Consider the following 60,948-nt stretch of genomic DNA (forward strand, 5'->3'; position numbering starts at 1 on the left):
GCCATTTCCCCCTCCAGGAGATCTTCCCCACCCAGGCATGAAACCCGAGTCTCCTGCATTGGCAGGCGGATTCTCTACCACTGAGTTACCTGGGTAGACTCAAAACAGATAGAGACTTAGTGTTGCCCAAGCTCGGATGATCCTCAGATAAGGAAACAGATCAAGAGAAGTGAATGATCTGTTCATCTTCACCCATCCATGCCTTGCCAATGTCAAGACAAAAGGTGAAGAAAGGGAGAAGAAGAATGATGGACTTATTTGAAGAAAATCAGTGCTGACCATCCTTTGCTGGGCGAACAAGATTTGAATCAGCAATGAGGAAAGGCAAGAGGGAGTGGAGAGGAGCATCCAAGTACCTCGGCTTCCCTCTGCTTGGCCCTGCCTCAGCTGACCTGACTCATGGTTAGGCCGCAGATGATGGACCCTCTGGAAGTGGCTTCTTCGCTCCCTCCTGCCGCAAGGGCAGGTTGGCTGAAAAAGCTGGATTCTGTTTCCGCAGAGAGAATAGAAAAATAAAGAATGTGTTAATTTTAGAAATAGCATTACACACACCCACTAGAATGCCTAAAATGGAAATGATGAAAAATGCTAGGAGATGCTCAGGGACACTCCCACACAGCTGAGGGGAATGTGGATTGGTACAGACTTTGGAGGACGGCTTTGACAGTATCTCCTGAAACCAACGGTACACACCTTAGTCCAAAGTGGAGGAGGTGAGGAAGATGCCTGGAAATCAAGTCTTCCAGGGAATGAAAGGGGTCATGGGCAAAGAGGACCCGTGCCCAGGAGTGTACAAGAGTACACAGGCTCAACAGACTGAAGTCACCTTTCCCAGAACTGTGAAAACTTCATAGTACTTCTCTTCCTCTTTCAGTTTGTGGTTCTAGAGAAGTACACACAACTTAGCATAAGCAGAGCAGGTACAGAATGTTAAATAATGTGTATTCTTAAAACATTTATTTCAAGATTTAATTTTGGGGGATAGAATATATACTTTTATTGAAGTATAATTAATTTACAATGTTGTGTTAGTTTCAAGTGTATAGCAAAATGATTCAGTTATACATTCATACATATATATATATATTTTTCAGATTCTTTTCTATTACTGGTTATTACAAGATACTGAGTATAGTTCCCGGGGCTATACAGTAGGTCTTTGTAGTATGACTGTTTTATACACAGAGAATATATTTAAGTTTGTTAAGCTGATGTGAAACTTAAATATTAGGCACCTGCTAGATGAGACTTCATTTAGTACAAGCTTTGATATTTATTAATTATAATTTTTATTTGGCTTTATTTTAATAGGTAATTTTATATTTTTAATTGAAGTATAGTTGATATACAATAGTGTATAAGTTTCAGGTGTACAAGATAGTGATTCACAATTTTTAAGGGAGTGAGAGGGGGTGAGCTGGTTGGATGGCATCATCGACTCAATGGATGTGAGTCTGAGCAAACTCCAGGAAATAGTGAAAGACAGGGAAGCCTGGCATGCTGCAGTCCATGGAGTTGTGAAGAGTTGGACACAACTGAGCAACTGAACAACAGCAACAGCACTCCACTTAGAGCTTTTTTATAAAATATTGGTTATATTCTCTGTGTTGTACAATATATCCTTATAGCTTATTTTATACATAATAGTTCATACTCTTAATCCCTTGCCCTTATATTGCCTCTTTATCCTTCTCTCTCCCTACAGGTAACCACTAGTTTGTATTTTATTTGTTGTTGTTCCTTCACTAAGTCTTGTCCAATTCATTGTGGCTTCCCTGTCCTTCACTATCTCCCAGACTTTGTTTAAATTCATGTTCATTGAGTCGGTGATGCTATCTAACCATCTCATCCTCTGCCGCCCCCTTCTCCTTTTGCCTTCAATCTTTCCCAACATTGGAGTCTTTGCCAATAGGTCAACTTTTTGCATCAGGTGGACAAAGTATTGGAGCTTCAGCTTTAGCCCATCAGTCCTTGCATTGAACATTCAGTGTCGATTTCCTTTAGGATTGACTGGTTTGATCTCCTTGCAACCCAAGGGACTCTCAAGAGTCTTCCAGCACTACAATTCAAAAGCATCAATTCTTTGGCACTCAGCTTTCTTTATGGTCCAACTCTCACATCCGTACATGAGCCTGTTTCTTTTTTGTTATAGTCACTAGTTTGTTTTATTTTTTAGATACTACATATAAGTGGTATCATACAGTATTTCTCTTTGACTTATTTCACTTAGCATAATATCCTCCAAGTCTATCCATGTTGCTGCAAATGCAAAGTTTCATTCCTTTTTATGGCTGAGTAGTATTCCAATGTACCACATCTTCTTTTTATCCATTCATCTGTTGATGGACACTTGGGTTGCTTCAGTATTTTGGCAATTGTAGATAATGCTTCAGTGAACATTGGGGTGCAGGTATTTTTTTCAAGTTTGTCTTTTGGTTTTTCTTCAAGTATATATGCAGGAGTGGAATCATATTGTAGTTCTAGTCTTAGTTGTTTTTTTTTTGAGAAAACTCCATACTGTTTTTCACAGTGGCTGCATCACTTTAAATTCCTACCAACAATGTATGAGGGTTCTGTTTTCTTCACATCCTAGCCAACATTTGTTATTTGTATTCTTTTTGATGATAGCCACTTTGACAGGTGTGAGGTGATATCTCATTGATAGGTTTTGATTTGCATTTCTCTGATGATTAGCAGTGTTGAGCATCTTTTCATGTGCCTGTTGACCATCTGCATTTCCTCTTTGAAAAAATTTCTGTTCAGTTATTCTGCCCATTTTTTAATCAGTTTTTTTTTAATGTTGACTTGTATGAGTTGTTTATATATTTTGTATATGCACCCTTTGTCAGTTATATCATTTGCAAATATTTTCTCCCATTCAGTAAGTTGCCTTTTTTTGGTCAGTGGTTTCATTTGTTATGCAAAAGCTTTTAAGTTTACTTATGTCCCATTAGTTTATTTTTGCTTTTATTAGGAAACAGATCCAAAAAAAAAAAAACATGGCTATGAATTGTGTCAGAATGTTCTGCCTGTATTTTCCTCAAGGAGTTTTGTGGTTTCTGGTCTTACATTTAGGTCTTCAATACATTTTAATTTAAGTTTGTATAGGGTGTGGGAGAATGTTCTAATTTCATTCTTTTATTAATACATGTAGCTGTCCACTTTTCCCAACACCACTTAATGAAGAGATTGTCTTTTCCCTGTTGTATATGCTTGCTTCCGTTGTCATGGATTCATTGACTGCAGCACGTGGGTTTATATCTGTGCTCTCTGTTCTGTTGCACTGAGCTCTGGGTCTGTTTTTGTGCCAGTATCATGCTGTTTTAATTAGCTTTATAGTATGGTCTAGAGTAAGGGAGGGTGATTCCTCCAGCTCTGTTCATTTCTCTCAAAATCATTTTGGTTATTTGGGATCTTTTGTGTTTCCATATATATTTTAGAATTATTTGTATTTTTAAATTTTTTATTTCAAATTTTGATATTTATTAAGCATAGTTTTTGGCTTTATTTTAATAGGTAATTTTGAATTTATCTTAAAAATTTTAAATATGAAAAGCAATTTAAAATTTTAGATATAGTCTTATTTAGATTTTTATTAAACCATGTTTAAACTCTACACTTTGGATACAATTATACATTTTTAAAATTCTTTCGATCAATAGTGTTGCATCCATGTTCATGTGAGGATAGTCTTACCACTGTTCTCCAAATCTGTCCTTTCCTCTCTCCAGTTCATCCTCCCTACTTCTGCCTCGTGATTATTTCTAAAAGGCAAAGCTGTGCTTCATGCACCTCTGCTCAGGATACTTCAGTAGGTCCCCAAAGACCTTAGCAGAAATTCCCAAGTGGTTTTCCTTAGGCATCTTAACCACTGGACCACCAGGGAAGTCTCCTCTCCAGCTTTTTGATGACTAGTACCAATGGCCAATGAAGAGATGAGTCCTACTACCATAAGCCAAGTGAGTGAGCCACCTACGAAGCAAGTCCTCCGGCCCCACTCCAGCCTTCAGCTGACTGCAGCCCTAACCAATGTCTTGACTCCAACCTAATGGAAGACCCTAATCCAGGACCACCCAGCTAAATAGCTCTCAAATGTCTCACCTACAGAAACTGTGAGGTAATAAATGTTGTTTTTTAAGGTGATAGATTTTAGGGTCATTTGTTATACAAAAACAGATAACTAATATAGGGTTCTTCCCTGAATCGACCGTAGATCTGTTGTCTTGAGAAGTGAGTGGCCAATCTGTTGGCTTTTAAAGGACCTTTGTGAAGCTTTGACAGTGAGAGTGTCACAGAAGTGACTCTAGTGTCCTCCCTGAATCTCCTTACTATAGAAGAGCTGGGCACTTATCAAAGAGTCATTCAGTAAACATTTAACCCCTGAGAAGCAGAGGACGCCAAGGCTTGATTTTCATGGGTCTTCTGCACTTAGGTGCCAGCAGCAATAGTGGGAACTAAAGCAGGGAGGTGCCCTGAAACAGATTCTAAATGTAGGAGGAGTGAACACAGGCTATGATTCAGCTGGGTTGGCTTCCTTAATTCTCTCTCACTGGCTCTTCTCTGGCTCCTGTGTGCATGTGTGTGTGCTAAGTCTCTTTAGTTGTGTCCAACTCTTTGTGACCCCACACTGTAGCCCACCAGGCTCCTCTGTCCATGGGATTCTCCAGGCAAGAATACTGGAGGGGACTGGGTTGCCTTACCCCCTTCCAGAGGATCTTCCTGACCCAGGGATCAAACCCACGTCTCCTGCATCTCCTATATTGCAGGCGAATTCTTGACCACTAGCACCACCTGGGAAGCCCTTTCTGGCTTCTGAGTCATTAATAAAGTTCTGTCTCAACCTCCAGCCTGCCCAAGCAGAGATTTGTTTCAGCCTCTGTCCTCCAAAAACTAGGAGACAAGTCCTGAGTGATAATATCTTTCGCTGCTTCAGAGTCATTTATCACCAGATTAATTTCTGTTATGAGTTTACTGGTGTGGAAGCATCAGGAGGAAAGAGAGCTGCTGCCCTTTCCTTCCCTCTTTGAGTCCTTGCCATAGTTAAGGGAAGATTTTAACTTTCAACACTGTTAACATAGGAGTGATGGGGGAAGATGCCTACCCAGGGGCTTGGAACATGAGGAGCAGAAGTGGCTAGAATTTTCTCTGAGACAGGGAACCAAGGTCTGTGAATCTCAAGAAATGGAGACCAGCAACTGGTCTCCCAAACACCATCCTGGTCACAGTGCCAGCATCTTGGTGAGACATGCTTATGCAGCACCCCTAGGGAGGCTGGATGCAAGCCCTGGGACTCCTAGTCTTTGAAACGATTCCTGTGTTCCAGCTTGGCACTCAAGTGACCAAACTGCTGGCCTTCGAGGGACTTCTGAAGACTTGCTTGGTGAATGTCACAGCAGAAAGAGGTCACCCCCCACCCCCAAATCTTGCATGCTGCTTAAAAGCCCTGACACCTGTCACGTAGTCAGTCAGTGACATTTACAAAGTGCCTACTAGGTGCCAGACATTGTTCCTAGACACTGGATGGACAGCAATGAACAGACAGACTTCCTGTTCACAAGGACCTTATGTTCTTTGGGACTAGACTGGCAAGATAAAAATGAGCTGACTAGCAAATAGTTTCAGACAGTGATAAAGACTCTAAAAATAATAAAGTGGAGAAATTATATGAAATATGACTTGGGGTAAGGGTGGTGTTTAGATAGGTGGTTGGGCCTCTCTGAGGGGGTGACATTTGAAGGATATAAAGATGACAAGGAATTAGCCATGAGAAGACCTGGGGTGATAGCATGTGCAAACGCCCTGAGGTAGGAACCTACTTGGCCTGTGTAAAGAACAGTAAGAAAACCCATGTATCTGGAATGTTGTGAGTGAAGAGAGAAGTATGAAATAATATCAGAGAGGTAAACAGAGACCAGATCATATAGATCTTGTTGGCCATGTAAAAATAAATCATTTATTTTCAGTGCAGTGGGAAGTCACTGAAGCATTTGAAGCAGAGGAGAAAATGGTCCGATGTGTCTTTTACTGTCTGGCTGTGTGTGGAGATTGAGCTAGAATGAGACAAGAGTGGAGGTGGAGAGACCAGTTAGAGGTAGTTACCTGTAGCTGCCTGTTCGATTGCCTGGATCAGAATAGTAATAGTGGTGATAAAGAGGATGGGGCTTTTCAAGTTTCTGTTGGAGTATAATTGATTTAGTGTGTTAGTTGCAGGTGTACAGCAAAGTGAATCAGTTATATATAAACCTATATCCTCTCTTTTTTAGAGAAAAGGGGATTGGATTTAGGAACTATTCTAAAGGCAGAGCAAATCAGACATGCTATAGATAGTTGTGTTGGAGGACAAAGTAGAATCAGGAAAAGCAAAGAATAAAAATGGACTTGTAAGCCAGTGGGTATATTTCCTGGTATGGGGGGGAAAAAATGGGAGAGGTGCATGGTTCCTGCATCAGAGGACAGGGATCCAAAACAGAGGCCATAGATTAGACCTATGGATGAATATGGTGATTAAGGACAGGAGAAGGAGGTGGAGAAAGTGAGAGGCAGGCAAAGCTTATGGGTAAGGGACTGCCCTTTTGTTGGTTTTTCTGTGAAGGAGTAGGTAAAGTCATTTGTTGAATGTGAAGAGGAGGGTTGCAGGGCTGTAACGAGGAGGGTGGAGAAGGTTTGTAAAAGCCCTTGTGAAGAAAAGGAGAGTAACCCTGTTGGGGCGGGCAGGGGCTTCTCCAGTGGCTCCGCGTTAAAGAATCCGCCTGCAATGCAGCCGGCGCAGAAGGCACAGATTCGATCTCTGGGTCAGGAAGATTTCCTGGAGGAGGGCATAGCAACCCACTCCAGTATTCTTGCCTGGAAAATCCCTTGGACAGAGGAGCCTGATGGGCTACATGGGGTGGCAAAGAGTCAGACTTGACTAAAGCGACTTAGCACGCACGCACACACCACCCCGGCTAAAATATGTTGAAATCCTAACCCCTGCTACCTCTATATGAAATCTGCAGGTTCTGAGATTACCCAGAGCGTCTTTTGTTCAGACAAGTCTTGTCTGTCTTCACCAACTGGGTTAAGTGACCCCAAAGAGAGCTGGAGTCAGAATACGAGGAAGTAGTCTGCATCCCTCCAGGATGCAGACGTCAAGACTAGGATGAAGCGCGCAAGGGTTTTATTGGGGGGAGCACCTATGTGAAAGGAAAGATGGAGGAAGCGAGGGAAGCCGGGAGAACCACCAGACCACAGGGAACTCTGACCCCACGGGGAGGAGAGAGGGAGAGACAGCCGAGTGAAGCATCCTAGCCTGCCCTGTAGTCTAAGGAAGGTTCAGCAAAGCCCCTGGGAGTTAAGGAACAAAGTTGATAGCAGAGGAGTCCCCTCTACTCAAAGGAACAGCTGCCTTAGTTCATCAGCTGCGCTCAGTCAGTGGCAGGGAGCAGCCTGTAGGGGGCGTGCTTTGGCACAGACTTAAGGATTTCAAAGAGCAGCAGCTGTGGTAGGAAGTCTGCCAGGTGTATTCTTGTATCGCCACGCCTCCCATCAGATCACCATCTAATCCCGGTCTGGACTTTTTTTTTTTTTTCTCGTCCTTTCCAGGTCCTTTGAGTTCTAGCTAATCGAACATGACTAAAATTTGTTGTACATCACTTCCCAGCCTATGTACCATCTTCTATGCCTTTCCCTTTTCTGCTGGTTGGGTCTCAATGTCCATGTGTTAAGGATGGCAGAGGCTGGTCCCTTCGCGACTATGGGGAACAGAGCCCCTCCCTGACTCCTTTCTGATAAGCTCTATGATCTGTTGACACCAGCAAAAAGTGAGTTTCCATTGCATTTGAGGTATGATACGTTCTGGTATTTGCTACAGGAGTGGACTTGGGCAAACTTCAGGAGATGGTGAGGGACAGGGAGGCCTGGCATGCTGCAGTCCTTGGGGTCAAAAAGAGTCAGACATGACTGGATGACTGAACAACAACAGCAAACTTGCTCTAACTACTGTACTACCACTGGGTCACAAGTGGGAAAGATGGTCAGGTTATCTGAGACAGAGGAGAAGGAGAGGGAGGGTAAGAAGAGCATTTGATTTACAAAAGTTCTGTCTGTCCATGACTTCTTAGGAGTGTGGAGTTAGGCTACACACAGGCTGGTGGGGAATCATCCCGAGTGAGTGGACTGACTGGTGGTCCTGGCTGTCTTCCCAGGGTCAGGGTCTGTTTAGCTTTCTGATGCCTCTGCTTCTTTACGTTCTCCTTCTCTGGCCATTTGTTGTCCAAGCTCAGCCGTGTGCAGACTTCCCAGGAGCCCCACCCTGGCTTTCTTCCAGTGCACACCCCCAGGATCTTAAGAGATGCTTCCCAGACCTTAGTGTAGGAGTAAGGCAGCGCACGTCCGGTCTCTGTGGGACCTGAGACAAGGCCTTTCCCCTCTCTGGCCTCAGTCTCCCCACTGAATAACGGGGGAACTGGCCCTGCTAACCTCTAGCCCCTGACTGTTTTTACTATGGGTTTGTGAACCTGCGACTTAGGGAAACACATGCTGAGAAATGGAAGGAGAGCAGACTTCCCTCTGTCCAGCAGAGGGGAGCATCTCCCCACAAACCAACAGCTCCGCAGAGCAAGGGCTGTGACAGGCGTGTGGAGCCCGGGCCTCCTGGGGCATTCGTGCAGGAAGTAGCCTCTGAGCAGGGTTCTGAGCACCAGGAACCCTGCCCCCAGAACGTGACCATAGGGAAGCCCTCAAGCCCCTTCTCAGCTCTTCCCTAAGGCAGTCTGACCCTCCATACCTGTCCTGTAGAGAGTTGGTCAGTCAGTACATACATATCAGTGGAACTCTGGCTTTGCCAGTTAGGTGGTGAGGAGGAAGCTTATGCAAGCTGGGAAGACAGGACAGCAAAACCAGACAGATAAGCACAAGGCTCACCCAAGCTAGCTGTACCCCTAGGCTGACATGTCTCTGGCTGGACGGGACCTCAGACTCCCAGTTATGGTTTGAGTTGTGTCTCTCAAAAAAGATAAGATCACCTTCCACTGTGACCTCATTTGGAAATAGGGTCAGTGAAGATATAACTAAGTTATTATTATAACTTGTAAATTGAGTTTGTCCTGGTGTATGTCGGCCCTTAATCCCATGTGACTGGTGTCCTTGTAAGTAGGGGGTAATACAGGGGAAACATGGCCATGGGAGACAGAGGCAGAGATTAGAGTCGTGCTGCCAAAAGCCGAGGAACACCTGAGGCTGCTAGAAGCTGGAAGGATCCTTTCTCGGAAGCTTCAGAGGGAGCACGGCCCTGCTGGTACTTTGATCTTGGACTTCCAACCTCCAGAACTGTGAGATGATGAATTTCTATGAAGCCACCTAGTTTGGGGTACTTTATTATGGCAGTCCCAGCAAGCTAATACCTCCAGCACTGCCCCCCCCCCGCCCCCACCTCCCTGGGCAGAAGGGCTGCGTCCACTCAGTCCCACCTCTGCAGCAGACTTTGCTCTGTATGCATAGTGCTTGCTATTGCTGCCATTGGTTTTAACTTTGATTTTGTGTGCCATTGGCTCGACTGCTCCTACACGTGACTCACCTGGCACCTGTGGGCATTTGAGCTGTGTCCCTGTTCCACACATCCCTGGTGCCTAGGAGGAGGAACCCCTCAGCTGCCCCCCAAACTCCTCTCAGCAGGGGCTGTTCTTTCCCTCCTCCGGCTTCCTGTCCACACGGGGCAACTCTGACCCAGATAATGTTTTTATGTTGAAAAAGTCTGCCTACCTACAGCTTCTGCCCACCTGTCCTTGCTCTGTATTAGGGCCACCAAGAACCCTCTGCCCTTAGACATTTATGCATAGGACCTTATCCCCTTAAGAGCTGTCTGGTCCCAAGTCCCTCAGAACATCCTCATTGCTGTGTTTTCCTGACGGTCACCTTACCTGGACTAGCTCCAGTTCTCTTTGTGGTTAGGGGCCAAGACTAGACACGATATACCTGGTGTGTGTTCTAACAGAGTCAAGAGGGCAGGAGCATCACCTCCTTTGTTCTGAACTCAATATCTTTGATGATGCAGACTGAGACCACCTGAATGGCTGTGACCATGGCAACTCCAGGAGAGAGATGAGAGATGGTGAATTCTTTGGTCACTGAGAACATTTCCACAGGTACAAGAGTTTAGTATGAGGATGATAAACTGCCTGCTGGAGGAAAAAAGGTGGTATCCATCTGGGTGCTCAAGACAGAATTCTTTTTTTAATTGAAGTATAGTTGATTTACAATACTACTAATATGTTAGTTTCAGGTATACAGCAAAGTAATTCAGTTATATTCTTTTTTCAGGTTCTTTCATCTCCCCCATCATGCCCCTCATCTCCTTAGTCCTTCCCACCTGGCTTATGCCTTATACCAGGAGGGTTCTTGGATACAGGCAAGATCCCATTCAGGCTAACCCAAATGACTGGACATCTACTTGAGATACAACAGGGAGTCAGTGGGAGCCTGGGAACCAGGTTCAAGAATGTGCAGACTTGAAAGAGGTCTGAATGGCCAAGAAGCAGAGAATATTAGCTAGAAATTGCTTCTGGATGCAAGTAACAGAGACATGAAAAACAGGCATAACAACACAGTGCTCTGTATTTCTCTCATCTGAAAAGAAGCCCAAAGGTAAGAAGACCAGGGCAGGTGTAAGGCTTAAGGATGTTGCGGCTGAGTTCTTTGAGTTTCTGTTGGCTTTTCCAGGGCTGGCTCAAGATGGCTAGTGAAGTGCCAATCAATAGGCTCACCTCTTGCACAGGAAGGGTGCAGAAGAAGCACCAGGACACGGGCCAGCATAGCTGTCTCCCTCTTCAGGAATTGGTACTCAATCACTTTTGCTAACATCCCATTGGCCAGCACTGGGTCATACAGTGTGATGTTTAACTTTATGTGTCACCTTGGCTAGGCCACAGTGTCCAGATATCTAGGCAAACACAAGTGTTCCTGGAAGGAATTTTTAGATGAGATTAACATTTAAATCTGTAGACTTTGAGTAAAGTAAATCTCCATCATGTGGGTGGGCCTCATCCAAACAGAAGAAGGCCCTTAGGAGAAGACTGAGGTCCTCCAAGGATCCAGCCCACAGGCTAGGGTCTGGAACCCCTGTCTTAGGGTGGCAGCAGGCAAGGAGGTAGAAAGGACATTGAAGGGGGAGAGAAAAAACTGGCATGAGAACTAAGGGAACACTGGCAAAAGGTGAGCCCTTTAAATCTGCCGAGGACAGAAAGAAGGCAATTCTTCAATATTCCTCAACAGTTTACCTACCTGGGAGAAAAGGGCAGAAAGGTTTCTGCGTAGCTGGAAGTGTGTCTTGGCCATCTCAGGGTTAGCACGGCATCCACGCTCCTGGAGTCTGCAGACCCTGCTGGCCGGCTGCAGACTCCAGGAGCTGTAGTCAACTCACTGTGATTTGTCCCCTTTGAAAACAGCAGGTGTACAAATGGCTCTCTCAGCTCCAAGGCAACCAGATCACATTCTCCTCTCACAGGGGGATCACGAGCGCACCCCTGCAGTCACTGATCCATTTGTGTGCCCTGAGCTCCTTTCAAGGCCAGACCCTGGGCTTGGAACACAAAAATGGATAAACCCAAGTCCCTGTTTCCAAGGAGTCCACAGGCTGGAGAAGGAGACAAATCCGAGGAGTCAACAGAGTGACGGTAAGTGGTTGACCAAGGAAAGAATACACCAAGTACCTCCTCTTTGGGATCAAGAAGCTGACTTGCTGGGCTTCTCTGAAGAGCCTTGCTTGGGCTGAATTGGACAGAATCAGTCAGACTTGGTCCAAAGGATGAGCTGGTGAAGCTTGAGAGCCACAGCACCTTTGAGGAACAGCAAGCATGGCCCGGGGGCTTCCCTGGTAGCTCTGTCAATAAAGAATCCACCTGCAATACGGGAGACCTGGGTTCGATCCCTGAGTTGGGAAGATCCCCTGAAGGAGGGCCTGGCAACCCACTCCAATATTCTTGCCTGGATAATCCCTATGGACAGAGGAGCCTGGCAGGCTACAGTCTATGGAGTTGCAAAGAGTCGGACATGACTGAGCAACTAAGCACGTAAGCGTGGCCTGAGCCCAGGGCCCTCCAGGGTCTTGGAGATGGACAGGAAGAGACCCAGGGTATTAATCCAGAGCTCTGTACCCACATTGTTCTCACCGGGGTCCACCACCAACCAGTGCTCCATCCAGGGGCCTTTTTCCAGCCTATTTTTGAGCCCTTCCCTTCTCTCTCTTTAAAAAAATGTATTTAATTATTCTTTGGCCATGCTGCTTGGCTTGCAGTTTCTTAGTTCCCCAACCAAGGATTGAACTTAGGCCCACAGCAGTGAAAGCCCTGAGTCCTAACCACTGGACTGCCAAGGAGGTCCCACCCTGCCCCCCTACCCCCCGAAAAGATCCTGTGTTGATATCATGATGATCACAACAGCAGAATGCCACCAGCTCCTGAGACTTCCTCTGGCTGCCCTAACTCACTGTTCTTATTGACTTCCTCATTTCCTTAAATTCTAACTTCCTTTTCCAGCTGTCCCACCTCTAAGTGAATCAGAAACTTCCTCCTTTCTCATTTCCATCTCTAGTTCTCTTTGCACATTGGTCTCAGTTCCTCCTACCACAAGATAAGCCCCCTGTAGTGTCTGGAAATGTGGCTGCAGGAACTCTAGAGAAGCAATCCATGGGGATTCCCACATTCACCCATCCGTCCTGCAGAAGGAGGTTGGGGCATGTTATTGCCCTGGAGCTCATCGCTGTTACTAGCACAGTGAGGGCAATATGATTTATGATGGGAGAAATGAGGGGCCATGAGTGGCCGCATCAAAGTTATACTGAGAGAAAGCCAGTTCCCAAAGGCAGGTGTGTTGGTCAGGGTCACAGTCAGGAGATAGGAACTACATAATATGAACAAGGATAGTTTAATATAATTATTAACTAATAACAGAGAGTTAACCACTAAAGGGTAAAGAACTCTAAAGAATATGCTGCTGCTGCTGCCAAGTCACTTCAGTCGTGTCCGACTCTGTGCAACCCCATAGACGGCAGCCCACCAGGCTCCCCTGTCCCTGGGATTCTCCAGGAAAGAACACTGGAGTGGGTTGCCATTTCCTTCTCCAATGCATGAAAGTGAAAAGTGAAAGTGAAGTTGCTCAGTTGTGTCCGACTCTTAGCAACCCCATGGACTGCAGCCCACCAGGCTCCTCCGTCCACAGGATTTTCTAGGCAAGAGTACTGGAGTGGGGTGCCATTGCCTTCTCTGCTAAAGAATATAGAAGGAGATAAATGGATAAACACAATGTGGTATATACATACAATGGAATATGATTCTGCCAAAGAAAGGGAGGAAATTCTGATACAGGCTGGATGACTTAAACTGCAAACATTTACTTTCTCACAGTTCTGCAGGCAGGAGATTCATGATCAAGGTAACAAAGATTTGGTCTCATGTGAGAGTCCTCTTCCTGGCTTGTAGCCAGCTTCCTCCTCACTGCATCCTCACCTGGCATCCTCTGTGTGCGTACTCACCCCTGCATCTCCCTCTGCTTATAAAGTCACCAATCCTGTTGGATCAGGGGCCCACCCTTATGACTTTATTTAACTTTAATTCCCTCCCTAAGGGCCATATTTCCAGAGACAGTCCCACTGAGGAGGTTACGGTTAGGTCAGCCCAACAGTGACCAAGGCATGGAGAAGACACAGGTAAAGTTAGAAATTTTGGGAAAATTCACTCTGAGGAGGCTTTGCCAATGCTGGGTACTACCAGATGCCTGCCAATGGGAGGGAGCAGGAGTAGTCCATGGGATACCCTGACTCTGCGCCTTCATTGGGTGATTGTATGGCTGTTAGCATATCAGACTCCATCTTGGGAACTTACCATTTCTCCTGTCCTTCTGCTGACCCTACCTCAGGCTTTGCTGTGCAGTAAATCACTTCTCTGTCATCAAGGGCTTTGTAGTTCATAGATACTATTTAATAATCATTGGGATCAGGTGGCCTCTAAACTGTTAGTCCCCAAACAATGATGAAAACTTCACTGATGTATTACCAGCACCCATGAGCCCAGTTAGCATTCAGCAATCTTGACTTAGGAGTTCATGTCCTATTTCCAGGCACATACCTCTAGATCTTAGGCTAGCCATAAAATTGTCCCTGTGGCCCCTCAGTGGTGTGGAATGCAGCTGCAAATGCTTCTGGATTGCTGACCACCTGATCTGGATCCCACCCTGTGAGTAAGTGACCCTGTAATAAACTGATCCTTGACCATATAGAGCTGCCTGTCTCATTGTTTTGTCTCAAGATGCTTCTCGGTTCAATGGTCACTTTTCATTCCCTTGGTCCTTCGACAGTGGTCTTTGCATTTTCGACTTGAGACGGTCTGGAAAGCTGAATATGAGACACGACTTAGTTTTGGAGCCGTAAGGGCCCAACCAGTGTCAGCCATGCAGCTGCTGTATTCCTAGACTTGGGGAGGAAGAAATGGCCCTCTGCCTTCCTAGGTTCTTCTGGCTGGTGTAGGAGTTAAATTGACATGAGACTGATCATCAGGAGAAAATCAAACAAAATTTTAATATCATGTATACATGGGACAGGGCTTCCCAGGTGGTGCTAGTGGTAAAGAACCCACCTGCCAATGCAGGAGACATAAGAGACGAGGGTTCAATCCCTGGGTTGGGAAGATCCCCTGGAGGAGGCCATGGGAACCCACTTCAGTATTCTTGTCTGGAGAGTCCCCATGGACAGAGGAGCCTGGCGGGCTATGGTTCATAGGGTCGCAAAGAATCAAACGCAACGGAAGCAACTAAGCACGCATGCGCGCATCCATGCGCGAGGCCCAGGATAACTAACTGTCCAAAGCGAATAAAACCCGCACCTTAAATACTACTGTTAGCTGAAGACAAAAGACGATGTTGGGGGTATTGGTTTGGGACCTCAAAGGGGAGGAAGGCAATTCACATGGAGATGAAAAAGCAACTATCTTGTAAAGGAATGTTTGCTGGGCTGACAGCGCGACAATGGGATGCTTAGTGGACTCTGCTCTCTGCTGAGTTCCCCCAGCACACCTGGCTCACATTCTTTGCAGGTGTCACTGGTGAAGGCTGTATTCCAGGAACAGAGCCTCTATCTAAATTCTTTCAGGCAGTTAAGCAGAAGAGCAAAGTCTCTTCCTGAGTCTTTTGGGCCTTGATTGTTTTCAGCTCAAAATAATCCGTGTGCCCAAGAGATATTTGGGGGAGGCAAGTTTGCTGCCCTACATCGGTGTCTAGAATAGTGCCTGCTACATCATAGGTGCTTAATAAATTAATTAACAAACATCAGGTGTCTTTGCCCATCTAGTTCTCTTAAACTCATTTGTTTCCATTTCATTTTGCTGACTTTTTTTTGTTATTCCTGCCCTCTGTGTCCTTAACAATAGTTTCAGCAGTGTTTTTTCTTCCTTGGGCTAATTTCTATTTTCTTTTCCCACTTTTTTTCTGAGCTCATGTTTCACCTCCAGATGCTTCACCATCCTTCCCCTGTACTCTGTCTTCTTAGAGCCAACCATCTCATTGTTGTTTAAAATGCCTGGCACTTGTTTGGTTCCAGCCCTTGTATGCTCTAAGACAGTGTTTCTGTTGAGGAGTCTGCATTTGCTATTTGCTTTTCTTCTCCCTTTTCTCTGCCCGGAGAGACCCTTTGCAGCTTCCTTTCTGATGACTCACCTTTGAACGAGTGGAGTTTTTCCCAGCTCTTTACTAAATCATTGGAGGGGAAGGGTCAGGGCAGTGTTTCCTGTTAGCTAGAACAGGAAACCCTTAGGACCCAGGGTTTTAGATGTGAGCTTGATCGGCCTTTAGTTCTCAGCTCAGACATGTCAGGGCAAGTTTGACAATCCAGAGATGCTTGGCCTCTGCCAAGGAGACCTGCATGATTTGGCTTTCTTTCACTTATTTATTCTTTTGTTGTCCTCATGCCAATTTAGTTAGTTCAATGGCTCAGTCATGTCCGACTCTGCGACCCCATGGACTGCAGCATGGCTGGCCTCCCTGTCCATCGCCAACTCCCAGAGTTTACTCAAACTCATGCCCAATGAGTCAGTGATGCCATCCAACCATCTCATCCTCTGTCATCGTCCCCTTCTCCTCCTGCCTTCAATCTTTCCCAGCATCAGGGTCTTTTCAAATGAGTCAGCTCTTCACATCAGGTGGCCAAAGGATTGGAGTTTCAGCTTCAGCATCAGTCCTTCTAATAAATATTCAGGACTGATTTCCTTTAGGATGGACTGGTTGGATCTCCTTGCAGTCCAAGGGACTCTCAAGAGTCTTCTCTAATGCCACAGTTCAAAAGCATCAATTCTTTGGCGCTCAGCTTTCTTTATAGTCCAACTCTCACATGACTACTGGAAAAACCATAGCTTTGACTAGAGGGACTTTTGTTGGCAGAATAATATCTCTGCTTTTTAATATGCTGTCTAGGTTGGTCATAACTTTTCTTCTAGAGAGGATGTTTATGTCCTAGTGCCTGGGGGCAGAGACACAGGGGTGGAAAAACAATGTCTGCAGTTCAGCCTCCCAAGGACCAGGCCTGAGCCATCTGCAGAGAGGAGCTGCAGGTGGCAGAAGACAGGGCTCTTCTGCTTCAGGGGCCAGATGCCCAAGTGCGAAGGCAGAGAGGGCAAGAGCTTCTCCCCACTCCTGCCAGGATCGGGAGCTCAGGTACGGGGGCCAAAGAGAACACAGCCAGGCTTTGGCATCACTTCAACTGAAATCTTAGGTTGCAAGGGACACCATCTTGACCAATGCGTGTGAGCACCCAGATTCCCTTTCTCCCTCCATTTTCCATGTGGTCCTGATGCAGCCGTCAATGACAGGACTACCATTGCCACGTCTGGCCACATCTCACCACCCCTCGCCACCTCCACCTGGGCCCTGGACCAAAGTCTGACTTAGAATATTTTAAGACCCAGTTAGCAGTCTCAGTGTTTGGACATCTTAATCGAAGGAGCATCTAGTGTAGATGGAAGGGTCAAAGGAGGGATTGCATATTGAGACTCTGCAGAAATGGGGGCTGCTGTAGAGTTTCCATGTCTCGCAGGATCACTGCCTCAGGTGGCTTAGCAGTAATTATTTTTTCTTCTTGTCAGATTCAAATTCCCTGGAAAGAGAGAATCCAAGGTTTATCAATAATGTGAGGAAAGAACTAAAATGTATCAGCTGCCAAGGGTTGATGTCATCTATTTTGCTTTTGCTTCTTTAAAAGAAATGCTAGCGCAGTATTGTGCCCAAGCCTGTCCTTTCTAGAGACAGCCCCACAGTTCCACTCATGCAAAATGAAGATCAAAGGAAGCAAAGGATAGTGACTGCCAAGCTTTATCCTCCATAGCCCTACACCCTCTACTCCAGATAAAAGCAAACCACCCTCTTCACCATGGGTTCCAAGTTAAAAATAGGATACATTTATCGAAAAGTCTATTTCCTTTTAAAATCTTTTTGTGAAATCTAGGTTACCCCGGCACTTGTGTCTTTGTTTAGCTACTAAAAAGATTGATCTCAACTCAAACCCCACTCATATCTCCTCCTGGTAGGAGTTGTGCGGAGCTCAGGTGAAAGGCTTTCCGAAAACTCACCTGAAACCAGCTCAACAGTCTAAGAGGAATTCTCATGGGAAGGATTTGAAGACGATTCAATTAAATTTATAAAAAGATTCTAAATTGGACCCAAGCAAGGGAAAAAAAATCATAGAAAAAGAAAAGACATTCAGTCACACTGAGAAACTAAAATCAGAAGCAATTATCACCGAGATTTTGTTCAAGAAATGAATATTGACTACCTGCTGTTGTTCTTGTTTACTCGATGAGTCATGTCCAACTCTTTTGCGACCCCACGGTCTGTAGCACCAGGCTCCTCTGTCCAAGGTTTCTCCAGGCAAGGATACTGGAGTGGGTTGCCATTTCATTCTCCAGAGGATCTTCCTGACCCAGGGATCAAACCCTGGTCTCCTGCATTGGCAGGCTCTTTACCACTGGGCCACCTGGGAAGTCCATATTGACTACCTGCTGCTGCTAAGTCACTTCAGTCGTGTCTGACTCTGTGCAACCCCAGAGACGGCAGCCCACCAGGCTCCGCCATCCCTGGGATCCTCCAGGCAAGAACACTGGAGTGGGTTGCCATTTCCTTCTCCAATGCATGAAAGTGAAAAGTGAAAGTGAAGTCACTCAGTTATGTCCAACTCTTTGCAACCCCATGGACTGCAGCCTACCAGGCTCCTCCATCCATGGGATTTTCCAGGCAAGAGTACTGGAGTGGGGTGCCATCGCCTTCTCCGATATTGACTACCTACTGGGTTTCAAATGATATATAGATATCAAAATAGATAAGACATAAGCCTAGCCCTCCAGAGCTGATTGAGCAGTGGAAAAAAATACTTCAATATTTCAATGGAATCACCAGCAACTTGTGTCAACAATCTATTATATTCTAATTGTCTTTTTCCTGATCATAAAAGCAATGCATACCTAGTGAAAAGTATTTGGGAAACATAAAAATTGCTCTGATCTTGCCACTAGAAGTAATCCTTGTTAACAGTTTGTATATTTTCCTGTAGGTATATATGGTTATATCAGGGCTTCCCTGGTGGCTGACACAGTGAATAATCTGCCTGCAATGCAGGAGACCTGGGTTTGATTCCCTGGGTCGGGAAGATCCCCTGGAAGAGGGAATGGCAACCCAGTATTGTTGCTTGGAGACTTCCATGGGCAGAGAAGCCTGGCGGGGTCGAAAGAGTCGGACGCGACTGAGTGACTGACAGTTTCACTTCCTTTCACTATGGTTATAAGTGCCAACATTGATCAGCCCATTCCATGTGCCAGGGACTATGCTAGACCCTCAGTTAATCTGCACATCAAACTGATGAGGTGAGTATCATCATTGTGCCCATCTTACAGATGAGGGAATGGAGGTTTCAAGATCAGTCTGCTCAAAATCTCATACTTAGGGATGGGAAGAGGTAGAAGTCATCTGATATCTGTCTTTTGCCCAAGCCTTCAGCCAGTCCAGGGACTGGAAAAACCCAGCAGCAAAGATTTCATCATGAGAGGGTCAAGCCCTGTGGCTGTGACTCAGATTTGGCTTTGGGGGACTAAAGGTTTGACTCCTATGGAAAGACAGGGGATGAGAAACTTATATCCTCTAAAAACAAACACAAAACAAAGCTTGTTCTTTGGGGGAGTTCTTTAAACGTAATACAAAGGGGAGAAAAGAATTCTTCGTGGTAATCTGAAAGGCTCTGGGAATTGATGGCTGTGCCTAGGGCTCTAGTGCTGCCACCTGGTGGAGAAGATGGTGTAGGACACAGCGTTCAACAAAACCAGCCCTGAAAGACAGTTCCTGGGATGGGGAAGAAATATTTAATATTTAGAGACAAATTTGCAAGAAATGGGAAGTCGTTTTTTAAAATATGTATTTTTATTTATTTATTTGGCTGTTCCAGGAGTGTTGCAGCACTCAGGAGCTTCGATTTTCCTTGCGGCATGTGAACTCTTAGCCGTGACATGAGGGATCTTACTTCCACAACCAGGGACTGAACCCATGCCCTCTGCAGTGGAAGCTCGGAGTCTTAACCACTGAATCATCAGAGAAGTCCCTTTAAATAAAGGGTTTGATTTACACAACTTTGCCCGAGGAATCCCACTACCCAGACACGGGTCAGACAGACTTTTAAGTCTTTTCCACCTTGAGACCTGCAGCCGTAACTGAAGGTCATCTGAGGCTGTGTGAGAGGGCCCAGGGCATCAATACGGAGTCCCCACGTTCTGAGCCCGACTCTGCTCAGAAAAGCTTGGTGTCTTTAGGTGCTTAATTCCCCTGACCCTCTTTTTTTTTTTTTTTTTTTAACTTGAATTGGGAAAACCTAAAGATGAGAGTCCATTCTGTGTCCCATTGTCCTTGCATGGCCCAACAAACATTTATTTACCAAACATTTTCTTTTGCATCTTCATATGAAGTTCCTTCCTTCTTTCTGAAGTGCTGAACCACTGCCCCTAAGTCTTCTTTTGTCTTTAACCAAAGGCGGTATTTAAGGTGAAGGTTTTAGCCATTAAGGAGAGTTAGTTTTCCTGAGTCTCTCCCATGTGTATGTTGGGGAGGGGGAAATTTCCTACTTACCCCTGTTGAGTTCTTGTGGCTGGAATAATAATAAAATTGATCCAAGACAGATTAATAGGAGAAACAAACTTAAGTTCATTCACACAGAGGTTCATGGAAATGGGACCTACTGCTAAGTCAGTCTCATAAGAGTCTCATGTCCGACTCTGTGCGACCCCATAGACGGCAGCCCACCAGGCTCCCCTGTCCCTGGGATTCTCCAGGCAAGAACACTGGAGTGGGTTGCCATTTCCTTCTCCGATGCATGAAAGTGAAAAGTGAAAGTGAAGTCGCTCAGTCATGTCTGACTCTTAGCAACCCCGTGGACTGCAGCCTACCAGGCTCCTCCGTCCATGGGATTTTCCAGGCAAGAGTACTGGAGTGGGGTGCCATTGCCTTCTCCGAAATGGGACCTAAGAAGTAGCCAAAGCAGGCAGCTTTTATACGTCTTAGACAAAGGAACCGTAAGCTTGTGAGGAAGTGGCAGGAAAAGAAACCAGTTTGGGGTGCCCAATTAGTGAAGAACTGAAACAGAATGTGGGCTTGAGGTAGTAAATGAAAGAAGGAACACGGTTTGTTTACAGAGGCTTCTTGGCTCTGAATTCCCCTTCTCTGGGGATAAGGGCAACCTTCTACCTGCAGAGGCTTCCCTGGTGGTGCAGTGGTAAAGAACCTGCCTGTCAATACAGGAGACACGGGTTCAGTCCTGGGTCAGGAAGATCCCCTGGAGGAGGAAATGGAAACCCACTCCAATATTCTTACCTGGAGAATCCCGTGGACAAAGGAGCCTGGCGGGCTACAGTCCCTGGCGTGGCAAAGAGTCCGACACGACTGAGCATCTGAGAACACACTACCTCCAGATGCAGGGAGGGCACCTTTCACAGGGATATTGATTTCCTGCTTTCAGGGAGACAGAAAGGAGGGTCACAGTGTCCCTCTTGCTATGGCTGTTAAGAAACTTTAATTCAAAATAATCAGTATGCTATTGCTGCATATGTTGGGGTAACCTTCTCTGAGCCTCAACATACAGATGCTACTAAGCTTTTGCTTGATTTTCTCCTGCTAATGTCACATGTCAATTTAATTCTTAGACCATCCAGAAAAACCTAGAGAATAGAAGACAGTTTCTTCTTCCCTGACAAGGGCAACAGCACAAAGAACTTGATTTCTCTGCCTTATAAATTCATTGGTTTCTTTAATAATATACTAAATTTGCAAATTAAAACCACAGTGATATATAACTATACACTTCCAAGAATGGCTAAAATTAGGACAGCTGATAATATAAAGTATTAATGAGAGTGTGGAGCAACTAGAATAAGCAGATATTGCTGGTGGGAGTGTAAGTTGGTACAATCATTTTTGAAAATCAGCAGCATCTTTTATGTCTACCCTATGACCCAGCAGTTCCATTCCTGTGTATCTTCTTAAAAGAAATGAGTGTCATGTTCACCAAAAATTGCATTGGAAAATGTTCATAGCAGCTTTATATATAATAGCCCCCAATCTGTCAACACCCCAAATTGTGACATATTTGTAAATGAAATTCCACACAGCAGTAAATAATACAAACTCCTTCTTCGTTCACTAACATGGCTGACTCTCACAGATGTAATATACAGCATGAGAAGCCAGACCCAAAAGAGCACAGAGGGTATGATTTCATTGACATGGAGTTCAAGAATAACCAAAATTAATCTCTAGTGAAAGAAAACAAAATAGTGGCTGCCCTTGTGGGGGCGAGGGGAGTTGACTGGGTGGGGTACAGAGAGCATCTTGAGGTGATGGAAATTCTGGTATCTTCTGAGTGGAGGCTACACAGGTGTATACATATGTAAAAGTGTATCCACCTGCATAAAGTTCTATGCACTGTGTGTAATTTATTAATCCGCAAAAAAAGTAAAAAGAAAATCACGTCTGAAATCCATCGGGCCACCAGGTAGTGATGACTCCGTGTCCAGGAAACATCAGGCACGGTGTGCTCTGGTACTCTGCCTTGCCTGTAGTGCTCTGCCCAGGGGGCCTCCAGGCGCTGCTCAGGGTGGAGCTGGGTGTGGCAGCCACCGCAGCAGGCCAACCAGGGGCCAGGACCAGGGATAGAGACACACCAGCTGCCCTCTGCTGGCTGACCTTGCGACTGCAGTTTTGGGGACAGCAAGAAGAGAACAGTCACAAGCCCCAGAGAGAACAAAGGTCGGGGGAGAGGTTGGGCTGGAGTCGCTGTCTCACAACATGCTTGGCTCTTGACAGTTTTCCTGATCCCGGTCTAGTAGTTGTAGTCTTAGAGCATCTACTCATGGCCTTCAGTGATTTTTGAAACCTTGTCTAAATGAGAACAACTGTATCAGTTGGTGGAGAAGGCAATAGCACCCCACTCCAGTACTCTTGCCTGGAAAATCCCATGGGCAGAGGAGCCTGGTAGGCTGCAGTCCATGGGGTCGAGAACAGTAGGACACGACTGAGCGACTTCACTTTCACTTTTCACTTTCATGCATTGGGGGAGGAAATGGCAACCCACTCCAGCGTTCTTGCCTGGAGAATCCCAGGGACGGGGGAGCCTGGTGAGCTGCCGTCTATGGGGTCACACAGAGTCAGACACGACTGAAGCGACTTAGCAGCAGCAGCAGTATCAGTTGGGATTTAGCAGGAAAGGGCGATTCGCTCAGACAAGGTAATGAAGGAGAGTTTAATGGAAGGACCACTTATACAGATGTGAGCAGGTTCAGGGATGGCCCCCCTCCATCTGGATCCCAACCAGGTGTCCCCTTTTCTCTAAGCTCTTGCCCCAGCCTTCTTCCTGCTCCATCCCAGTCCAGGTGGCCCAATTTTAGTCCTTCTAGGGAGCTTTGCCGGAGAAGACAATGGCAACCCACTCCAGTATTCTTGCCTGGAAAATCCCATGGACGGAGGAGCCTGGTAGGCTGCAGTCCATGGGGTCGCTAAGAGTCAGAAACGACTGAGCGACTTCCCTTTCACTTTTCACTTTCATGCATTGGAGAAAGAAATGGCAACCCACTCCAGTGTTCTTGCCTGGAAAATCCCAGGGACAGGGGAGCCTGGTGGGCTGCCGTCTATGGGGTCGCACAGAGTCTGACACGACTGAAGCGACTTAACAGTAGCAGGGAGCTCTGCCAGTGGTTCTCAATCCCAGCTAGCAATAAACTCACCTGGGGAAGCTTTAAAGTACCTCATTGCCTGGGTTCTGCCCTCAGAAGTTCTAATTTAATGGGTCTTGGGTAGGGCCTGGGCATTGTGCCATTTAAAAGCTGTCAGGTGACTCTTAACAGGCCCAGATCAATTATTTCAGACTCTCAGGTGCATAGGACCTGGGCACAGGTGCTTTAGCAAATTTCCCCAGTGCAGCCAGAGCCAAGAGGCTCTGTTCTGTTTTCTTTCAAAATCTATTGTTTGGTATAAACTTGGAGATCTGTTCTTCTCTGTTTTCCATTAAGGTGTTATTTCAGAAGTAAAACAATATAATACATTTACAAACTTAAGATTGCTTATTTTCACCCTAATAACCCTGAGGTACTCTGGCCAGAGTCAAGAACAAAGGAATAAAGAAAATAGCATCCATATTCATAATAGCATTATTCACAATAGCCAAAAAGATGAAACGACCCAAGTGTCCACTGACAGATGAGTGGATAAACAAAATACTTAGAATGAACTATTTTTCAGCCTTAAATTCTGACACATGCTACAACCTGGGTGAACCTTGAAGAGTGGTTCACTTATGCTGGTTGAAATAAGCCAGTCTCAAAAAAGACATACTGTATGACTCCACTTATATGCAGTACTTAGAACAGTCAAAATCACAGGGACAGAAAGTAGAAGAGTACTGACTATACTTCAGTAAAACAGATTTTAAAAAAAGAAAGGCGGTTGCTAGGAGCTGCGGGAGGGGGAATGGGGGGTTATTTAACCCTGGGATACAGGGTTTCAGTTTTGCAAGATGAAAAGAGTTCTAGGCATTGGTTGCACAACAACCTGGATGTATTTAACACCACTGAACTGTATACTCAACATGGTGAAAATGGAAATTTTATGTATATTTTACCACATTTAAAATTAATGTAAAGCAGAAATACCTAGTTGGTTTAAGCTGTATGTTCATGTTCATACACAAGTTTGACAAGAAAAACTCCCCCTCCTCTTTCTCACATGCCCACCCCTGTGGATTGTTCTGGAGGCAGGGAGAAAAAATTTTATCAACTCCCTTTCTTCATAATCCAGACAGATAGGAAGACACAGCTGAGCCTAAGGATACAAACTAGAAATGAAAAACAACTGTGCAAGCTCCTTCTGGTTCTGTGTTTCTTTAGGGAGGACGCCCAGAGCAAGGGGCTTGGCTTCTGGGAAGGAAGCCAGCAGGATATCACTGTGGATAAGACCAGAGGCAGGCTGGACTGTGGAGGAGGGCAGAGTGGACAGGAAACTTCTCTGCGAGGTAAGATAGAAGAGGACATTCTTTTCCAATCCTGCTGCTTTAGGAAAATGTTCTTTTTCCTCAACACAAGTCCCCAGTGTACTGTCTCTGAGCATTGTTTATCACGCAAAGCTGTGGGTTTCCCATCCAAGAGTCACCCTCAGGGCCTGGGAGATCATAGGGAAGGGAGCGGGGAGCTGTGACCTCACCTTGCCCTGGGTGGGGGGCCAGTGCCAACCCCGGGCGCCTCTGTTGGAGCTCCTTGGTAATATAATTCTAAACCAAATGTATACCTGGGGAAAGGGAGTCCTGTGGATTATCATGCTCCACTGAGCTGTTCAGGGTGAAGGAACAGATACCAGGCAAGACCAGTCTGTGTGTGCTTGCCTGCACAGCTTAGGGAGGCGATGAGGATGGTTACATTTGAGAAACCCTAAGTGAGGCTAAGCATGAGAGAACACTTATAAAGCCCACTTTGGGCTTTCCTCATGTCTCAGATGGTAAAGAATCTACCTGCAATGCTGGAGACCTGGGTTCAATCCCTGGGTCAGGAATATCCCCTAGAGGAGGGAAGGGCAACCCACTCCAGTATTCTTGCCTGGATAATTCCATGGACAGAGGAGCCTGGCGGGCTGCAGTCCATGGAGTCGCAAAGAACCAACACAACTGAGCCACTTTCACTTTCCACTTTGATTCTGAGAACAATATTGAGCATCTGGCTTATAAAACCTTTTTCTACTGTGGAAATAGAGTCCAACCAATTGAGACCAAGCAAAGGCTATTTATTTAGGGATTGCAACAGCAAAGGAGTCTGCCAACATTTCTGGGGTTTAGCAGACACTCAAAGGCAGGCAGAGAAGTGGGAAAGCTTTGTAGTAGACAGAGAGGAAGGCTCCAGGTGTGCCTGATTGGAGACTGTTGGCATGGAAGCCACAGGCAGGCTAGCCACAGCACAGCCTCCTCCTCCATCGGTCAGGGGAGCATATTTGCTTTCTCCAGTTGGCCCCAAGTTGGGAGTGGTAGCAAAAATTAGAGAGGCTATCAGATGAGAGTAAAGTTCTGGTCATTTGAGTCCAATTATTACAGGAGTTATTGTTGCATTTCTTGGACTAGTTGTTAGAGATAGAAGTCTGCCTTCAAATAAGTCTGACTTGAAGATAATAGGTTGGCTTCCTGGACAGGTTGTTGAGGACTGTGGGTCAGAATTCTGTTTTTATATTTGGTCTGGCTATGGTCCATTTTGGAGAAGGAAATGGCAACCCACTCCAGTGTTCTTGCCTGGAGAATCCCAGGGACGGGGGAGCCTGGTGGGCTGCCGTCTCTGGGGTCGCACAGAGTCGGACACAACTGAAGCGACTTAGCAGCAGCAGCAGCATGGTCCATTTATATATCCAATCTCTCACTCAGATCAGATCAGATCAGTCACTCAGTCGTGTCCGACTCTTTGCGACCCCATGAATCGCAGCACTCCAGGCCTCCCTGTCCATCACCAACTCCCAGAGTTCACCCAGACTCACGTCCATTGAGTCAGTGATGCCATCCAGCCATCTCATCCTCTGTCGTCCCCTTCTCCTCTTGCCCCCAATCCCTCCCAGCATCCGAGTCTTTTCCAATGAGTCAACTCTTCGCATGAGGTGGCCAAAGTACTGGAGTTTCAGCTTTAGCATCAGTCCTTCCAAAGAAATCCCAGGGCTGATCTCCTTCAGAATGGACTGGTTGGATCTCTCTGCAGTCCAAGGGACTCTCAAGAGTCTTCTCCAACACCACAGTTCAAAAGCATCAATTCTTCGGTGCTCAGCCTTCTTCACAGTCCAACTCTCACATCCATACATGACCACAGGAAAAACCATAGCCTTGACTAGACGGACCTTTGTTGGCAAGGCAACGTCTCTGCTTTTCAATATGCTATCTAGGTTGGTCATAACTTTCCTTCCAAGGAGTAAGCGTCTTTTAATTTCATGGCTGCAGTCACCATCTGCAGTGATTTTGGAGCCCCCCAAAATAAAGTCTGACACTGTTTCCTCTATTTCCCATGAAGTGATGGGACAAGATGCCATGATCTTCGTTTTCTGAATGTTGAGCTTTAAGCCAACTTTTTCACTCTCTACTTTCACCTTCATCAAGAGGCTTTTGAGTTCCTCTTCACTTTCTGCCATAAGGGTGGTGTCACCTGCATATCTGAGGTTATTGATATTTCTCCGGCAATCTTGATTCCAGCTTGTGCTTCTTCCAGTCCAGCGTTTCTCATGATGTACTCTGCATATAAGTTAAATAAACAGGGTGACAGTATACAGCCTTGATGTACTCCTTTTCCTATTTGGAACCAGTCTGTTGTTCCATGTCCAGTTCTAACTGTTGCTTCCTGACCTGCATACAAATTTCTCAAGAGGCAGGTCAGGTGGTCTGGTATTCCCATCTCTTTCAGAATTTTCCACAGTTTATTGTGATCCACACAGTCAAAGGCTTTGGCATAGTCAATAAAGCAGAAATAGATGTTTTTCTGGAACTCTCTTGCTTTTTCCATGATCCAGCAGATGTTGGCAATTTGATCTGTTTCCTCTGCCTTTTCTAAAACTAGCTTGAACATCACTGAACTGTAAAGAAAAACAAATACTGCCTGCCATTCCATTTCTAACAGAATCAAGCCATCAGCCACTGCAGTTGCCCACTGACAGGGCACCTGAGGGGAATTCAGGATGGATGAAAACAGGAAGCATTCTGTGCTTTGGATATACTGGTCCCTTAGGAGATGTAGAAGACACAGGAAAGGCTGGTTCGATCTCTGGGTCAGGAAGATACCCTGGATGAGGAAATGGCAACCCACTCCAGTATTGTTGCCTGGAAAATTCCATGGATAGACTAGCCTGGCAGGCTGCAGCCCTTGGAGTCACAAAGAGTTGGACACAGCTAAGCACACATGTGTATGTTTTTCCCAGCGCCCCCCCCACTGCCCCCCAAATTCATATATAGCCTGATTCCTCCTTCTTCCAACAAGTTGCTCAGAGCTCAGTAAAGTTCCCAAAGAAAACTTCACACAGAACTTTTATGCCATGGCTTATTTCAGTCAACAAAACCTTGGAGTGTCTCTGACTGATAGTCTAGTAGTGGAGCGGGGAGCTGCAGAAGGGAAGCTTTCTCTGCTTCTCCCTCTCCTCAGGCCAATGTAGCTATAGCAATATCAGATCAAGGCAGGGACAGTGGTCCAGGGGTTCCAGGATTGACCACTACCAAGGTTGAAAGCTTTGGGGACAGTGGGGGAAGCTCCTGCTGCAGTGTGGACAGACCGGAATCAACTGCCCTTTCCCAGATACAGAAGTGGAAGGTCGCCTTGACAACAGAACGGAGCATGCCACGTCCATTGTCTGTATAAGTGGAGGGAGTTCCCAGAGAGCGAACCCCTTTTGCTAAAATCCCTCATACCCTTGACTTTTTGCTTCAGAAACAGTTTGCTGCTGCAAGTTATTGAGATCTGTCAACATTTTCTTGGATCAAATTTGTAAACAGCTCCTCCCCTTTCCTACTATCACCTGGCCTCCACCGCTAACTGTGGAAATCTTTATAGAGTTGTCTCTGGGACTCATTTTCCCTCACCTGACCGCCATAATATTTGGTTCATAATTCTCCTACAGATTTTGGCTTGCTCTGCAGTTTATGATATTCATATTTACTTCTCTTAACCTCTGCCAGACTATAATCTGTCTTTTGTTTTTAAATAACCTGCAGTGTTAGTATAGGCGCTGAAAGAATACTCTGATCAGTGTCCTAGTGCTGGATGACATGTTGATTCACCAAATACTTGTTGAGAAGGTTCTTGAAGCCAAATCAGAAGACAGACACAGGAGGGTTTGAAGACAAAGCAAAAACTGCCACTGGCCTCAGGGTGGGAGCAAAAAGTCAGATAATTACCATACAGTGTGGTAAATGCTGAGTAATGGAGTGGAAAAGTATGTATGAAGTGTTTTGAAACACAAATAAGGAAGTGATTTGCTTTGAGCAAATCAGGGGAGGCTTCATGGAAGAGTTGATATCGGAAGGCTGAGGGGAGGTTTTCCTTGCAGAGAAGGAGAGAGCATCCAAGTAGAGGGAGCTGTGATAGAAAGAGGAGGAACTCAGGTGAGGGCATCCAGGGAAGGGCAGGTGGGACTGGACCACTGGTGGAGATGTGGCTTCATAGGGGCCAGATCATGATGGGCCTTGCATGCCATTTTTAAAGGCATTTGTATTTAATTCTACTGGTAACGTGGGGTTCATCCAGGCTGTTAAAGGGATGGCAAACATCTGTGTTCTATTATGATAAGTTTGGCATTGAGTAGCAGATGGATGGGGGCACCCAGTTAACAGGCTGCAGATGATAAGGGCCTGAACTAGAATAAGAAATAACTGAAAATCCCTTCTGCTCCTCTGGGCAAACTGTTCTCTTTGTGTGTGTGTGTGTGTGTGTGTGTGTGTGTGTGCATGCGTGCATGTGAAGTTGTTTCAGTCGTGTCCGACTCTTTGTGACCCTATGGACTATAGCCCAGTAGGCTCCTCTGTCCATGGGATTCTCTATGCAAGAATACTGGAGTGGTTTGCCATTCCCTTCTCCAGGGGATCTTCCCTGCTCAGGGATTGAACCCTTGTCTTTTACGTCTCCTGCATTGGCAGGCAGGTTCTTTATGGCTAGCACCACCTGGGAAGCATTCTCCTTGGTACTTTTTAGGCAATTAACTTGCCCAAAGGCAGAATCCAAGGCTCACTGTTTCATATACTGTGTGATTTTTGCTTTCTCCTACTCTGTGGATTTTCTTTGCACTTTCTTGATGATGCTCTTTGAAGCGCAAAAGTTTTTAATTTTGATGAAGTTCAGTTTATCTGTTTTTTTTCTTTTTCACATGTGTTTTTGAAGTCACACTTTAGTAGGTTTTGCCTAACCCAAGGTGATGAACTCACCGCTGTGTTTCTAAGAATTGCACTGTGTTAACTCTTACATTTCGGTCTATGACTATTTCGAGGTGATTTTTTTATATGATATGAGAAGAGTTCAACTTTACTCTTTTGCCTGTCAATACCTAGTTGTCCCAGCACCATTTGTTGAAAAGCCTGTTCTTTCCCCTACTGAATTACCTTTGCTGAAAATCAATTGACTATAAATACAAGGGTTTGTTTCTAGACTCTCAGTTTATCTGTGTTTTTCTTTATGCCAGGACCACACTGTCTTGCCGCTTTGTAGTAACTTCTGAAATCAGAAGACATGAGTCTCTCAATTGTGTTCTTTTTCAAATTTATTTGGGTCCTCACACCAGCATCCCAGAAGTCCCTTCAGGCAGCTTTTTTTTTTGATTTGTTAATTACTAGAGATTAACTAGCCACAGGAATTTGTTATTTGTGAACACCATAGGTTATATCTAACTCAGACACATCTGCTATCAAATGGTTGGGGGGGAATGTTGGCAAAGAAAAAATTGAAACTTTTTTATGACTTAACGAACTAGTTGCATAGCAATTGTGTAAATGTGTCTAATCATGTGTTTTGGGAATGCAGATGGAATAACAATGATTGCTTCTGGCTTATCTTTTAGCTTCATGACATCCCAAGACATTGAAAGAGTTCTAAGTACAAGACTCTTCTCCATTCGCTAGCAAAAGAAATAGGGAAGTTCCATGGAATAATATGTAAATACAATGAGCAACATCAAGACATGAGGGAAAGCTTTGTGACCCAACAACGAGGTGTTAAATAAACTTGAAAGATGAACCCCTAGCTCAACTTACAAAGGGACTGAACAAGTATGAGAAAATAGCATATCATAAAGTAGAAATTCAGCTCTATCTCCCACTATAATTATCTAGCTTTCCTGAAAGTTTGATAAGATTTTTTTCATTGTATGGGTATGTCAACATTAATTTTGTGTTGACTTGGAGGGTGTTTTGGAATGAGATTAATATTTAAGTCTGGATTTGTAGAAAACAAATGTACAGCTACCAAGAGCGAAAGGCGGGGTAGGATGGACTGAGAGATTGGAATTGGCATATATACACTATTATGTATAAAACAGGTAACTAATGAGAATCCACTGTGCAGCACAGGGAACTCTACTCAACACTGTCGTGACCTAAATGGGAAGGAGATCCAAGGACTGGATACATGCACACATGTGGCTGATGCTCTTTGCTGGGCACGACATTGTAGAACAACTACACTCCAATTACAAAAATTAAGTCTGGATTGCCCACCATAACATGGGTGGGCCCCATTCAATCAGTTGAAGACCCCAGTAGACCAAAAGACTGGCCTCCCTATGCATAAGGGAGTTTGCCAGCAAACTGTCCTCAGACTTCATCTAGCAGCAACGCTCTTAGGTCTCCAGGTGCTGTCCCATGCCAGAGGTTTGCACTTGTAACCTCCACAACTGTGAGAAGTTGCAAGTGCCAATTCCTTATAGTGAATCTGTCAGTGTATGTCCACATCCTATTGTTTCTGTTTCTCTGGAGAACGCTGATGAATCTAAGGCATAAATAGCTTCTAAACAAATGGACTGGTGTATCTTTGCCCACCTCCAGAGAGAATTTCTAAACTGCATTTTGAAAGTAAACGAGCTTTGATTTTGACTTAGAGAAGCTGATACTCTTTAATATTAATAGAAGAGAATTCAAGAAAAGTAAAAGGTTTAATTCCATTCACTTTGTATCAACTGGTTTGACAATTTTGATTTTAAAGCAATAATGTTTTCTCTGTTTTTAAGAGGGTAAAAAAGACCTGGATTTATTTATAGAAATCCTTATTAATCTGGACTCTCTATATCTTTTACTAGTCTTGTTCCTTAGATAAGCTTACATTAGAAATAATTTTTAAAATAATTTTTATTTGAACCAGGTCTTCGTTGCCGTGTGTGGGGGCTTTCTCGAGTTGCAGCGAGCGAGGTCTGCTCTCTAGTTGCAATGCACTGGCTGCTGCTTCTGGTGGCTTCTCTCGTTGCAGAGCACAGGCTCCAGGGCACACTGGCTTCAGTAGCTAGCTGCAGCTCTCGGGTTCTAGAGTACAAGCTCAATGAATGTGGCACGTGGGATTAGTTGTTCTGTGGCATGTGGAATCTTCCCAGACCAGGGACTGAAGCTGTGTGCTCTGCATTGGCAGGTGAATTCTTATCCACTGTGCCGCCAGGGAAGTCCTGTAATCATTTAATACTATAAAAGTATAAGAAATTTGTATGTCCAACTACACTGAGTTATATCTGTTAAAAAATATTTGCTGTTAAAGAATTTCAGAAGATGTTAAAGACTACTTAGAATTAGTTACTCCACTTCCATTGACTATATCAATTTTATAATATCATCTATCTGAAAATCTTTTTGATATCAGCAGTGACTGTTATTATTCCCTACCATCAACCTAAATCATAATATTGAGAGCCTAAGCTGGCTTTGAGAACTTGGACTAATTGAGTTGATGAATAAATAATCTTTGGATGCCCAATTTCTTGGCAGAGCAAAACTCAAAAGTAAGAGAATATAAAACAAACAAGATAGGGAATAAAAGCAGGAAAGTTACTCTGGGAAGTGGTTAATGTTTGCCAAGTTTGTTGCACTTGTAAACGACATACCCTGTAGGAGGAAATGGCAACCCACTCTAGTGTTCTTGCCTGACACGCAAGTGTAAGTTATTAATTAAAAGGAAGTATGGAAGCGGAAGCAGAAATTGCATGTGCACATGCAGGCTTAGTTGCTCAGTCGTGTCTGACTCTTTGTGACCCCATGGACTGCAACCCACCAGGCTCCTCTGTCCAGGGAATTTTCCAGGCAAGAATACTGGAGCAGTTTGCCATTTCCTACTCCAAGGGATCTTGCCAATCCAGGGATTGAACCCACGTCTCCTATGTCTCCTGCATTGGTAGGCAGATTCTTTACCACTGAGCCACCTGGGAAGCCCACAAAGCTGTAATTTGGGGTTATTACCATAGGTGTGGTATAGAAGATTTTGTAGTAGATTACCCAATAAAGCCTAACATAAAAATGATGAGTCACCACTGTCTGGGAGGAAGAGATTTTCTTCCCTCCTTCTAGGTTCTTCTGGTTGGTTTAAGAATTAAATTGACATGAGACAGATTAAGGAGACAATCAAACAAAAGTTTAATAACATGTATACACGGGAGTGCTCAGGAAAACTGAATAACTTTCTTAAATGACTGAAACCCTCACAGTAAATACCACCTTTAGCTAAAGACAAAAGAGGATGTTGGGGTTGTGGTTTCTGACCTCAAAGGAGAAGAAGGCAGTTCACCTGAAGATGGAAAAGCAAGTGTTTGGTAAACAAATGTTTGCTGGGCCACACAGAGACAATGGGACACAGAGAGACTTTAACAAGCAGACGTTGCCAGGTTCCTCCCTGTCTATACACCTAGTTCACTCTATGGTTCACCTGCTTCACACTGTAGTTACCTGTGATGACAGTCCCTTTCCTGGAACAGGTCCTCTGTCTACATTCTTTAGGAAGTTAGGGAGCCTCTCAAAGGTTCTTCATGAATCTTTTGGATCTTGATTGTGTTCAGTTTAAAACATGCCAAAGATATTTTGGGGTCCTATACCACCACATTATCTACACCACTATCTGAGGGGTGTCTGGGGAAGAGGAGCTGACGACAGTAAAGTAAAGCCAGTGGAAGGGAAAGAGGAGAGCTTGCTCACAGGGATGTCTGACTTGAGAGTGGGGAGTTTCCAGGATAAGGCAATGAAATTAAAAAGGAGCAAGGAAATTTATCCTATCACATATTAAGTGCCATTGCTTTAAGACATCGAGATTTCAGACGTATTACATGGTGCGTCTTAGAATTGATGAAATAAGCAAAATGCGGGCTGAAGAGGAAGCACTGGATTTGGAAATTAGGAAGTCATTGATTACTCCATTTTACTAAGTAAGTGCAGGCCTGGATAGTTGTGAGTTGGAGAAAATCGGAGTGAGGAAGTGTTTGCTGACCACTACTTTACAAATGGGCACATGTGATAAAGCTTGAATGAAGCAGGACACAAAGGAAGGTAATTTTTATATGAGGAAGAATTGAGCCTCTTCGAGAAGTAAGAAGCAGCTGATGGAGAGGCAGAGATCAAAAGTCCACATGGAGCAGTATCAAGTAGATTAGTGGAGAACAGCACAACTATGCAGCCAGTCAGAGCTGGGCTTAAGTAGCCACTTGCCTACCTACGAGTGATCTGACACTGGACATCTCGATTAAACCTTCTGAACCCTGGTCTACTTGTTTGTAAAAGCAGGGTAATCATTCCCCTTCTTCGTGGAGTTGTATATTTTATATTAAGTGAGATTATTCATTTAATGAAGTGTTTGACACTTCAGCCTAGACATAGTAAATGCTCAATAAACAGGACCTACTATTAAGAAGTTAATAAAGAACATAGTTGAGGGACTTCCCTGGTGGTTCAGTGGTTAAGACTCTGTGCTCTCAATGCATGAGGGCCCAGGTTCAAGTCCCTAGATGGGAAACTAGATCCTGCATGCTGCAACTAAGACCCAGCACAGCCAAAATGAAAAGACAAAAAAAAAATTTTTTTAAGAAAAGAAAGAACACGATCAGTTAGTGAAATGCAGGTGGGAAAGTATGGAATCAAGTTTATAGGTGGAGGACTTAGCCCTGAAAAGGAAGAGGGCTCTCTCTCTGGAATTTCTAAAAGATGCTCATAAATTCATTGATTCCCCTTCCTTCAAAAAATGGAGTCTAATTAGCCTCCCCTTGAGTGTAGGTGGTACTTGGTGTATCACCTCTAATAGAACGTAGTGGGAGTGATGATGTGAAACTTTGAGAGTAAATTGTAAGAGGTGATGTGACGTCCATACTTGTTCTTTGGATTGCTCAATCTGGGGAATGTCATTTGCTATTTCATGAGAATATGAAAGCATTTCAGTATAGAGGCCCATGTGGTAAGGGATTCCGGCCTTCTGCCAAGGGCCAGGTGAATGATCCATCTTGGAAATTGGTCTTCTAGCCCCAGTCAAGCTTTCACGAGTAAAGCCCAAGCTGACATCTTGCCTGCAACTTCATGGAAGACCCTGAGCCAGGCTCTCCCAGTTAAGCTACTTCAAAATTCCCAATTCATGGGAACTGTGAGAAACATTCTTTTAAACTGTTAAATTTGGGGATAATTTGTTCTACAGCAAATGAACACATTCTCTTCCTCCGAGACAAGGAAAGTGGAGAATGATAGGTGAAGACGTGCATAATATGGAAAGGAGAAATGTAGATGTCTGATGGTCTCTATTTTCTCTCAAGGTTAAAATACGAAACATGTCATTTGCTGACCATAAGTTAGCCTCAGGAGACTGGTAAGGGATTGAAAGAACCAGGCAGAAAATAGGCAAGGGAATTGACCAGGAACTCAAGATTAATAATTTTCTTTCTTGTCTCTCTGCCTTCATGCCAAAACTGACCACAGAAATCACACTTGCTCTTGGGACTGGATCAGCCTCCATTCACCAAGCCTTCACCTCAAGTGTGAAATTTGTCCAAGGCATCACAGCCTGTCTGAACTAGCCCGGGAGACTATCTGCCTGCCTGGGCAAACTGCTGATGAGTGAGTTCAGGGCTGAGGATGGCTCAGGCTTACCTTGGAAACATACTCCCTGCAGTCCAAAATGATTTTCAACAACTATATGGAATCGAGCACACTATTTACAGAGAGAGAATAGCGGAGGGAAATACTGTAAGAGAAAAAAAAACACAGGACTTAGGGATTCTGCAAAAAGCATATCACAGTAACGGGAAAACCCTACAGTCTTTTAAATATCTCATTTGTATTATTTTTTAGTCTTTGGTCCATTTTCCCTTCACCCCATCCTTTCTTGTTATTAGCATGGGACCCCTGGCAATTTTCCTGATTTAGCCAGCTATCTTTATTTCAGAACAGGGTGGAGCTTCAGCACATAGAAGAGACCAGGCTAGGACTGCCATCTCCCAGTTATACCACCTTATAGCTCTGGTCTTTTTAAACCCTAAAGGCCCACCAGGAATTGAACCACTGTGCTTCTAGCAGAATGACAGTTCCTGCTCTCCTTAGGAAGTTATCCTCTCTCTGTGCTGATTCTGCCTGTAAATTGGGAAACTTAATTAAAACTGGTACCTTTTCTACATTACACAATAGAATCAATTCATTCATTTATCCTTAGTTAACTCGGTTATTCAATTATTCAGCACCTCATTACTGAGTAGTCAGGGATGGGACAGCACATCCTAAGTGCTGGGAATGAAAAGACGAATACTATGGTCTTGAAAGTGTTAGTTGCTCAGTTGAATCCGACTCTTTGTGACTCCATGGACTGTAGCCCCCACCAGCTCCTCTGTCCATGGAATTCTCCAGGCAAGCATACTGGAGTGGGCAGTCATTCTCTTCTCCAGGGGATCTTCCCAACCAGAGACTGAACCCAGGTCTCCTACATTACAGGCATATTCTTTACCATCTGAGCCTGCTGGCACATAGTATCATTCAATAAATTTGTGTTCAACGAGTTATAGTTCCTACTCTCTGTGGGCATCCTAGGCTAGTAAGGGAGGAAGTATATTAACAAATAATTAAAATGGTTTTAGTGCAACAGTAAAAACATAAATCCAGAATTATAGAGGGTTGTATCTACCTGGAGGTTAGGGATGGTTTGATAAAGCAAGTAACATTTGTTTGATTTTAAAGAACAAATAAGAGTTTTCCAGGAAAGAAGAGTAGGAAAAGTCTTTTTCAGGTAGCCCCAAACTCACAGGTCTTATTTTTAGCAGGAATCTTTTCACTCTAATCTAATTCTAATTTGCTAATGTAAATATCAACCAATATTTTGCTGGGTTTCAGTCTTTTGAGTTTATTTTTTATTTTGTTCCTTAGGCAGTGATAGTTTGGCAAAATTAGATGCAAAATAATTGTACAAAGGAGATTATTTTTAAGAGAGTGGATGAAATGAATTAATGGGAAAAACATATATTTTAAGTTTCTTCCTCGGAGATATCTTAGTTTCGTATAGTTTCTAAGATAGATGGAAGACTGCTGCTGCTGCTAAGTCGCTTCAGTCGTGTCCGACTCTGTGCGGCCCAATGGACTGCAGCCCACCAGGCTCCCCAGTCCCTTGGATTCTCCAGGCAAGAACACTGGAGTGGGTTGCCATTTCCTTCTCCAATGCATGAAAGTGAAAAGTGAAAGTGAAGACGCTCAGTCGTGTCTGACTCTTCGCGACCCCATGGACTACAGCCTACCAGGCTCCTCTGTCCATGGGATTTTCCAGGCAAGAGTACTGGAGTGGGGTGCCATTGCCTTCTCCGAGATGGAAGACAGTCTTCCTAAAAATGGTCTTACAATTACCTCTAAACTTTCCTCTCTGACACCTGGCTGAGAACGCAGCAAACATGCCTTGTTCTGTGCTAAACCAGTGGTTACTGCTATTTGCCCACTTTGGAGCCCCTCAGGAGCCCATCCGACAATACACACCAGATTGGCAGAAGGACTTGGAACCACCAAATATAATAATCGAATGTCATCATCAATTCATTAGTGATTACATGTATTGAGAAAAATTTTGATTACCTGACAGCATGGAAAAATCACAGTACACCAGGGAGGAGAACTTGCTAAGCCAACAGATCACTTCCACATTGGAATTTAGAAAGAACCCTTAATCTGCTGCCAAAAACATGAATCAATACTGACACTTAGTAAAACATTTTAATGACTAAGCGCAAACATTTTGTTTCAAGAAGCTACTGGCCTAACAGCACCTGCCGCTGTTACCAGTGCTAATTAATTTCCATTAAGTTGTCTAACCTGTTCTATCAAGACTTTAAACTGCTTTGACAATCTTAAAGGGATGAAGAAGGAGCAAAGTCAGTTGGGAGGGAAGTAGAGCCAAATCCTTTTCTACTTTTAATTGAGAATTCTGTATTCTATCACACCTGCACTCAGCCTTGAATGAAATTCTTATTTTCAACAGCTTGCAGCCATTACTGCATTTAATAGAGGTTGGTGGTTGATAAGTATTTTTATACATAACTGCAGTTTCAAGCTGATAATCAGGTGTTTAATCAGCAAAGCCATGAAACATTTTGATGAGTCAGTCCCATGAGAAAAGGTTATCGCCTGCAGAGCAAGGCAGGGGTAAACCAGACCAGTACGAAGATTTAGAGTCTTCCCTTGCTAGCTAACATACTGTTACCGAACCCAGGTCCAGCAGCTTGCCACTCAAAAGCCATTAAAGAGGCCAGGTTTGTGGAAAGGAAAGTTTGCTTTGTTTTGGAAGCAGGCAACCAAGGTTGAGGTGGGTGGGAAGGTGGATGCTTGTCCAAAGGCCGACTCCCTCAACCCCTCCCATTGACAATCAGGGGGCAAGAACTTTTACAGACGAGGACGCTCTATGCAGAGTCAGCACAGTTCAGTTCTGACAGTCATCTTGAAGTTGGTCATCGGTGGTCTGACCAGCATCATCTTGATTGTTTTAGGTACAGTTAATCTTCAGCTCCAGGGTCAGTTTGTGCCCATTTTCTTGAAGCCAGTTCTTAGAATTGTGGCAGTTTATGTCATGGCTACAGTCTGTTTATCATGTTAACTTCTTCGACCTCGTGGGGGTTTCAGTATCTATAAAATCAACTCACGGGATAATGGCTCAGATTACTATCTACAGTCCTTGAGACGGAACTAAAGGTCCTTGACTATGCTTAATGACATTATTATTAATTGGTCTCCTTTGACTATTTTCTGTTTGTATCTGCATTTTCTCACTTTTCTGATTAAACTTATTCTTTGGCTAAAGTTTTCCACAGACAAAAGGCTGGTAGAAGGGATGGGGGACTGTGCAAGGATCATAGCGTCCTGCTGTTTCAACATCACTACTTCAATCTTCTGTATAATCTATGATTTTATTTAATATGACTTTTCAAGAATTGAACAATCATCCTAACCAAATCAGACTACTAACACAGAACAGCATTTCCCACAGCCAGTACTATGCTTTCCACTTTAGAAGGGTTCTGGGACCGAGATACTTTGGGAAAGTCAGGAGCTCACAAGGTTTCTTTACTACATGTGTCCTCACATTTCTCTGTGTGGTAGCAGACATCATGGACATTGAGGAAGAGACCTAGAATATAGTGGTTTCTGGCTCATTTGACCACGGATGCTCTTTTTGAATGGAAGACCATCTTATGGGGGTCAATGTCTAACAGAGCAATACTTTGGGAAGTGTTCCTGTTCAAATATGATTGTTATTCTTGAACACTCCATATTGTTAATAGAGCACCAGACATGCTAAGAAGGATACTCCAGGGAAGGGGCAGCATATTAGTAATGACAGACTCCCTTTCTACAGCTTCCACTGACTACCGACTAGGGACAAAGCCCTAGTCCCTTCTGGCACCAGCCTTTTCAGAAGAGAAAGGGTCTCATATTCCTTGGGTGCAATACCTATGGGAACGGGAGTGATGTGTTAGGGAGACACGTCAAATCCTTTAAACTCCTCATTCCTACTTTAAATCAAAGGAACCTGATGTCCAAATTACCTACCAACATTCTGCAGTTACCTCTTACAACCTTTAATCAGAAACCCTTGGAAATAAAGGTTTTTTTGTTTGTTTTTCTGCTTGTTTCTATTGAGGTGAAATTCACATAACATAAAATTAACCATTTCAAAATGAACATTTCAGTGACATGTAATACATCTACAATGTTGTGCAACTACCACCTCTTTCTAGTTCCAAGACAGTTCCAAATAAAACCTCATACCCATTAAGTTATTCCCCATTTCTTCCCACCCCCCAGCCTCACTCAGTAATCACCAATCAGCTTTCTGTTTCTGATTGAGGGCTTCCCTGATAGCTCAGTTGATAAAGAATCCACCTGCAATGCAGGAGACCCTGGTTCAAATCCTGGATTGGGAAGATCTGCTGGAGAAAGGATAGGCTACCTACTCCAGTATTCTTGGGCTTCCCTTGTGGCTCAGCTGGTAAAGAATCGTCCTGCAATACAGGAGACCTGGGTTTGATCCCTGGGTTGGGAAGATCCCCTGGAGAAGGGAAAGGCTACCCACTCCAGTATTCTGGCCTGAAGAATTCCATGAAATGTATAGTCCATGGGGTTGCAAAAGATCGGACATGACTGAGCGACTTTCACTTTCACCTGGCTATTTCACATAAATGGGATCATATAATATGTGACACTTTATGTCTGGCTTCTTTGAATTAACATAATCTTTTAAAACTTTACCCACATTATGGCACGCGGATATAGTATTTACATCATTTCTTTTTATATCTGAAGGATTTCCTACAGTAGGGATACACCATCATGTGCTTATTCTTGATGGACTTGGAGTTGTTTCTACCTTTTGATCATTGTAACCAGTACTGCTATGAGCATTCATGTAGAAGTATTTGAGGGACTGTTTTCGATTCATTTGGCTATGTGCATTGGAGTGGAATTGTGGGGTCATGGAAACAAAATTTCGCCACTCCAATTCTGTGGCATCCCAAGGTAAATCAAAAAGTTCATATGATTAACTTGAGACATAGTTTTTAGGGCACTGGGAAAAGATGTATATAAAATGCACTACCCACAGGAAGCTTCGAGAATGACTTACTGAAGCAAGTTTCTTCTCTATACACAAAACATACCTATTTCTCCCATGAATACCGTTTGTTTTCAGTGAGCCATTTGAGTTTCTGTTACTCAGCTGTATAGAGCATCTGTTGTCTTCTCAGCCAATAAGCGTTCAACAAAGACAATAAGTAGAGATGCCTTTTGGTAGCTCTATTATTGGGATGTGTTGTACCCATGTGAGAGCGGAAATAATAAAGAAGAAAAAAGGTTGACACCAGCACTAGATCAGCTCTTCTGGAAAGATTTTGAAATATCCAGACTTGTGCTATAGTCAAGTAAACCAGCTTCACTTGCATATAGGTCTCTGAGAAAAGTTAAGTGTCAATTAAATATTGTTGAATAGACTGAAAACATGAAATCCGAGAACATTAATTGAGCAGAGAACCCAAGCATAGTTCTCATTTTCCAAAAATGTTTCCAAACTCATAAACTAGGCCTCATTTCAAAGTCAGTCTTCTTATAGGGATGTTAAGAAAATATTGGCTCTCACCTAATTACTATGCATGATATTAAGAATTTGCTAAGTTTAAATTCATTTTAGGAAGAAAAGAATGAGGTCTATCACCAAGGGAAATGTTGGGATTTTCATTTAAGTAAATCTACATTCTAAAATGTTATTACTTATGTTACTCCTATTATTAACAATAAAAACATGCAGCAAATTATTTTTTTTTAATTTTAATTTCAGATTAACTTAAGGTATTACAAAAACAGGAACATATAAGCCAAGAAAATGAATATATTATGATGCAGTTTGTCAAACTTTAACAGTAGTCAATCTTGAGAACGGTTCCTCTGGATCTGATACACTTATGGTAAATGACATGGAGATACTGCTGTATTTCCAGGACCTTCTAAAAGTGATTTAAAGTTGGCAGTGATATCTAACAGGTCATTGTCCTAGAACATACATGTGACCTTTTTCGGAGCCAGATTTTGGAAATGTTCTGGTTCTTGTGTCCACTGACATCTCAAAGAACAAGGAGGGAACATCGAGATAGGCACATGAGATTCTGCAGCTTTGAGGCCTGAAGAATGAGATCATATCCTTCCACAGAGTGAGGCTGATTTGATCTGACCTACTTATCTGATTGATGTGTTGAGAGGCAGACCTACTTGGATATGTATTTGCTTCATCAATTTTCTCTTTAGGCAGTTTATTTAGTCCTTGCCTTCTTTTTATCTGTGTGGCATAAGACCTTGCGATACTGACCTAAAATTTCATAAAATGTTAATTTAATAGTATATGTAATTTTAAATAATAAAAGAAATACCAAAATCAGGCTCAAACATACAAAAAATGTAAAAGAATACACAATGAAAAGATGAAAGTTTTTTGTTCAACTTGCTCCCCTTCCAATGCCATTTTTCTTCCCACAGGCAAACACTGTTAACAGTTTGGTGAATGCCTTACAAAAGCATATAGTAATAGATAAAACTAGACATAGAAATCAAAAGAGACCATTTTCCCAAGGACTAAATAATAAACTTTATTGTAACTACTTTTCAGGATTAATCTCAAAATAAGAATACAGATTATCAAATTATTGAGAAATTACTGCCTGCTGGGGTTTTATGGTCCTTTCCACCCCAAAAACATTTTGGAGTTAACATATTCTGACATACTTCTTGGTCATGTGCCAGATCATAATCTCCTAGCAAGGAGACATAAATACCACCACAATTAATTAAATTTACATAGGATCTTATATGTTAAAGCATTAGTATACATTTTAAAATCTTAACTCAGAGCTGAAATGCCTCTCAGTAAATCAAGGAAAGCTGGAAACAAATCATAGAGAAAAAAAGATTGGGGAGCCTGTGTAAAGGGTAGAGGAGATTTTGACTCTGGTTCTATTAACCAGCAAGTATTCACTATTCATTTCTGCTGTGGTAAGCCCTGTAGGTATACAGAAATATAAAGTGTGGTCCCTGCCTCCAGTGGGTTTACTATCACCTGAGAAATCAGACCAGCCAGACAGAATGGAATCAGATAAAAAAATCTTGCACAAGAACTTGAACTTGATAGAGCAATAAACAGCAGGCAGCCTCTGAAGTCTACACAAAGGAGTAATACAATTTAAAAAATTAAAAGACTATGTCTTCAGTCCCTTGCGTGCCTTCATTTCCTTTCCACAATTACTGCCCCAGTTCATGTTTTCATGACTTTGGCTATTGCAGTGAACTTATATCCAGCACTCAGCCATCTTCCCATCCTACTCCCTCCCAGTCCATCCTACACATAGCTACAAGATTGAGTTTCCAAAGGTACAGAAGAGCCTCACTGGCTCAACTTGCTCATCCACTTTGAATACCATCCTGCTAATCAGTTTTAGTGTTATTATTTAAAAAAAAAAAAAAACACTTGAAGGCAAAACATTTGCACATTGTGGCAAGTTTGAAGAGGCAAGTTTAAAAAGGCAGAGTGTCTGCTGAGGAAGTGCAGCTGGATGCTTCAGTTCAGTCACTAAGTTGTGTCCTAGGCAAGGCCATTCAGGCCAGTAGAACTTCAGTGAGACAGACAGAGGGTCTGGGTCTCATGAAGCTGTCTCTTAGCTTGGTGGGCTGAGAAATTCTGTCTTGGCTCAGGGAGAAGATTCTCACAACCAGACTCAAGAGAGATCGATGTACACATCAGAAAGCCAATTTGTTGACATACAATGAGAACACTAACAGATAAACCAGATATCTGTGTTCATTGATCAAGCATTTTCTTCCACTAGGAAAATAAAAGCCACACGAGAAGGCTTCAAGTGTGAGTTTAGCATGTTTGAGGAAGATCACGGGGGTCAGCTGGTTAGAGTGGAAAGATCAAGAAGAGGAGTGGTAGAAGATGAGATAGAGAGGTAGGCAATGGTCAGCTTGTGTAGCACCTTGAAGACCATGATAAGGAGTCTGGATTTTATTCTAAGAAGTCAAATGCTATTGGGGTGTTTTAGGCAGGCATATGATGTGACTTCCCTGGTGGCTCAGACAGTAAAGCATCTGCCTACAATGAGGGAGACCCAGGTTCGATCCCTGGGTTGGGAAGATCCCCTGGAGAAGGAAATGGCAACCCACTCCAGTATTCTTGCCTGGAAAATCCCATGGACGGAGGAGCCTGGTTGGCTACTGTCCATGGGGTCCCAAAGAGTTGGACATGACTGAGTGACTTCACTATCTACTATCTATGATGTGACTTATTTTTGATAGGATGATTCTGGATGCTGAGTGGAGAATCAATTCCAAAAGAATAAAACTGACCATTAAGGGACAAGTAAGGAAGCTATTCCAGAAGTTTGGCAAGAGCAGATGGTGGCTTTGGACTAGGGTAGTGGTGGTAAAGGTAGAAAGGACTGATTTGTGTGTGTGTGTGTTTTATGGCAGAGAGGATTAGAGTGCTGAGGGATTAGAGGTGTGATTCCATGCCCACCAGCTTTGCAATTGAAATTTGTCTTTTTAGTAGATTTTCCTTCTGGAGAAAGAAGTACTGATCTGGGAACCAAGGATCTGGTTTTCCTGCTAATTCCAGTTTTCTACCCTGAGGATATGAACTTGAGCCTGAAATGGTTAGGTTACTCTGTGGGTGCCAAGGCTGTAGATTGTAACATTCTTGAGCTGGTCTCAGGTAATCTCACCTTCCTTGTTCTCCAAACCAGTCTGGTAATGAAGTAAACAATTCTTATTAAATGCATATAGTTTATATGGAAAGCAGCATATTTAATTCCGTAATGATATTTTAGAGTATATCTTGAAGACTTCTATCTCCTTGGAGACCTAAAAGTATTTTGCTCTGCTGGTATTATTTTAAATAAATATGTATTACTGACCTGAAGTATAAAGAAATCATTATTTTTTTAAACAGAAGAAAAATCAAACAAAAGTTTAATAACAGGTATACAAGGAAGAAGCCCAGGAAAACTAAGTAACTGAGAGAAATTATTATTAATTATATGTGGTCCTAGGTTACACCGGAAGTATAAAATAAATATGAACCTCCAACAATTACAAAGATGTGGAATAATCAGTTATGGGGAAAGAATTCTAATTCACTGCCTAAAACCCAATGAGTTCCCTTTGACTGATCTCTGCTCTCCTTCGAAACCTGTATCGAATCAGTCAGGAGGATCGGTTACTACTGGCTTTGTTTCTGTCTTCCTCTGCAGTCCCACGCTCCCCAGCCTCGCCCTGTGGCCATCATCACAGACCTGAAGCACTGCAACAGCTTCCTGGCTGGTTTCCCGGACTCTGATTTTCTGGGAGGGGGGTGGGGTAACGGTGCGAATCACGTGGGACAGCACAGAAGTGGGTTTGGGGAGTAGTGAGTAGTTCAATTTCAAGAGAGCAATGGATTTATAGCAGGAAATGGGGGACAAGTCTGAAGGAGATTAGCACAGTTGAGAAGGTCTTGGATTTGCGCTCAAAGTTCAGATGATTTGGTGGTCATAGGGGAGATTTTTTTTTTTTAACTTTTGAGCCAGTGAGGTGGGAAAACAATTCTATTTTCGTTTTTAGTCTAAGATATTAGATTTTTTAAAATATGCTTTACCTTTACTGTATTTAGTAAATATTACAAAATACAAGAATTTTGCTTTAACACTAGAGCCCATAGTCAGTCGGACAGTCATCATCTGCCTCATGAGATGCGAGGTACCCTGGGGGAGGGGCGGAGTGCTTTCCTGAGGAGGGGTTGACAGTGGCCCTAGCCCTCCTTCATTCACTTTCTGTGTCTGGTGATTTACTGTAATTTGCTTGGCTAAGTGGATTTCCAGAGAGCTAATTAAGTATCAGAAAGAAAATTTCTGCCTAGAACTAGCCTGAAGCTCTTACTAAAATTGCAAGCACAAGAAAAGAGTAAAGAAAGGCACTGAGCCGACATTTCTGACTTCTGGCACAAGCTCTTCATTCTGGACCTAACGATATAAAAATAATAATGATCTAATAAGATCTGACAAGATTAGCTAGAAAATGGAAATTTGCAGGACTATTTGAAATATGGATTTTTATCCACTATCTATAATTTTGTCCCATATGTATGTTTTACATTGATATGAGAGTTAAAATAGTTACTTGTAAATTTTATATTTTATAGATATTATATATATATATATATATATATATGCTTAGTCGCTCAGTTGTGTCTGACTCTTTGCGACCCCATGGATGGTAACCCGCCAGGCATCTCTGTCCATGGGGATTCTCCAGGCAAAAATACTGGAGTGGGTTGCCATGCACTCCTCTATGGGATCTTCCCAACCCATGGATCAAACCCAGCTCTCCCACATTGCAGGCAGATTCTTTACCATCTGAGCCACCAGGGAAGCCTATCATATATATAGCTTTATATATATTATTATATATAGTATATGTGCTCAAAAGTCTTAATGATACAATCAAAAACTCAAAGTCCACTGGATTAAAAGATGGCATTTGGAAGAAATCTGTCCTCATTTTCTTTATTATCAAGTAATTGAATACTAGTACTACTATTTCATAATATTCTTATAGATATGATAGATATTATACTTGAATAATAACCAGTTATATTTAGACCATGAGGGCTTTACAATTTGAGAAATTTGGGAAGGAATACTAAGTAATGACTCCAGAATCAGATTGCTTAGTCCCTTCAGTCATTGCTTCCTGGGGCAAGTTATTTAACCGACCACACCTCAGTTTCCTTGACTATAAAATGAGACATAGTAGTAATTTCTGCATAGGGCCCTTTTCAGGATTAAGTGAGCTAATAGATGTAAAAGTTTAAACTGGCATACAAGAAGCACTCAGTGAATGTTAACTAATATTAATCAGGCTTTTGTTAAATTTGGGGTTTTTAAAGTGTGCTTTGCTTTTTAAAAAAGTTTTTTAAAAATTACATTTTTTACTTTAAAAAATTATTTTAAAGTTTTTAATGAAGTATGGTTGATTTACAATGCTGGGTTAGTTTCAGGTGTACAGCAAAGTGATTCAGTCACTGATTCTTTTTTAGATTCTTGTAGGTTACTATAAAATATTGAGTATAGTTCTCTGTGCTATACAGTGTCTTCTTGTTGGTTATCTATTTTGGTTAAATCTGAGGGGCTTCCCTGGCAGTCCAGGGATTAAGATTCTGTGCTTCTAATGCAGGAGGCACAGTTTCCATCCCTGGGTGGAGAACTAAGATCCCTTGTGCTGCACAGCCACAAAATAAATAAATAAACTGGAGAAAACAAACCCCCCTTGCTACCTACTGCCTCTTGTTGGCCAACAGGGGTCAGTACATGGCAACCTACATGGGGAAGCTAAATAAAATGCTTCAGTGGGGAAAGAAAAGATTTTCAGTGTCTGAGGAAATATCCATGTTTAACTTCAGAAAATTTTCACAAACTGGTGTTACGAAAAATCAGTCACGATAAAATTAAGCACTTAGAAGTATAGAAAGAGAAAAGAAGTTAAAATACTTTAAAAAATAATTAAATAATAAATATATTTCAAATATTTAAAAGCAGTTTAAAATGCAGAAGGATGTTTTAAATGGTAGTACTCTGCAGCAGAGACCTTGGAAATTTATGGTGCAGTAGAGCACTATCTTGCCAAGAAAAGCAACTTTCTTATTGAAATGACCAAGTACGTATGTCAAGTTCTGCTGCCTTAATGTTTGGGGTGGGGGCAGGAGAGAGTATGGACCTTCCTATTTGCAGATTATATAACAATAAAGTTTATTATTGAATGCTCACTATGTCAAGTGCTTTACTTACATCACCATTTTTTTCAACTTTTTAACATGAAAATATTCAAATATATAGAAAATAATAAAATAAGCATCCATATACACACAGTTTAATGTTTAACAGTTTCCACATTTTAATTTTTCTGAATTATTTTAAATACAGATAGCAAACGTTTTACTCCTAAATACACCAATATATCATCTAAAAAGAGAAGTTTTTCTAAATAAACACAATGCCATTGTACGCATGCATGCTCAGTCGTGGTGACTCTTTTCGACCCTACTGACTATAGCCTGCAAGGCTCCTCTGTTCATGGGATTTTTCCAGGCAAAAATACTGGAGTGGATTGCCATTTCCTCCTCCTGGGGGATCTTTCCCACACAGGGATTGAACCTGTGTCTCCTGCGTTTCCTGCATTGGCAGGCAGATTCTTTACCACTGAGCCACCTGGGAAGCCCACAGTACTGTTAAAAAACAAAACAAAACAAACAACAAAACTGTCTAGTATCATCTAATGCTTTAGTCTCTATTCAGATTCTCCAATTGTCACAAAATATCTTTTATACCAAAACCAAGGACAAGCCATTGTATTATGTTTCTTAGGCTTCTTTTTATCTAAAACAGCCCTCCCTCAGTATTGCCTCTCTCCTTTTTTCTTTTTTTAAAGGCACTGAGTTAATTTAAGAGACTGAGACATTTGTTCTACAGGATGTCTCACCACTTGTTTTGGATTTTTTCTGATTGTTGGCTTCTATCCTTGTAGTTCCTGCTTGATTACTCTGAAGTTAAAGATTTTTGGAAACAGTGCTTCACAAATGATGCTGATGCTTCATATTGTATCACATCGGGAGATGCATAATGTAAGGTTGGTCTAATTTTAGTGATGATAAAATTGACCTAGGTTAAGGTGGGAAGGAACCGGATTTCTCCACTGTCTTTATGGATTTCCCCTGATAACTGGCACATAATCCCTGGCTCTATGTGAATATCCTGTTCCCTATCGCACTTTTACCTGTTGGTCTCATGATCCTGGTATGAATTAATCGTTTCATTAGGGACTGCAAAATGGTGAATTTCTAATTCTATCCTTCATTTTACATTATTTAGCTGGTATACTTTTGTAAAGGGAACTGTTTCCTCACCAACTGGGGCCATTTGGTTACCCTGAAATACATCTGCAACTAGAAAAGCAGGCTAAATGTTTATTTTCTTAGATTACCAGTTTTCAGAGTAAAGTTGGTGTAAAAGTCACTACCAGTAGTATGGCAGACAAAGTTTTTTAAAGTTTTTTTTCTTTTTTTAGATTTGTTTACTCTCATGGGGAAATTAATTTTATGTTTGACATTTTAAATCAACTGCAGTTATTTGTGATGCTTAAATCATTCTAACTTTGGCCAGTGGGCATTCCTTCAAGTTGGCTTCTGTGTCCTTTTCAGAGAACTTCATTTTTTAATACCTCCTGATTTTCTGTCACAAGATGTTCTGAGTGCTCCTCTTAACCCGGCATCAGCCAATTCTCCAAGGAACCCTGGTACCTTTTAGTGGAAAAGTGGTATTTAAAAATCAAAACCTGGGTGCCAAGGATAGTCATTACTTCAAGGCTCTGAGTTTATTATTATTTTTCATTTCAAAGTTTACAATATAGAGTTTTTATGTCATTGTTACTATACCTCTTTACATGTTTACATTGTTACTATACCTCTTTTACCCCGATAACATTAACAAAATTACTTTTAATATTTATATCAACCCTATGAGATATAGGATCATATCTTACGTTTATAACTTGTTATCATAATTTATGTTACAATCTCTATTTTAAAAGGAGACACCAGAGACAAGAGGTGTCCGAGGTTCAGTTCATTCAGTCGTGTCCGACTCTTTGCGACCCCAAGGTCTGCAGCATGCAGTCCTGTCCATCACCAACTCCCCGAGCCTGCTCAAACTCATGTCCATCGTTACACGTCCAGTAAACAGCACATCCAAGTAAACAGCAAGTAAACGTTACACGTGCGAGATTACACGTCCAGTAAACAGCAGCGTCGGGCTTTGAGGCCCTCATGTAACTTCCATCAGGGAAGGAAGACCCTGACTCTCAGATGAGCTTTCCCAGGAGGCCAAGGATCCTTAGAAAAGGTAATCAGGTAGATAATCAGGGATGCTGTTCAAACTCGCGCGTCAGATTCTTTGCGACCCCATGAACTGCAGCACACCAGGCTTCCCTGTCCTTCACTATCTCCCCGGGTTTGCTCTAGTGCGAGGTCTTATCCACTAAGCCCGCTGATCAGGGCTAGGGTGCAGGAACCAGCGAGTGGTGTGAACAGACCCTCTCCTCATTCCTCCAAACCCAAAGGGCGGGACCGGGCGAGCTGCCGGCAGATGGACCGTTGGGTACATGGTCCGAGACGCTGTTTCACTTTAAATGGATCCCAAAGCTCCCTAAAGAGTACACACTGTCAGAGAACCACGCATGCATTACCCAAATTGGAGAAAATCCGGCTGGGACCTGTGAGCTGCTAGAGCTCAGCAGAGGACCCGCCCCCCGCATAGAGCCCCGCCCACCCGCCAATCAGAGGGAGTGTTGAACAGGGGGTGGGACAAATTAGGAGCAGGTCCAATGAGGAATCAGCCCCTGGTCGCCTCAGGACCGAATATTACAAAGTCCAAGCTGCTAGCCTAGAGGAGGCGGTGGGTTAGCCAATCAGAGCGAGTAACTCACAGCGTTGGGTACTGGCAGCCAGTCAGAAGAGTGCTCGCAGGTGGCCCCAGCTTCCCGCCTTTCCCCTAACCTCTAAATCGGGGGCCCGGTGGTTCCTGGTTAAGTTCTTCGGCCACGGAGCTGTATTTCTCGTCCTCTCTTTACGCTTGTACTACGGATCCCAGGCCTGTGCAGGCGTCTGGTGGGACATGGCGAACTTGGGCTGCGAGGCCCTCCGGAGTCAGGATGGGGAGAGTTTTCTCTACTTTGCCTATGGCAGCAACCTGCTGACGGAGCGGATCCACCTCCGAAACCCCTCCGCCGTGTTCTACAGCGTAGCCCGCTTGCAGGTCAGTGCTCTCCGCCTGGCCCCCGAGATGTCCTCTGCCCTCTCTGCAGACAAAGGGGGCAGGATTTTGAGAACTTACTTTCTCAGGGCCGCTTGTCGTCAGCATTGGTCTGGGAATGCAGCTCTCTCTGCTCAAAGTACATCAGGGTTCCCTGCACGACCCTTCCCCCACGGGTCCCTCTCGCCCTCTCTCAGCCTTCTGCTTGATCCTGGCTGTGCTGTGCTACTCTGGCTCCTGTGCCTCCCAGGCTGCCCTGAGCTCGCCCTCCTGACGTTCCCACCAGCTGCTAATTCTGCCCAGCTCCCGATGCCTCTCCCTTGGCCACTGACTTAGGGACATCATCACAGAATCCACTCGGTTGGTCCCTCTGAGAAGTCTTCTCTGACCCAAGCCAAGGAATCAGTTGCTTTCTGTTCTACCTTTGCTCCAGGACTTGTCACCTAGTTTTGTAAAAATCCGTTTACCAACCTTTTGCTCTCGACCTGAGGGGTCCTGCAAGCTGGGGCTATGTCTCATTCATAGTAAGGGCTGTGCTCACTTAAGTCTAATGGCTGGGTGAACCTTCACTTGCCTTGGTAAGAATCATAGCTCTTAGTATATTTATTCATTTAGTTCATATTCTTCCAGCACTTACCTGGCGATACAAAGATGACTGAGTAAAGCTAGCTGCTTTCAGGACCTCCTGATCTGTGGGAGAGACAGGCAAACAAATTACCTACAGAGCCTTTTGACATTGTTGGACCAGACAGACATGGTCTCTGCTATCATTGGTCGGGTTCTTAGTTGCAAGCAACAGAAGTAGCTGATTTAAGCAGAAAAAGAATGTGTTGAAAGGCTGTTGAACAGCTCACAGAATGACCAGGAAGGTAGGACCACAGAACTGACAAAACAGGCAGGCATAGAAGGGAAGCTATAAAATAGCCAGTATCGCAGATGGAAACAGCCCGGGAGGCCACTGTTGACTCACCCTTGAGCTTGGTAAACACGGACATTGTATCATGCATCACCCATTCTGGACCCTGCCTCTACTGTCACTGTACCTGGAAGCTCCTGAAACCCAAATACAGTTCCCACCCCCAGAGTGGAGTTTCTGCTCCCCTGTGTCACTGACTTCTAATTCAAAACCCTAGGTGGGTGTCCTAGGCTAAATCTTGGCCATATGCCCATGCCCTGACTCCAAGCAAAGCTAGGAGAACCAGTCTCTGGCATTTGAAACTTCAAAAACAGGAGTTGGGCTCTGAGCACTATCTACCCATCAAACTCATACGATAGGGAATTCCCCAAACATGGTAAAAAAAACTTAGATGTTTATAGTTGGGATGCAGCAAAGAACTAGCTAACAAATGATTATTCAGTCACAGGTATGGTCAGTCTTAAAAGGAGATGAATCGTACCTTGCTCTCAGTTTTGCTCTGAACCTAAAACTGCTCTGAAAAGAGTGGGGGAAAAATTGTTTTAAGGAAGCATTGAAGGTGCTATGGGAGTATGTGACTTAGGGATCTGACCTAACTGGGATGTTCAGTAAAGCCATACCTGAAAATGTGACTTAAGCTGAAATCTGAATGACTGGCGAGGGGAGAAGCAAATGGAACAGCAGGGACAAAAGATTTCAGGAGAGAAAACAGCTGGGTCTTCTAGCTAGTGTGGCTAGAATTTAATGTGTAAGGAGGATGTGGCATGAAGCGTAGAGAGGCAGGGAAGGGCCACATGTTACAGGACCCCAGAGCCAATGAAGACTTGGATCTTTATCTTGAGAGCAACAGTGAGAATACCTCTGCCAAATTTAAGCAAACGAAATATCAGGTTTACATCTTTGAAAGCTTATTCTGGTTGCTGTGGAAAGTGCTTTGGAGGGGTAGGGGCAACCTACCAACAGGGCTTTTGGAAGTGGATGTGGGAGTGCAGTTAGAAAGCTTTTGTAGCGGTCACTTACTGAAGCTAATGGTACCTTGGAGTGGTAGCCAGGACAGGTAGATGGTTTTTGGGGGTGTTGAGGAGAGAACACTGTTAGGCTTTGGTGATTGATTGTGAAATGAAGAGTAGATAATGGTTTTTGATGCAACAGAGTGGATGATAGTGATATTTGTTAAAGAGAAAAAAAAAAAGAGGATCCGTTTGGGAGGGAACATCAAGCTCAGTTTGGGCATACAGTTGGCCCTTAAACAATGCCAGGGTTAGTGGTTGCCACCCTTTGCTGAGCCAAAAATCAGAGAACTGCTATCTCTGCCTCAAAAACAGAGGAATGTATAAATGACTCACCCAAGGGCAGGAAGTTGAAGAGGTTTGGATAGAATCAGGACTTGGACCCTAGTTCCTTAGACACATATTCTCTATTTCAGTCTCTAATCGAACACAAACTTTCCCCCATACTTCATTACTTTGATGATCTGAAAATTGAAAAAAATTCACAGATAAGTAGACCTGTGCAGTTCAAACCCATGTTGTTCAAGGGTCAGCTGTACTGAGTTTGAGATGCTTGTTGTATACCCAAGTGAGCAGAAAAATATTAGTGAACATTAATGAAGTACTTGGGCTTCCCTGGTAGCTCAGCTGGTAAAGAATCTGCCTGCAATGCAGGGGACTGCAGTTCGATTCCTGGGTGGGGAAGATCCCCTTGAGACAGATTAGGCTATCCACTCCAGTATTCTCGGGCTTCCCTGGTGGCTCAGTCAGTAAAGAATCTGTCTGCAGTGCAGGAGACCTGGGTTCGATCCCTGGGTTGGGAAGATCCCCTGGAGGAGGACATGGCAAGCCACTCTAGTATTCTTGCCTGTGAAATCCTAGACAGAGAAGCCTGGTGGGCTGCAATCCATGGGGTTGCAAAGAGTCAGACACGACTGAGCAACTAAGCACAACACAGCACATGAAGTACTTACTATGTTCTAAGCACTTTCAAAGTCAAGAGAGAGACCTGAGCTGGATAAAAGACAGTTGGAATACTGGATGGTATTTGAAGCCATTGGAGGGTATGATTTTGTCTTGAGCAAACTGCTGAGAAAAGGGCCTAAACTGAGACTTTTAGAAACTCCAACATTTAAAAACTAGATAGTGGAGGAGGAGTTGGTAAAGCAAATTGAGATCAAGAAACAGCTGAAAGGAAAGGAGGCAGATCAAGACAGTGTGGATAACTATGTCAGAAACATCTGAGAAGTGGAGCAAGATGAGGAATGAAAATTGTCTGTGGGATTTAAAAGTATATCAGTTCAGTTCAGTTCAGTCACTCAGTCGTGACCGACTCTTTTCAACTCCATGGACTGCAGCACACCAGGCCTCCCTGTCCATCACCAACTTCCGGAGCTTACTCAAACTCATGTCCATTGAGTGGGTGATACCATCCAACCATCTCATCCTCTGTTGTCCCCTTCTCCTCCCACCTTCAATCTTTCCCAGTATCAGGGTCTTTTCAAATGAGTCAGTTCTTTGCATCAGGTGGCCAAAGTATTGATGTTCAGCTTCAACATCAGTCCTTCCAATGACATTCAGGACTGATTTCCATTAGGATGGACTGGTTGGATCTCCTTGCTGTCCAAGGACTCTCAAGAGTCTTCCCCAACACCACATTTCAAAAGCATCAATTCTTTGGTGCTCAGCTTTCTTTCTAGTCCAACTCTCACATCCATAGATGACTACTGGAAAAACCATAGCCTGACTAGACAGACCGTTGTTGGCAAAGTAATGGCTCTGCTTTTGAATATGCTGTCAGAGTTGACTCACTGGAAAAGACCCTGATGTGCTAGGAGGTATTGGGGGCAGGAGGAGAAGGGGACGACAGAGGATGAGATGGCTGGATGGCATCACCAACTCGATGGACATGAGTTTGAGTGAACTCCGAGAGTTGGTGATGGACAGGGAGGCCTGGCATGCTGCAATTCATGGAGTCACAAAGAGTTGGACACGACTGAGTGACTGAACTGAACTGAACTAGGTTGGTCATAACTTTTTTTCCAAGAAGTAAGCGTCTTTTAATTTTCATGGCTGCAGTCACCATCTGCAGTAATTTTGGAGTCCCCCAAAATAAAGTCAGCCACCGTTCCCACTGTTTCCCCATCCATTTGCCATGAAGTGATGGGACCAGATGCTATGATCTTCATTTTCTGAATGTTAAGCTTTAAGCCAACTTTTTCACTGTCTTCTTTTAGTTTCATCAAGAGGCTCTTTAGTTCTTCTTCCCTTTCTGCTATAAGGGTGGTGTCATCTGTATATCTGAGGTTATTGATATTTCTCCCGGCAATCTTGATTCCAGCTTGTGCTTCATCCAGCCTAGTGTTTCTCATGATGTACTCTGCATATAAGTTAAATAAGCAAAAAAAAAAAAAAAAAAAGTTAAATAAGCAGGGTGACAATATACAGCCTTGATGTACACCTTTCCTGATTTGGAACCAGTCTGTTGTTCTATATCTAGTTCTAACAGTTGCTTCCTGACTTGCATACAGATTTCTCAAGAGGCAGGTCAGGTGGTCTGATATTCCCATCTCTTTAAGAATTTTCCATAGTTTGTGGTAATTCACACAAAGACTTTGGCATAATCAATAAAGCAGAAATAGATGTTTTTCTGGAACTCTCTTGCTTTTTTGATAATCCAGTGGATGTTGGCAATTTGATCTCTGGTTCCTCTGCCTTTTCTAAAACCAGCTTGAACATCTGGAGTTCACGGTTCACGTGCTGTTGAAGCCATGCTTGGAGAATTTTGAGCATTATTTTACTAGTGTGTGAGATGAGTACAATTGTCTGGTAGTTTGAACATTCTTTGGCATTGCCTTTCTTTGGGATTGGAATGAAAACTGACCTTTTCCAGTTCTGTGGCCACTGCTGAGTTTCCCAAATTTGCTGGCATATTGAGTGCAGCACTTTCACAGCATCATCTTTCAGGATTTGGAATAGCTCAACTGGAGTTCTGTCACCTGCACTAGCTTTGTTCATAGTGATGCTTCCTAAGGGCCACTTGATTTCTCATTCCAGGATGTCTGGCTCTAGGTGAGTGATCACACCATTGTGATTATCTGGGTCATGAAGATCTTTTTTGTATAGACAGGTCCTAGTGTGGTTGTATCTTTTATCAGATCTCCTGATGTCTTGCCAAGGATACCTGGTGTTAGAACATCTAATATACCAATCAAAGGTACTGGTCACTCAAACCAACCTTTTTAATGAAATTCTAAAGGTTTTTAAGAAAATAAAGGTAACAGATAAAATATAAACTTTAGATTTATTATCTAATCCAACTTTTTTTTTATCATTAGGAAACTAAACTCTGAAAAAATGGAAAGAAATCTTCCTAAACAGCTGAGTAAAGATTCTTAATCTCCCTCATTCTGTCCTTTGATTGCTCATCTCTGTGAGGGAAGAAACTAACAGCTTGAAACCTTGACTCCATTACTTTAGTTGTGAGACCTTAGGCAAGTTGCTTAATCTTTTTGAGCCACCGTTCTTCTTTCTGTTAAATGTGTATAAAAAGTTGTTGATAGGATTTTGAAAAGTCCGTATGAAGCCCATAGCAGTGTACAGAACCCAGTAGTTGTTAGCTGCTCTTATGATTATTATAGATATGTTAATATAATTCATGAATATTAAAATTTATAAGTATACAAATCACCCTCAAATGACAGCTCCCTTAGGGCAAAAAAATATGCTAATAGGATACTCTTAACATACATGAAAGTAGAAATAATGTTATAACCCTTATGCAGCCATCACCCAGCTTCAACAATTTGTATGGTATGATTATTGTTGTTTAGTTGCTGAGTTGTGTCTGATTCTTTTGCAACCACCAGACTCCTCTGTCCATGGGATTTCCCAGGCAAGAATACTGGAGTGGGTTGCCATTTCCTTCTCTAGGGAATCTTTGTGAGACCCAGGGATCAAACCCTCATCTCCTGTGTTGCAGGCAGATTCTTTACCACTGAGCCACCAGGGAAGCCCACACTATGATTGCCTCTAAGTTAAAATTTATGTGTAAGTAAGTGGATTGGGAAGCAGTTTTCAAAAATAAGGATAGCTGTGTTAAGGCATCAGGATTATGGGATTTATTGTCCCCCTTAACCTCTTATTTATGGTAAGATACATGTACATATTCAGTATACAGTTTATTTTTAAGAAAAATATAGTCCTTGAAATCTGGGTCCTTGGTTGTTTATCTTTGTGTTTTTTATAGAAGGAACTCAAAACTTATGTTTTAATCACATGGTGTTGAAGGTAAATCTGCTTTTATTTTGAAAACGGAAATTTTGGTTCATGTGGATATTGATCATATCACTTTGGTTTCCTTTGTAGGATTTTAAACTTGACTTTGGCAATCCCCAAGGCAAAACAAGTGAAACTTGGCATGGAGGTATAGCCACCATTTTTGAAAGTCCTGGCGATGAAGTATGGGGAGTAGTATGGAAAATGAACAAAAGCAATTTAAGTTCTCTGGATAAGTAGGTGGCTTCTAATTATAAATTAAATCATTACTAATTTAGAAGGTGGATCATATGCAAGAATGTGTGTGTATATATATGGACATATTCTTTACATTTGAGAGTTAACCTAAAAGGTATAATGTTCATTTCCTAAAAAGAAAAGCCTAGAAGGGTTACACACTCTAAGATTTGGGGAGACTTTTGTAATCTCTTCTATGATTGATGGAAGTACTTATTTTCTATTTGTTTTTTTAATAAAAATATCTTTGTAGTTTCATATTGTGAGAAAGCATGAAGATTTTTGTAATTATTACATACTTTTACTGATTTCAAAAACAACTCAGTTTTTATAACAGTCAGATTTTTAAAAAAATCTTTAAGGTAGCTGTTGAATCAGTAAAAAAGTGATAATAACTTGTAAAAACTTCAAAACATATTAGAAATGCTTTGATGCTTTTTAGAACTCAAGAGTTGTGTGGCAGAGCATTTAATACAAAGAAAGTTGACAGAAAAGAGTAGGATTTGAGAAGAGCAAACATCTGACATGCTTACCATTTTACTTCACTTGCAAACAGGAATGAGCTGTCCTGTCTACTTTTGCAAGATGGATATTCTCTTGTCAGAACACATAGTCCAGTTTTCGTAGATAGAGAGCAATGTTTCAGGGTTATAAAGCTTGCAATAACTAAAGATCTGTTAGAAGTATACCCAGTAATAGTAAGTCTCCAGCTTTCTAATTGAAATGCTAAGCTTACTTTTGATGTGGTGGTATTTGTAGTATGTTCTACTCTATCCCCAAATACATAGAGAACACATACATCCATAAATAGTTAAAATTTTTAATCTAGTAAACTAACTTGGCTGAGTCAACGTATGATTAAAATGTGGCTGTTCTGATTCCAGGCAAGAAGGGGTTAAAAGTGGAATGTATGTCCCAATAGAAGTTACTGTTTCAACTCAAGAAGGAAAAGCAATAACCTGTCGAAGTTATCAGATGACAAATTATGAGAGTGTTCCCCCATCACCCCAGTATAAAAAGGTATCCTTTTTAACTTACAAAGACTTTTGGTGATTCCTTGTTAATTTTCACAGAGTTAAATGACAGAGTATCTTATTTTTAAAAGACTTTGTGTTTTAAATTCTGTATGAACAATTCATTTCAATCAATATGTTTTTAATACGAAAATGATAGTTATTTACTGAATAAACGTTCCAATTTATTTGCAATGATAGAACTATGTCCCTAAAACTTTGTTTATTAAAAAAAAGCTCTCAGAAATGTACTTGAGTCATAATCCTAGACATATTTTTCTTTGAAAACATGTATGGTGTATTTTTTGTAGTTATTCTATACCTATGCTTTTTAATCATTTTTTTTCTTCTCCACAAAATAGTATTTCATAAACCCCAAGATTCATTTTTACAGGACAAAAATATATTTCCTACTGTTGAAATGTTTTACATTTCTAGATGGAGGGATAAGTCATGCCCCTTTCAAAATCAGGGACACCTTTCCAGCATGCATGCACAGGAAAAGAATTAAGGATAGAGAGGCTGACATCCCTCTTCAGAAACCCAGACTTAGGTACTTATTGGCAGGTCCAATCAGGACATGATACTTGGAGAAGGTGACCCAGTTCCTGGGCCTAATCTGGAATTTTCTAGAATGGAGCCTAGAGGAATTAGCCTGGTGTGGATCTGGGGAGTACCATTGAATACACTTGCTGTTTACTCCCCCATGTGTAATTCAGAGGTAGAGTAGACTCCAGGATTCAACTAAAAACTGCTCCCTATAAACTTTAAATTTCTTTGAAGAATGGTGTTTGTTTCTTAAAAAATTTTGTTCGTTTCATGCAAATTCTATACAATGTTTTATATTAAAAATATTTTAAACCATAGTATTGAGTACAGTTGCTATCACATAGGGATGGATTGTGTGGCTATGAAAACTCCCTGTACATTCATGCTCATCATGGGAGGAATGACTCTTCATTTTGTTCTACAATTGTTTATTCTAGAGTTATCTGAAAGCTAATATTTCATACTTTGATACTACAAATAAAGCTGTGGTATACTAAACTAAATTATGTTCCTAACTAAAAGAGGGTTTTGTTGTTGTTTAACCATTTTCTAGGTCATTTGCATGGGTGCAAAAGAGAATGGTTTGCCACTGGAGTATCAAAAGAAGTTAAATTCAATAGAACCAAATGACTACAAAGGAAAGGTCTCAGAAGAAATTGAAGACATTATCAAAAAGGGGGAAGCAAAGACTCATTAGAACTTAATGGAATATATCTACATATATTTTCTCTATATGCTAATACCTTTTTAACATTACGAACGGGGATCTGGGATGTATCTCTGTAATATATTTCAACAGTGTTCTGGAGGGTTATTTCACTTGGGTGCTTCCTTGTTTTCAGACTGTAAAAAGACCGAGATAGGAGTTAGACAGTTGAAAGGGGGGCTGTGAGAGGTGTTGGAATGCATGACAGTTAGGTGTGAGTACTCTGTGAACCCTTAAAGTTATTTTATTGAGTTTATCTGGAGTGTATTTTTGCTCTGTGACTGAAGATAAATTTGCAACTTAATGATGGTGCTGGTAAATCACTCTGCTCTGGGATTTTTTTAAATCAGCTTAATAAGAGCAAGCAAACTGAAGAGACAGTTGAGTATAAAATTTTAAAATTATTTTAAAACTATTTAAAATTTTTTTAATTATTTTAAAATTTAAAAGATGGCATAATGTTCTTAGAGGAATAAATGTATTTGTGGTTTAACCTGTATTCTCTGCAAAAATACTACATTTCATTTATGAGAAAGACTCACATTATCACACATACTGGGTCTGGTCTTGGCCATATCCAGTCTATACTAAAGGATTATTGCACAGACTCTGGAACCAGTATATTAGGGATTGGCTGTCAGTTCCACCACTTTCTACCTGGGAAACTTTGGGTTATTTGACTCAACTTCCTCAACTTCCCCGCCTGCAGACTGAGGACAGCCCAAATATCTATGTCTTAGGATCATTCTGAGGGGTATATGTATAAGCTTGGAACACAGCCTGGCATATAGTAAGTATTAGTAATCATTATTCTTATTTAAGGATGAAGTTTGTACTGACCCATTTTTAGAACAGGATTTTAAAGTAGAAGAGTCAAGATCATGAGGGAAAAATATTTCTTGGAAGCTAAAATTTGATTTCTTGGCTTATTAAGAAATGGTCACCTTCTTAGATTTATCTACTGAAAAAATGGAAGAAAGTCATGAATAAAACAACACTGGTTATCACACAATCTCTCATGTCTCTGTGGAATCCAGTGAGCTGGACTTTCAAAATAGGTTATTAGAATGAAAGAGAAGAAACCCCAGGAGCATAAAGTAAAGATTTGGTTTTTACTCTTGGGAAGAAGGCCCAAAGAACTTTTCAGCTACAACTGCAATTCTGTAGTGAGGCTTCACTATCTCTCAGAGTGGAGGACAAATTGAAGATTTTCCTTATTTTCTTTCAAGCCCAGAAATGCTTTTCAAAGACTATGTTGGCGATAGTGTCACCAGGAGCTGGTGTAATTTGAGAGGGCCAAAATCACTGATGAAAATTCCTACATATGACATTTGCCAGTACTACCTTGAAAACAACTAGAAAGATAAAATGAGCTGAAAGGCTAGACAGTAATGGAATGTATAATATATGTAATGTTATTAACAACTATGAAAGGTGAAAAGTAAAGTGAAGTAAGGTTTTTACACTTCATTTGAACAGGTAAAATGACACCAGTAGACTAAAAAATTATGTATGTATAATATTTATTATATAGAAGTATGTTACCTATGGGACTTCCTTGGTGGTTCAGATGCTAAAGCATCTGCCTACAATGCAGGAGACCCAGGTTCGATCCCTGGGTCAGGAAGATCTCCTGGAGAAGGAAATGGCAACCTACTCCAGTATTCTTGCCTGGAAAATCCCATGGACGGTGGAACCTGATAGGCTACAGTCCATTGGTCACAAAGAGTCGGACACAACTGAGCGACTTCACTTTCACTTTCATGTTACCTACTTAAAAAGTATACAAAGAGCTACACTTAAAAACATCACAGGTAAATAAAAACAGAATTCTAAAAAATGTTCAGGTAACCAACAGAAAGAGAGGAAAAAGAAAATAGGAAATGAAAGAACAGAAAACAAATAATAAAATGGCACATTTATACCCTAACATATCAATAAGTATATTCAATGAAATGATCTCAAGACACCAAGTAACAATTGGTGGAGCGGATTAAAAGCAAATAATATTCTTCTATACGTTTACAACAACTTGTTCATCCATCCATCCATTGATGGACATTTGGACTGTTTTCACCTTTTCACTATTGTGAATAGTGCTGCTAGGAACATGTGTATGCATATATATTTTTAAGTACCTAGGAATAGAATTGATGGGGTCATATGGTAATTCTAGGTTTAAGTTTTTGAGGCATGACCAACCTGTTTCTCACATTGGCTGAAAAATTTTACATTCTTACCAATGATGTATATAATTTTTTAAAGGAAATACTTAAGTGAAAATTTAACCAAACGTTTTAAGACTTGTATACTGAAAACTACAAAACACTGATGAAAGATATCAAAGATCTAAATAAAGGGAGAGGTATACTATGTTCATAGTTTGGAAGGCTC

At 42.6% G+C, this 60,948-nt stretch overlaps 1 protein-coding gene and 2 long non-coding RNA genes across 5 annotated transcripts; 1 reads left to right on the forward strand and 2 right to left on the reverse strand.

The window, feature by feature from the left end:
* Window positions 1-19,046: 19,046 nt before the first annotated feature.
* On the reverse strand, window positions 19,047-21,503 carry LOC123334739. Its single transcript, XR_006552820.2, has 2 exons — window positions 20,860-21,503; window positions 19,047-19,341 (listed from the first exon to the last, which is right to left on the reverse strand). It is a non-coding gene; the product is annotated as an uncharacterized LOC123334739 (long non-coding RNA).
* A 287-nt stretch (window positions 21,504-21,790) lies between these two features.
* Window positions 21,791-23,362, reverse strand: LOC123334738. Its single transcript, XR_006552819.2, has 2 exons — window positions 23,265-23,362; window positions 21,791-22,422 (listed from the first exon to the last, which is right to left on the reverse strand). It is a non-coding gene; the product is annotated as an uncharacterized LOC123334738 (long non-coding RNA).
* Window positions 23,363-24,347: 985 nt separating this feature from the next.
* GGCT (gamma-glutamylcyclotransferase) lies at window positions 24,348-59,053 on the forward strand. 3 transcript variants are annotated; one of them, XM_006055654.3, is made up of 7 exons: window positions 24,401-24,547; window positions 47,585-47,686; window positions 48,647-48,957; window positions 49,705-49,869; window positions 56,140-56,285; window positions 57,171-57,306; window positions 58,402-59,053. In XM_006055654.3, the coding sequence occupies exons 4-7, from the start codon at window positions 49,729-49,731 to the stop codon at window positions 58,543-58,545; spliced, it is 567 nt and encodes a 188-aa protein (XP_006055716.2). In that variant the 5' UTR covers window positions 24,401-24,547; window positions 47,585-47,686; window positions 48,647-48,957; window positions 49,705-49,728; the 3' UTR covers window positions 58,546-59,053. The 3 variants fall into 3 exon arrangements, with proteins under 3 accessions (XP_044802627.1, XP_006055716.2, XP_044802628.1); XM_044946693.1 differs by lacking the exons at window positions 48,647-48,957; window positions 49,705-49,869 and having other exon boundaries at window positions 24,403-24,547; window positions 47,585-47,681; XM_044946692.1 differs by lacking the exons at window positions 47,585-47,686; window positions 48,647-48,957; window positions 49,705-49,869 and having other exon boundaries at window positions 24,348-24,547.
* The last annotated feature ends 1,895 nt before the right edge of the window (window positions 59,054-60,948 follow it).

This window comes from Bubalus bubalis, chromosome 8 (genome assembly GCF_019923935.1).
Source record: "Bubalus bubalis isolate 160015118507 breed Murrah chromosome 8, NDDB_SH_1, whole genome shotgun sequence".
Lineage (NCBI taxonomy): Eukaryota > Metazoa > Chordata > Mammalia > Artiodactyla > Bovidae > Bubalus > Bubalus bubalis.

What these genes read in the sequence shown, in the direction of transcription:
- GGCT (XM_044946692.1), top strand. Translation starts at nt 24,377, where the DNA reads ATGAAAAACAACTGTGCAAGCTCCTTCTGGTTCTGTGTTTCTTTAGGG. An exon ending in AATTTAAGTTCTCTGGATAA is followed by an intron (nt 56,286 to 57,170) that starts GTAGGTGGCTTC and finishes TTCTGATTCCAG; the next exon opens with GCAAGAAGGGGTTAAAAGTG. An exon ending in CATCACCCCAGTATAAAAAG is followed by an intron (nt 57,307 to 58,401) that starts GTATCCTTTTTA and finishes ACCATTTTCTAG; the next exon opens with GTCATTTGCATGGGTGCAAA.